General features: G+C 39.8%; 4 protein-coding genes and 1 non-coding gene across 7 annotated transcripts; 1 reads left to right on the top strand and 4 right to left on the bottom strand.

Annotated features, from left to right (window-relative positions):
* Window positions 1–5,175: 5,175 nt before the first annotated feature.
* On the bottom strand, window positions 5,176–17,094 carry alpk2 (alpha-kinase 2). The gene is made up of 15 exons (XM_058415603.1): window positions 16,359–17,094; window positions 15,796–15,906; window positions 15,091–15,137; window positions 13,360–14,808; window positions 12,378–12,931; window positions 11,789–11,944; window positions 10,334–11,591; window positions 9,934–10,081; window positions 9,421–9,551; window positions 9,217–9,255; window positions 7,839–8,137; window positions 7,309–7,397; window positions 6,944–7,161; window positions 6,641–6,689; window positions 5,176–6,469 (listed from the first exon to the last, which is right to left on the bottom strand). The coding sequence occupies exons 2-15, from the start codon at window positions 15,885–15,887 to the stop codon at window positions 6,271–6,273; spliced, it is 4,728 nt and encodes a 1,575-aa protein (XP_058271586.1). The 5' UTR covers window positions 15,888–15,906; window positions 16,359–17,094; the 3' UTR covers window positions 5,176–6,270.
* Window positions 17,095–20,291: 3,197 nt separating this feature from the next.
* On the bottom strand, window positions 20,292–26,799 carry dnajc21 (DnaJ heat shock protein family (Hsp40) member C21). Of its 3 annotated transcripts, none has more exons than XM_058416047.1 (13): window positions 26,679–26,799; window positions 26,410–26,536; window positions 25,891–25,984; window positions 25,225–25,348; window positions 24,835–24,963; window positions 24,216–24,520; window positions 24,001–24,131; window positions 23,073–23,160; window positions 22,783–22,959; window positions 22,497–22,545; window positions 22,175–22,332; window positions 21,432–21,516; window positions 20,292–21,268 (listed from the first exon to the last, which is right to left on the bottom strand). In XM_058416047.1, exons 2-13 carry the CDS (start codon window positions 26,504–26,506, stop codon window positions 21,110–21,112), a joined length of 1,596 nt encoding a protein of 531 aa, XP_058272030.1. In that variant the 5' UTR covers window positions 26,507–26,536; window positions 26,679–26,799; the 3' UTR covers window positions 20,292–21,109. The 3 variants fall into 3 exon arrangements, with proteins under 3 accessions (XP_058272030.1, XP_058272031.1, XP_058272029.1); XM_058416048.1 differs by having other exon boundaries at window positions 20,292–21,265; window positions 26,410–26,543; window positions 26,679–26,773; XM_058416046.1 differs by having other exon boundaries at window positions 26,410–26,543; window positions 26,679–26,772.
* Window positions 26,800–28,347: 1,548 nt separating this feature from the next.
* Window positions 28,348–35,462, bottom strand: aurka (aurora kinase A). The gene is made up of 9 exons (XM_058416049.1): window positions 35,186–35,462; window positions 34,448–34,516; window positions 33,770–34,070; window positions 33,651–33,693; window positions 31,967–32,158; window positions 31,639–31,777; window positions 29,538–29,686; window positions 29,236–29,410; window positions 28,348–29,104 (listed from the first exon to the last, which is right to left on the bottom strand). The coding sequence occupies exons 2-9, from the start codon at window positions 34,511–34,513 to the stop codon at window positions 28,925–28,927; spliced, it is 1,245 nt and encodes a 414-aa protein (XP_058272032.1). The 5' UTR covers window positions 34,514–34,516; window positions 35,186–35,462; the 3' UTR covers window positions 28,348–28,924.
* Window positions 35,463–36,072: 610 nt separating this feature from the next.
* trnaq-cug (transfer RNA glutamine (anticodon CUG)) lies at window positions 36,073–36,144 on the bottom strand. The gene has a single exon. It is a non-coding gene; the product is annotated as a tRNA-Gln (tRNA).
* Window positions 36,145–41,298: 5,154 nt separating this feature from the next.
* arid6 (AT-rich interaction domain 6) lies at window positions 41,299–49,245 on the top strand. Its single transcript, XM_058416271.1, has 6 exons — window positions 41,299–41,457; window positions 44,997–45,147; window positions 45,263–45,315; window positions 46,425–46,522; window positions 46,607–46,757; window positions 46,854–49,245. The coding sequence occupies exons 2-6, from the start codon at window positions 45,006–45,008 to the stop codon at window positions 47,925–47,927; spliced, it is 1,518 nt and encodes a 505-aa protein (XP_058272254.1). The 5' UTR covers window positions 41,299–41,457; window positions 44,997–45,005; the 3' UTR covers window positions 47,928–49,245.
* Window positions 49,246–64,714: the final 15,469 nt, after the last annotated feature.

Below are 64,714 nucleotides of genomic sequence, written 5' to 3'. Positions count from 1 at the left end.
GTGTTTCTGTAGTAACACAGAAGATATAATTGTGAAATGTCTGAAACCAATCATTTATAAGTTGTATATGTGGCCTAGTGTTGATTTTAGCACACTAAGTACTGAAATTTGTTGTAGTTACTGTGTAATTACCATTTAATAATAAAAAAAAATACTGAAAGCTACTATGTAATTACCATTTAATAAAAATACTACTACTTACTTATTTTAGGTCAAGTTTCTACATAAATATGTACTTCATATCACAAGACCAAACATGCAGCAGCCATAGCTGACATGTTACATGTAATTACTACACAATAATTCAATAAACTACCAGGACATTGAATAAAGTGCTATTAGATAAACCTAGCATACTAAATCTTGCCAAACTGATCACATTGTGACCTTATTGCCCTCTTCACACCGCAACTTGACTCCTGTTCCATTTAGCTTTGGGGTATCTGTGAACCTGCAACTCGATCTACAGACCATGGAGCAGGAACTCTTTTCAAGTCCCCGACGTTCCTCTGCTCGGGGTCAGCTTTGCATGAAAAATACTCGTTGTCTGACAATCAGGTCACAGAATATTTGTATTAAACGCCAGTTGTTTAACGCAGGCTGGTTTCACCCACAGGATGTTCCTGTGGGTGAAATGTCACGTGATCAGCTTTTGCTCTGCCCTCAGGTGAAAAGAGAACGAGCAAGAAGATGTTTCATGTTTGTTTGATAGCAGAAACATGTTCACCCCGTGGTGACGTGTCATTCATTATGAAAATGTTGTTCTTGTTTTGAAAAGATGAATGTCCTGAGCTCTAATGTGGCCATGAGAATAAATTACAAACAAGAAGGATTTAATGAATGAGAATTATTCAAAGAATACAGTTCAGTTTAACACAAAAACTTTTTCTCCTTGACCAGATTTGTCATGAGGGTCATGACACTCGCACAAATAAATAAATACTTTTTATTTTTATTTATTTATTTTAAAAAAAACTTTGGCAAATGGCAAATGATTCAGCCGGAGCTGCTGCACGTGGCAGGCGTGTGTATAAGGTTTCAGAACATCAGGCGTCTCTGGAAACCTGGCCGAGGTTCACGTTCTTTCTGAGGCAGGAGGACAGCTGGCTTTATCGCTCAGCAGGAGATGTTTTTATCGCCATTCACCATGACACTTTCCTCAAACTACCACTCTCTCTCTCTCTCTCTCTCTCTCTCACACACACACAAACACACACACTGTACAAAAGGTACTTTGTAGTTCAATGAGTTGTTATTTACAAAAATATACACCTTAAAAAGTGAATATAAACTATGTATAACAAAATGAATATAAATATCACCCACAGTACAAAGGTCAGATCATGACTCCTGTGATTCAGGTACATGAAGTGTGCACTTTATCAGATTTAACATTTACTGCATGAAACTTCACATGTTCACAACTTCACATGTTCACAACTTCACATGTTCACAACTTCACATGTTCACAACTTCACATGTTCACTGAAACTTCCTGAATGTGATTAAAGGAGCACTTCAGCCAAAAATCCAATTCACCCATTATAATAATAGTTTATTGTACTTCGGGCTAAATTTGTTCCTAAATGATACTGTGATAATATGCAGCTTGTCGGATTTATGGATTACACACTGACCTGCTGCATATCTCTGCTGTTTATCATCACCATTTGACACAGCTGTAAATTATTACCATATGACACAGCTGTAAATTATTACCATATGACACAGCTGTAAATTATCACCATATGATGCAGCTGTAAATTATTACCATATGACACAGCTGTAAATTATTACCATATGACACAGCTGTAAATTATTACCATATGACACAGCTGTATATCATCACCATATGACACAGCTGTAAATTATTACCATATGACACAGCTGTAAATTATCACCATATGATGCAGCTGTATATCATCACCATATGACACAGCTGTAAATTATCACCATATGACGCAGCTGTTTATCATCACCATATGACACAGCTGTATATCATCACCATATGACACAGCTGTAAATTATCACCATATGACACAGCTGTTTATCATCACCATATGACACAGCTGTAAATTATCACCATATGACACAGCTGTAAATTATCACCATATGACACAGCTGTTTATCATCACCATATGACGCAGCTGTTTATCATCACCATATGACACAGCTGTAAATTATCACCATATGACAGCTGTAAATTATCACCATATGACACAGCTGTTTATCATCACCATATGACGCAGCTGTTTATCATCACCATATGACACAGCTGTATATCATCACCATATGACACAGCTGTAAATTATCACCATATGATACAGCTGTTTATCATCACCATATGACACAGCTGTAAATTATCACCATATGACACAGCTGTAAATTATCACCATATGACACAGCTGTTTATCATCACCATATGACACAGCTGTAAATTATCACCATATGACACAGCTGTAAATTATCACCATATGACACAGCTGTTTATCATCACCATATGACGCAGCTGTTTATCATCACCATATGACACAGCTGTAAATTATCACCATATGACACAGCTGTAAATTATCACCATATGACACAGCTGTTTATCATCACCATATGACACAGCTGTAAATTATCACCATACGACACAGCTGTAAATTATCACCATATGACACAGCTGTTTATCATCACCATATGACGCAGATGTTTATCATCACCATATGACACAGCTGTTTATCATCACCATATGACACAGCTGTAAATCATCACCATATGACACAGCTGTATATCATCACCATATGACACAGCTGTAAATTATCACCATATGACGCAGCTGTTTATCATCACCATATGACAGCTGTATATCATCACCATATGACACAGCTGTAAATTATCACCATACGACACAGCTGTAAATTATCACCATATGACACAGCTGTTTATCATCACCATATGACACAGCTGTTTATCATCACCATATGACACAGCTGTATATCATCACCATATGACACAGCTGTAAATTATCACCATATGACACAGCTGTTTATCATCACCATATGACACAGCTGTAAATTATCACCATATGACACAGCTGTAAATTATCACCATATGACACAGCTGTTTATCATCACCATATGACGCAGCTGTTTATCATCACCATATGACACAGCTGTAAATTATCACCATATGACAGCTGTAAATTATCACCATATGACACAGCTATTTATCATCACCATATGACGCAGCTGTTTATCATCACCATATGACACAGCTGTAAATTATCACCATATGACAGCTGTAAATTATCACCATATGACACAGCTGTTTATCATCACCATATGACGCAGCTGTTTATCATCACCATATGACACAGCTGTAAATTATCACCATATGACACAGCTGTAAATTATCACCATATGACACAGCTGTTTATAATCACCATATGACACAGCTGTAAATTATCACCATACGACACAGCTGTAAATTATCACCATATGACACAGCTGTTTATCATCACCATATGACGCAGATGTTTATCATCACCATATGACACAGCTGTTTATCATCACCATATGACACAGCTGTAAATTATCACCATATGACACAGCTGTAAATTATCACCATATGACACAGCTGTTTATCATCACCATATGACGCAGCTGTTTATCATCACCATATGACACAGCTGTAAATTATCACCATATGACGCAGCTGTTTATCATCACCATATGACAGCTGTATATCATCACCATATGACACAGCTGTAAATTATCACCATATGACACAGCTGTTTATCACCATATGACACAGCTGTAAATTATCACCATATGACACAGCTGTTTATCATCACCATATGACACAGCTGTAAATTATCACCATACGACGCAGCTGTTTATCATCACCATATGACAGCTGTAAATTATCACCATACGACACAGCTGTTTATCATCACCATATGACACAGCTGTATATCATCACCATATGACACAGCTGTAAATTATCACCATATGACACAGCTGTTTATCATCACCATATGACACAGCTGTAAATTATCACCATATGACACAGCTGTAAATTATCACCATATGACACAGCTGTTTATCATCACCATATGACGCAGCTGTTTATCATCACCATATGACACAGCTGTAAATTATCACCATATGACAGCTGTAAATTATCACCATATGACACAGCTATTTATCATCACCATATGACGCAGCTGTTTATCATCACCATATGACACAGCTGTAAATTATCACCATATGACAGCTGTAAATTATCACCATATGACACAGCTGTTTATCATCACCATATGACGCAGCTGTAAATTATCACCATATGACAGCTGTAAATTATCACCATATGACACAGCTGTTTATCATCACCATATGACACAGCTGTAAATTATCACCATACGACACAGCTGTAAATTATCACCATATGACACAGCTGTTTATCATCACCATATGACGCAGATGTTTATCATCACCATATGACACAGCTGTTTATCATCACCATATGACACAGCTGTTTATCATCACCATATGACACAGCTGTAAATTATCACCATATGACAGCTGTAAATTATCACCATATGACACAGCTGTTTATCATCACCATATGACACAGCTGTAAATTATCACCATACGACACAGCTGTAAATTATCACCATATGACACAGCTGTTTATCATCACCATATGACGCAGATGTTTATCATCACCATATGACACAGCTGTTTATCATCACCATATGACACAGCTGTAAATTATCACCATATGACACAGCTGTATATCATCACCATATGACACAGCTGTAAATTATCACCATATGACGCAGCTGTTTATCATCACCATATGACAGCTGTATATCATCACCATATGACACAGCTGTAAATTATCACCATATGACACAGCTGTTTATCACCATATGACACAGCTGTAAATTATCACCATATGACACAGCTGTTTATCATCACCATATGACACAGCTGTAAATTATCACCATACGACACAGCTGTAAATTATCACCATATGACACAGCTGTTTATCATCACCATATGACGCAGCTGTTTATCATCACCATATGACACAGCTGTAAATTATCACCATACGACACAGCTGTAAATTATCACCATATGACACAGCTGTTTATCATCACCATATGACACAGCTGTTTATCATCACCATATGACACAGCTGTTTATCATCACCATATGACACAGCTGTAAATTATCACCATACGACACAGCTGTAAATTATCACCATATGACACAGCTGTTTATCATCACCATATGACACAGCTGTATATCATCACCATATGACACAGCTGTAAATTATCACCATATGACGCAGTTGTATATCATCACCATATGACACAGCTGTAAATTATCACCATATGACACAGCTGTATATCATCACCATATGACACAGCTGTAAATTATCACCATACGACACAGCTGTTTATCATCACCATATGATGCAGCTGTATATCATCACCATATGACACAGCTGTAAATTATCACCATACGACACAGCTGTTTATCATCACCATATGACACAGCTGTATATCATCACCATATGACACAGCTGTATATCATCACCATATGACACAGCTGTAAATTATCACCATACGACACAGCTGTTTATCATCACCATATGATGCAGCTGTATATCATCACCATATGACACAGCTGTTTATTATCACCATACGATGCAGTTGTATATCATCAGCTATACGACATATAGAGTATACAATTAATATATTATGCAGCAGTAGCTCATCAGTACATGGTACAGTACTGTATCATTTACATATAATGCAGCAGCATGTCATCAGCATATGACAGAATTATGGCTCAGCTAAAGTATATCATTTGTGTATGATGCAGCAGTAAATCATCTCCATATGATATAGTACTCTAAGTTAGCATCTGCGTATAACACAAAGCTGTATTATAGCTTGATTAAAATATTAATGTATGGCACAGCGGAGTATCAGCATATTTGGAGCTGTATATCATCTGCATATGGCAGCACAGCATAGCATGACTATATGATTCAGCTGTCTATCATCTGCATATGGCACAGCAGCAGCTGATTAGCATATGATGCAGCAGCAAATTATCTGCATATGAAACACAGGACATATTCATTAATAAGAACTAAAAAAAATCCTAGAGGTCAAAAAGATCAATGTTTTTGCAAGTGAGTCCCAGATTCACCCTGATGCAACTTCACAGCATTTATGCACAGCGTCCTGTGTTAAGCTCCAGCGTCCAATCAGGATTTGCCCTTGACATTGGGGCCAAAAGGCTTTTTCCTGGCGGCAGGTTGTGCTTTGGGGTTGGGGGGGGCAGTCCGTTTGGGTTTGGGCTGCAGGGACGTGAGGCCAAGCAGCTCGCAGAAGCGGTTACACTGATGAAGAGCTTTAAACTGGTCAATAAACGATGTGGAACAGTTCCCTTTAAAGCCCTTATAACTGCACACAAACAAACACAGAACCTTAAAACCTTTCAGTAACAAGAGTCAGATACCAAATGGTCCATTGTTATAGGCATGTAATAAGTATAAATCTTTTGTGTATAAGCTATGGTTCAGATGAATAACACAAAACAAACCTAAAATCAAACAGAACATATAGAAAACTTACCCTTTTTTGCAGGTGGCGATTCCAACATCTGTCAGCTTCATACCTACACCTGAACACAAACATCATACAGATATTCCATAAGTGATCTGTAAAGGATCTATAAGTGATCTATAGGTGAACTCTGGGCAGATCTGTAATCTATAACTGATCTGTGGCTGATCTAAAACTAAAATGAATCCATACAGCTGTAGAAGTGATCAGTTGCTCTCCGATATGTTTGTACCTCCTTTGCCTGCATTTCTGTAGGAAATCTGTAAATAAATCTCTTAAACTAGTCATAAATGAATCTTTAAGCGTTCTCACCCTGCATATCAGTAACCAGCAGGTTTCCTTCAGTCTGCGTGTAAACCCAGTGCTGAAACGCACAGCATTTCTGTCCCGCCTCCGAGTCTTTCCTCATCAGGTTGATCTCTTTCCCATCCTTCACAGAGTATTTTACGAAATCTCCAATCAGCTCCTCCTCCAGTGTGGCGTACGGGATGGTGTTAGACGGCCGGTGAACCAGGACTATGGGAATGATTCTGAAAAACACACAGAGCCGTCATCTTTTCACGTGTCACGCCCTGACCACTGCATCATACAGAGGAAGGTACTAATTAGATAAGATTTGCAGATTAGTTCTTCATTCTTCAAAAGCCTGTAAAATGCTAGCATGCTGGTTTACTCACTCAGGAACTTCTCCAAAGGCTTCTGCAGACTTGGCCACGTTGGTGTAGGCCTTGATGTATTCTCTGGCCGTGTTCTGAACATAACACTCCTGAGGAAAATGACAAGCAGGACATTGGTCCATAGCCGCGCTCAAGGAACGCGTTCTTCAATTAAAGTTAAATGAATTTGTATTAACAACATTGCAGGGGAAAGTGATCAGGTGCTCTCTTTGAGAAATGTGAAGCTATTAAGATCCTTTTAAACTGCAGTTATATAACATCAGAAAAGGAAAAGATACCGGTCTCACTGACCCTTTGCCTTGATTGACCCTTTGTCCATTAAAAAACAAAACAAAACAAACCTGCTGTTCTAGCTTGCTCTAGTTCTTGCTCTTAGAGTTTGTTTTATTTATTAAAACTTTTCCTTTTCTACCTTACATTTCAGGCTGTTTTTCATTTTCATACAACATAGAAAACAGAATTCTCCATATTTGACAAAAGCAAACTATTTTCGAGCTGTTCTGATGTTCGTTCATTGTTTTATCTCTCACCTCCACAGCGAGGGTGTAGTTCCTCTGGACCACCTCGTCGTCATTCTGGGTTCCGTAGCCGATGGCGCTGTGCACTTTTAGCACGCAGGCGTGTCCGGGACCGAACAAAGGCGTCATGCCGGTGCGCACCATCGTCCTGAAGGCTCTCCGGTGCATTCCCTCGCCAAAGTGATCCTTCTCAGTCACAATACTCGTGAGCTGCTTCTCTCCGAAATACTGCTCTGTCAGAATGTCCTCCTTAAAGAGGAGAGGAGTGCAGGACACGTCCTCTTCCTCCCCGTCTATCGCTTTACGCTCAGCTGAGAGAGAAAAAAAAGAGAGAAAGGGAAGAGAGCGCATATTAACACATCTCTTTGATTTTTTTATCAAGTCAAAGTCAAAAGTCAAACAAGCTTTATTGTCACTTCAACCATATATATATCTGATGCAGTACACAGTGAAGTGAAGACCAGAGGTGCTACACAGAACACAGACAAAGTACAGAGATGCAGACAAACATAGAGCTATAACATAGAGATAAAAAAATTAAACTATAATTTAAAAATTAAAATTAAACTAAAATTTAAACTATACTTAAGGTGCAATCTTTAAGAACTAGACATACAACAGAAGTGCACAGGAAGACAAGACAAGACAAGACAAACAACATATAGGTCGACTTTGTGCAATGAACAAGACAATGTTAGTCAATGAAAGAACAGTGTATACAGTGACTGCAGATATTAAAGTGACACGTAAACAGGGTTAATATAAATATATATAAATGTAAAGTGACATGTGCGTGCAAGCAGGACGAGTGTGTGTGTGTGTGTGTGTGTGTCTGACTATGTCCAGCACAGTTCAGTTATTTTTTTGTGCGTGTGTGTTATGTATGTGTGTGTGTGTGTCCGTGTCCAGCATTATGATTATGATTATTCTCTAATGTTCAAATTCACTGGAAAGCTTTCAATATGAAAATTGGACAAATTTACATTAAATTAAAACACAAAAAAGAATAAAAACGTATTACAATAGTTTATATACAATTATATAATTTATAATAACATTATAAATCATAAAAAATATATAATTAAAGTCTTTGAGAGATTTTAAACTCATATATATATATATATTAACAGCTACAGGAAAGTCGCAGGAAGAGGATGAAAACCAAAATAAAAATAGTTCCTATTTAAGCTGAATATTGAGAGATGTTTTTTTATGCTTCAGGACACACGTTTGTCTGTAATTCTGTATGTCTACAGGGAATAAACACTTGAGTCATTTTAAAAGGTCGTGTGTGAGATTATGTCCAAAGACATAATATGTATGAAACTCATATGAGTTTCCTCTCTATTTGTAGGATCTAGAGGATGTTACGGTGAAAAAGATGTCTCACCTGATTCGTCATGGTTCGGGATGACGAGTTCCATCAGCACTGGGAAGAGAAGAACAAACAGAAATCATCAGAAACACTGAATTAGTGCGGATGGTGCAGCTGTTTCAGCAGGACTGAACCCCGATCTTCTCACATCAGCAACATACAGGGTTGTAGTAGTAGCAATAGCTTGTAGTAAACATCAAAACTAAACAAGTCTCCTACCTTCAGATGTCAGGTGATAGTCCGAGGTGGACACGGAACCGAGGGCACTGTTCAGAGTACAGCGATAAAAGCCCAAATCCTTACTGCAGGCTTTCAGCAGCGACAGAGAGACACGAACATCATCTCCAACTCTGACGGGACAGAGACACAGGGACAGAACCAGCTGTGAGATACATCCAGGATCTTTTCCATGTTTATGGAAGTGCACATTATAGAACCTAAAAGAGTTTCCTCTTAGTTGTGATTGGTCAGAAAATGTTAATGAATTATTGTTACTCTAGTAACAGCTCACAGGAATGTCTACACCAGATGTTCCGGTGATAAATGGAGTCTTCAGTAGAGTGAAATTTGTAGTTTGTAGAAGTTTGGAGTTTGTAGAAGTTTGGAGTTTGTAGAAGTTTGGAGTTTGGAGGCTGTGGGTTTTTTTTGTCTTATTAACTTCAACAAGGAGACAAAAGAGAAGCTGGTGAGGGAATTGTTTAATTGAAAGAAAGAAAGAAAGATTGTTCTTACTTCCTCGTTTCCTCACACAGTGTTGCTCCTTCTTTCATCCACATGATGGAGGAATCGGCCTTGAAGTGACTGAAGCGGCACCACAGTGAAATACTCTGAGGATCATCGACGACTGGAGCTGCTTCAATGTCAGATAGGACACGTGGGACTACATGACAAACAACACACACACACACACACACGAGAGGTGTTTCATGTCATGATAAAGGTAGGAGGTGTGGCCTAAAGTCTAATGGTGGAGGCTGTAGACTTGAGTTCTGCTATTTTTCCTGGAATTCTTGAGCCAGATATTTTAGACATGAAGTTTACAGTTATTTGGTAGCTACATTAGCCTTGAGGTTCTAACACAATGCTAAGACAACATTTAAAAAAGAACTAAGATTTGAAATCTTCCTGCTACCTTCTTTAGGTGCCTGAATGGTCTGTGTCAGCGCGTCGTCCTTTTTCTTCTGCTGAAAGATAGCAGGAAGCTGCGGCCTCGTCCTGATGGATACGGCTCCAGGTTTGTCCCCAGATATGCGTCTGCGTTTGATGTCGTCGTCCAGTGCACCAGACAGGCACCCGCTCGAGGGTTCCGAACTTGGTTGTGATTTTCCCTCAGTTGCTTCATCGTTCTCATTCGACTCTTTTCCCTCATATTTTGCGAGTTTCTCTCTCACTTTGCTCACTTGCTTTGTCGCTGTCTCAGTTTTGGGCTTGGCGTTTTTTGGCTTTGTTCCGTTTTCCACCTCGAGCAGTGGCTCATTTTCAATTTTTGGTACTCCATGCTTCTTCTTCTTCTTCCCCTGAGGTTTGGATGTGACCTTCTCTGTCATTATGATAGTCTCGATCATGGTCACCGTGCTTTGCTCGGCACCTCCAGACCCTTCAGCGTGGGGTTCTGGTCTCAGGTTCTCTCGTTTCTTGCTCGTTTGGTTGCTGCTTGTTATGTCCTTGTGTTTATTAGAGCGTGTCTTGTTCTCGGAAGATGTTTTCTTAGTTTTATGAGGCATCTTGCTGTCTCTTTTATGCGCCTCGCCGCTTACTTGTTTTATAGCCGAACGATTCTCAGGATGCTTCCTAAAGCTCAGAATGTCATCCAAGTCTAAAGTCACGTAAGCTATGTGCTGTTCCTCACAGATCATTAACCGCTCCCCTGTGTCTAAGATCAGCCTCTGAAGTTCCGAGCTGACGTCACCGGCCTCTGTTTTGTACTCTAGATCTTCGCAAGATGACGAAGATGAATCCTGATCACCGGTTTGCGTTGTGATGTCACAGAACTGGCTGGTGGACTTTCCGCTGGCGCTCGGTGTCAGATCTGGTCTAACTTCTTCACTGATCCCTGCAAGGGACAGCTTTAACGACGTCCTCGATTCATCTGGATCCTCTTTTAAGTGGAGGAAAGATGTTCCAATACTGATGGGGGTAAGTGGCATAATAAAGTCCACCTCTCCTGTTCTAGAAAACGTACAAGAGCTGTTGTCTTTAGCATGTGTCGCGTTCCTCCTTTCCACTCCTCGCCTGTTTGTCAGGTGCTCTGCTTCATTGCTGTTGAGGAGATGAACCTCCAACTCTGGCGTGAAGGGGTAACACGAGAAGCTCAAGGCACCATGATATTTTTCACCTTCCTCCTCGAAGGCTGTGTCTTCAGTTACTTCCCAGAGTGCATTGCTTTCCTGCTGTAGGAAAAGAATGTTCTGTAAAAGGTCACAGAATCCCTAAAAGGTCTTTGGTCGTAAATGAAAAAGAACATGAAGTCTCTTGAAGAGATAGAAATAGACAGTCTACAGAAGATCTTTGCATCTGTCTCTCCTTCTCAATTTAGATCAATTTAGACTGCTCCCTTTAATTCTCTGGATTTGAAATAACTTCCTACCTCACTAAACTTCACTCGATCCCTCTCCTTTCTGTCCTTCCTGCATTTTCCTTCACTCCAGTGAGGCATATACAGTTGACCATAGCGAGGATCATTACTATTATGGGGACCCAAGGAGCGATGCAGCATTCCAGACCGAGCCAATGGCAGCGCTCTGATTCACTCCTGACTTTTCCTTGGGGTCGTGTTTCAGTTTTCAGCTGTGCTCTATCCCTCAGTTTCCTCTGACACACCCCGAACTGCCCTCTCAGCCATCTCTTCCCCTTTCTCTTTACTGTGTGTGTGTGTGTGTGTGTGTGTGTGCTTATCTAGTGCTCTCTGTAATTAGACCCCATTTGTGTTTAACTGTTTTTAACCCTCTCGGTTCCGCTTGGTGTCTCAGCAGTCACTGTCACTACAGTGTGTGTTATATTTAAGTGTCCTGACTGCAGCAGAGTGAAAGTGTGTGTATGTGTGTTACTCTTTTATTTACAAAAGTATGCAGTTGCTCATCTTTGGACCTTTTCTTTTAATTAACATCAACATAGCAATTGGCTTTGGACACAAATCCAAGCTTTATAGTACATCCAATAGAGAGAAATTAGCTTACCTGGGATACACACTTGTTTTCCCATCTTCCTTCAGTATCATTTCGAGACTCGTCTGACTCTTCCTGTAAACCTGACTGTGTCTCTCCTTCCATATCTTCTGGTAAATTCTGAGTCATGTTCATATCTATATTACTATAAAGCCTGTTTTCTTTCTCCTCCATTGTTAGGACAGACAGATCTACTGAAGTGGTTTTTATCAGTATTTTACCCTCAGAATCACCTAATTCTAAGGAGCTTTCCAGCCCCATGGTCCCATCCTGGCTGGACATGGAGCACTGATGCTGAGCCTCAGGACTTCTCATAGTGGGACAGTCTTCTGGAAGGATGCTAACAGATTGGATCCAGTCTGATAAAGCACTGGCCCAGCTGTCAGAAGATGACCAGCTCTCCTTGTTAGGCAGTTCCAGTGAACCGCTCTTGGCGCCTGTTTTTGAAGTTCTTGTGTTGTCTGAAGATGTAGGACAGGAGTCTGGGAGGTATCCCCATTCATCTGGAGCATCAACCCACAACTCATTAGACACATCAGTTCTGTCTGAGCGATGTATGTCAATTGCTGGAAGAAAATGAAGTGCTGCATTAAATCTGTCAATATTTTTTTTATTCAGAGATAAAGTATACCTATGGAATTTCCCCAATTAATTGCACATCAACTAACAGTACATCTTAGGTAATTGGGATATATGCTAGTGAGCTAGCACACAGCTCTTACATCTTGTTAATATTGTGGTGGAAATTGGATCATTTACAGCTCTTAGTAAGTTTTGATTTCAATAGTAAGGAATAGGACAGTAGTGGACTGTTGAGGTCAGATTTCTTTGTGGGGAAAAAATTAATTAATTAGATTGTACCGTATATAATAGGTCATAGATCACATATTTTTCCTGTATTATTAAAACAGCTCATTTAAACACAATTACTCATCACTAAACAATCCAATTCTGGATGGACGACAGTGTGTGAAAGTGATCCGCCGTGTCTCACCTTCCTCGGTCTTAGATGGGATTATGATTGGTGTGGGGGGGAAGCTGGAGATTAGCAGGCGTACATCAGAGTTATTTTCGGTCATGTGGTCCACTGTCATGTCTGGAACAAGGTCTTCTAAAATACAAGATGCTGATTCCATGTCTGTCTTTGGGTTTACAGTAAGAGCCTTGGACATCTGGGTCACGCCATTCTCCAAATTATCAACTGAGTCAGTCAAAATATCTGAGATTGCATTGTTGTCATTTGCCTCCAGCTTATTATTATTATTATTATTACTGAGCTCTGCTGAGTAGAGTGGGAAGGGTTGCTGTGTTAGGCATGAAGCATCCCCTAAAATACCACCGATTTCTGAGTCAATGCTTTGTACAGTATCCTCTAAAATACCACCAATTTTTGAGATACTGTTTTGGACATTGTCCTCTACAATTCCACTAATTTCTGAAACATTGTGTTGGACAGTGTTTTCTAAAACACCACCAATTTCTGAGACATTGCTTTGGACATTGTCCTCTACAATTCCACCAATTTCTGAGACATTGCTTTGGACATTGTCCTCTACAATTCCACCAATTTCTGAGACATTGTGTTGGACAGTATCCTCTAAAACACAGCCAATGTCCAAGTCATTGCTTTGAACAGTGTCCTCTAAAATACTGCAATCATCTGAGATAATTCTTTGGACATTGTCCTCTAAAATTCCACTAACTTCCGAGTCTTTGGAGTCTTTGTTTTGGTCAGTGTCTTCCAAAATACCACCAATTTCTGAGTCAGAGCATTGGACAGTGTATCCTAAAATGTCACCAATGTCTAAGACATTGCTTTGAACAGTGTCCGCTACAATTCCACCAATTTCTGAAACATTGTGTTGGACAGTATCCTCTAAAACACCACCAGTTTCTGAGTCAGTGCACTGGACAGCGTCCTCTAAAATTCCACCAATTTCCGGATCAGAATCGAGAACTGTCTTCATTATAAACTCATGTGTGTCAGAACCGGTATGATGGACCTTCTTCTGCAAAATGCTGCTAATGTCACTCATATCATGCACAGTCTCTCCAGCCATACCCTTTGTTTGAGGGTCAGCGTGTTGGACTGCTTCATCCATGAAGTCATTTCTGTGTGTGTCAGCGTTATAAACAGTCCCGCTAATCCCGGCAGGATGGAATTCAGTGTTTGGTATGTCATCTATTGTGATGGTCTCCGTGTTGGGGTCCAGGGATGGTGACTCATCCTGGGATGGTGTATTTGTAGGTTCTGTACTATCACTCTTTTGGCACTGCCTATTCTCAGGTACTTCAGTCTCTTGATTCTTTGATGTCATGTGGTCATTTGGATTCATGTTGGCATTCTGTTGACCTTTAGGGATGGTATTAGATTTATTTCCATCAACTTCAACATCCTGCGATGTCACGTTCACAGGCAAATCCACAATGCCTTTATTACCATCTGTTCCTTTTGACATGCTCTTGTTACCAGATCAGTGGGAGGCGGGGAGCTTGTATTGATATCTTCCTTTCTCACAATCTTCTGGCTCTAAATAGGACCACCAGTGACCCCAACTCAGGCTACTTCTTCCTCTCTGCTGAAAGATCCTGAGCAGGAATCTGGATAAAAGGCTTATCTACACATTTCCCGTTTTGGACTCCTCTTGAACAAATAGTTTCTGCACTTTTGAATGAACAGTGCTGCTGAAGTATCAAAAATGTTTATTATTTTTAGTGAGTCGACCTGATCTGGTGTCATCTCCCTGCTTATCTTCTCTGTGTATTGATCTCCTACAATGAAAACACCAAAAAAAACAAAAAAACACCAGATTAGATCTGTAATAAACTAAAATAAATAAAGACTAAAAGTCATCTCTTTCGATTTTAGAGTAATATATCCAATTTTAAAGTTTATGTTTTAAATCCACAAACAATTATTTTCCTATCTTCCTGAAGAGAAACCCAGAGGGAGGAGCAACATGGGTGAATGGAGGACAGAGAAGATAAGAAGAAGAACTCCAGATTAGATAACACTAAGATAAAGCACAGTTTGTTCCAGTCATGGATCCAGTTGCACCAGTAACCTGCATCAGAGCCTAGTTTGAACGAAACTCCCACTAAATATTCGAGTTTAGGGATTACTAAAAATATCATAACAAAAGTTTAAAAAGTTTTTAAAAAAATAGCTTTAGACTTTATTTAAAACTTACACCTTGTGTATCTGATTCCGGTCAGAATTGTGAGCTGTGTCCACTACAAAGTCATATATTTCAGAGATCTTCATATTACAACATTTTAATGATCATAATTAATTATATAAGTATAGATCATATATTATTATGTGTTACAATATGAACAATGAATTTAGCATCACATTGATCAGTATTGCCACATTACCGTGTGTGTGTGTGTGTGTGTGTCTGTGTGTGTGTGTGTGTGTGTGTGTTACCCAGCTGCACTGACAGGCTTTAATACTGTTGTCCATGCTCCATTAGTAAAGATGTATTCATAATCTTCACTTCCATCTGAAGAATTGTTCATGTCCACGCTCGAGCTCCACCTGTAGAGAAAAAACAACACACACACACACACACACACAAAATGGGACTGTGTGTGATTTTGTCAAGCACTGAGTAATCAGTGACTCAGTAAAAATAACCAAAAATTCCTAACAAAAAAATAACTTTTGTTTGTAGATTTGTTTAGACCAAATAAACGGAAGACCCTGGAATAAACGGAATAAATCTTTGAAGGCAATCATGAGCGCTTGGTGAGCTTAACACACCTGGTGTAAAAGTCAGTCAACAACACATTAATGTACTAATTCCACTCTCTGTGTACAACACACAACACACCTGTACAGCTGTAAGTGACATGGAAATAATTCTTCACTAACAATACACTGCTAACGTTTACGACCCTGTCACAAGTCTATGCCATAAAATCTGACAAGTCTAAATAGTTTAGCTATCTATTTAAACACACACACACACACACACAGCTATTACATACCTTTTTCACATCCGAATCAGTGATTAAACTGAGCACAGAGACTCGCAGTATGTTCATCTAAAGCCAGGGCATGTTGGGGGGGTTTGGGGCTTATTTTTATCCCTTTTTGCCCCCGTAAGTACAAAATGAGTTACTTGATAGTGTGGACATGTGCCGAGCCAGGGCACTTAACACCCCTCAGCTATATTTGCCCCACTTTCACTCTCAGGATTGGGAAACATTCGTGGGCGTCATACATGACTTGTTTTGATGTTAATATCATCCCTGTGATGAAATATCGAGTCTCCGGGATCACAGACGAGTGTGTGAGGAGCGCAGGGGAAAACTCTGGATTCTGATTGGTCGTGATTGAAGTGATGATTTTTTTTTTGTTATAACAGCAGCTCTGGCATTTTTGTATTAATGCACTTGTTCTAATGTTATCGTTTCTATAGCAACAGTATAATTTACACAAGAGAGAGAATAAACAGAAGCTGGTGAGGGAGCGGCTCTATAGCGGCTATAACATAAGTGAAAACAGGAAGTAAATTGTTCCTACGATGTTCCATGACATTAAATCTATACACATCTATAACTATACACAAATAAAAGTGTGCAGTTTTTTTAATAAACCAGAATTATATGTGGTGTAGACAAATTGCTGTGGTATAACTGGAATAAAACACGATTGTCCATTAGCTGAAAAAATAACGCACAACAATTTTCACAATTATTTTTCTCTGTAACTGCCCTCAATATTTTCAATAACTCTAGTTGGTTTATTCCCTGAAATACACCAGTCAGCCAAAACATCCTGAGCAGTGACCGGTGAAGTGAATAAGACTGATGATCATCATGGCACCTGTTAGTGGGTGGGATATATTAGGCAGCAAGTGACCATTTTGTCCTCAAAGTTGATGTTAGAAGCAGGAAAAATGGACAAGTGTAAGGATTTGAGCTTTGAGTTTGACAAAGGACCAAATTGTGATGGCTAGACCACTGGATCAGAGCATCTCCAAAACTGCAGCTCTTGTGGGGTGTTCCCGGTCTGCAGTGGTCAGTATCTATCAAAAGTATCCTTTAAGTCCTGTAAGTCACAAGGTGGAGCCCATGGAGGTCAACTTACAGGACTTAAAGGATCTGCTGCTAACATCTTTGTGCCAGATCCCACAGCACACCTTCAGGGACCTAGTGGAGTCCATACCTTGATGGGTCAGGGCTGTTTTGGCAGCAAAAGGGGGACCAACACAATATTAGGCAGGTGGTCATAATGTTATGGCTGATGTTATGGTGGTGTATGAACAAACTGATTTAAACCCCAGTGACTGACCAGGAAGTTGCTAAGGATGAATGAATAAAGCTGCAGAAACACTGAATGAATTTGATACCTGGATCCCGCAGAATCCTGATAAAAATTTCATTCGTATCTGTCTGAAGCAGATTTCAGTTTCCTCCTTAATATGTCTGAACTTTACAACTCCGCCTTTCTCTTATTTCTCTTCAATTCAGTTGTTTTTATGAAAGAAAGATGTCCGAAATATGGATATGGATTCAGATTCAGATCTCTGTCTGTCTGTCTGTCTGTCTCTGTGTCGATCTCTTAGGAGCTGTGACAGCTCATTTCAGCAACCTAAACATGATCTATCACACACACACACACACACACACACACACACACACTCTTTCTGTGAGTGCATGTGAAGTGTATTTGCTAACAGGTGATGGATCATTTCAGCAGTCTTAGCATTCTCTGTCTCTCTACCCCAACCAACTACCCCCCACCCCCCCTCTCTATGTCTCCCCCCCCCCCTCTCTCTCTCTTTTACACCCCTCTCAAAGTTACAGCTTCACCCCTGACTCACACTGGAGACTCCTTCCATACGTGTTACTCAAACATCACCTTAGAGAAACCTTCACTGTATCAATGATTGTAATGATTTTAAGACATCCATGTGAACGAGCCGTTACCATGGAAACAACATATCAGGACGAGTGCATTGATATAAACCTGAGTGATGAACGAATCCAGATGTACACTGTAAAAAATGTACGTGAAAATTACAGTAAAAAACTGTGAAATAGCAACGGTATAAGACTGTAAAGTCAAAAATAGTATATCACCGTAGTTCATACATCAAATTACCGTGAATAAAGAAACAGTATGTACTTTCATTTTTACTGTCCTAATATGTAAAAAATACACATTGTTACTGTGAAAATAGTAAATTTTGGTAAAATTAACGGTAAAATGCTGTTTTTTCAAGATTTCATTACTAATTTGTGAGTATTGGACAAGGTGTTTGATCAGTTTAAACTGTTTACAACACTGAATATGTGCATGTTTTCTTACTTTAGTCTGATAATGATATTTTTGTGCCTTGGTTTACAGTGGACCTTATTCACTTAGTAATTTATCATAAAAGGTTGTTGACAGTAAAATCTAAGCAAACCAACTGTAATGCATTATGTGTTGTACTGTATTTTTTACGGTACAATTCTGCCAACCACAGCTGCCAGTAATTTACTGTAAATTTAAACTTTACAATAAAATACAGTAATATGATATACGGTTGTGTTGTGGTTTTCATCTGAGAAAGACTGTAATTAGGTTTACAGTATATTTGTTATTTTACAGTAGTTTACTGTAAACAGGTTTACATTCTGTCTGTTTTTTTAACAGTAATTTGTTGTAAAAAAACAACAGTTCTCAATGGTGAAATTTACGGTTGCTACTAAAGCATACCGTAAAGTGGTGAACAGTGTCACCGTGCCAAACAAAGCTGCCAGTATTTTACCGTAAAAGCTACAGAATTTTTTTTACAGTGTAAATATGTATAATACCACCACTGTGTTGTTTCTGTCTTGATGACAGGCTATGAAACACCTAAACAATTACATCAGTGTGTGTGTGTGTGTGTGTGTGTGTGTGTATGTGTTGTTATTTTTAATGTGCTGTAATTTATCTGTAGGACACTTTGTTTGATATGAAGACAGGTGAGCTTGTTAGCACAACACACACTCATTCAATTGTTCGTGTGTGTGTGTGTTTGGGTTTGAATAGAACAGTTGCTGGGTGAAGTCGCAGAATAGCACTCTAAATACACACACACACACACACACACACACACACACAGTGTTAAACAGGAACAGGTGTAAAGGTTGTAGGTCAATAGATCTTTTGCCCTTTTCACATGCAAAGCATAGCTGTTATTCTACACACACACACACACACAGCATCTACCTCATTAGAACCCGAGTACAGATCACAGGGTCTGAGCAAGTGATAACTGCTCCTGATAAACGTCTTCCTCATCACATTTCTACTGCCTTATCAGAGCTTGTAAAGGAATAAGAAACACACACACACCTGCTTTGTAAGCCCACCCAATCTGTGTGTATGTTTTGCTCACTCACATGATGGTGACTCTTTTATATTTGGGTGTAAAATAAACACAAGGCCTCAAACACACACACACCTACCACTGTTGCATTACAGAAACACTGCTGTCTGTTTTAATAGCAAACACGTGGGGCTTCACAGTGTGTGTGTGTGTGTGTGTTGTTTATTCTCCTATAAAACATTGAAGCCTAATGCATGTGTTAATTTATAAATACGTATTAACTCACAAAGCTCCACATCTGTGTGTGTGTGTACAGTAGCAGGTGTATCAGCTTACTGCAGCCAAGTAAATTCATCCTCAGCAGTGTGTGTGTGTGTGTGTGTGTGTGTAATGCTTTAAGAGGTTCAAGAGTGTTTATAATCACTTTATAACACAAACTAGTTTATAATACAGTAATAAACATCTTATAACCAGAGTAAAATGGATAATATTGTGAATAAAACTCAGAGTTCTGATTGACCATTTGGAGGATATCTTTATAAATAACAAGAAAAAGAAAAAAAAAGAAAGAATTCTAAATAAATTTGTTCACCTCAACACAAAACACCAACTGTTTCAGTAAATAACTCCAGATTTTATTAGACTGAGTGTAAGAACCAACTGTGCGTCTGCATTCAGAACAACTGAAGGAGCATCTTTCTGAATTCGTGAGATTCACAAGATCTGTTCAATTAAATAATTATCGCTCATTACCGCTTAGCTAATGCTTATTTAGGACACTTTAGATGGTGGTCAGTGAAAGAAACAAACCGTCCGGATATTTTTGACCTAAGGACACTTTTCATGCGCGTGAGAGAAATCAGATCATCGTCTCGACCTGAAACACAGAGCCGGTTAGACACTGAGCTTTAGGATAAACAACAGATTTTCACGTGGTTACCATGGCGACGTCATCGTTTCCAGGCGACGCTCTTTCTTTTTTTAGCGCAGGCTTTAATGGATTCATTCGCAATCACATTTTATAGTCATGAATTTATGAACAGCAGGAAAAACTTTTGATTTTTCCCTCCTTTTTAATTTCTCCTTTCTCTCACAGAGAGCAAATGTGTGAAGTTCATGCTCCACTTTAACTGTGTGGTGTTTATCATCTGCATTAATTAGGCAAGTCCTGAATAACAGCTTGTAGGATGAGCATGCACGCGCGCACACACACACACACAAAAATGTACACACATACATACACACACGAGCACGCACACACACACACATACATACACACACGAGCACGCACACACACACACACAAATGTACACACATACACACACACACACATTCACTAACAAATGGATTCTCCCTTTCTACTGTGAAGCTGCTTCAGTCTTAGTGATAGTAGTTTTAATGATGATGATGATGATGATGATGATGCTCAGGTCATCTATTCTTCCTCTTCTCCTTCTTGCTCTTGGTGTTCATAGAAGCGTTGGGCGGCAGAGCTGTGGCATGTCCCGTCACCTTCAGGTGATCAAACAGCTTGTTCCTGGTGCTGAACTCAAAATGACAGACCACACAGCGCAGATTCCCCTCCTTCTGCTAAGGGGGGGGCAGAGATAGGGGGGTGGGGTGGGGGGGGGGGAGAGAGAAGAAGAAGAAAGAGTGACAAAGACCAAGAGAGAGTTGTCAGAGAAATGTCAGATTTTACTGTATAAATAGTACTACAGCATGCCCACACACACACACACACACACACACACACCTCTTGGTTGGTGTCTCCTCCTCCATGGGCTTTGTTGTTCTTTTTGGAGTCTTTTCCAGCTTTTTTACCTTTTGTCTTTCCAGAACTGGAGAAAAACAAGAAAGTTAGAGAGTTTAAATCTGCAGCATTTATTGAACACATGAACAGAACCACTGTATGTTCTGCTCCTCGGTGCGGCTCTTCACACAGATGAGAACACGCTCGGGTCCGAGAGTACCTGAGGCGGTCAGGGGCTCGGTCCACTTTAGATAACTCCAGTTAGAAAGTGATTTGACTCTGAATCGACTCATTTGTAGGAAGTGATTTGACTCTGACTCGACTCATTTGTAAGAAGTGATTTGACTCGACTCTGAATCGACTAATTTGTAGGAAGTGATTCGACTCTGAATCGACTCATTTGTAGGAAGTGATTCGACTCGACTCTGAATTGACTAAGTTGCAGGAAGTGATTCGACTCTGAATCGACTCACTTGTAGGAAGTGATTCAATTGTGAATCAACTCATTTGCAGGAAGTGATTTGATTCTGAATCGACTCATTTGTAGGAAGGGATTCGACTCTAATCGACTCACTTGTAGGATGTGATTCGATTCTGTGTTTTGGGTTGCAGTGTTTTTTGTTTAAACCGAGTCACGAGACACAAGCTGCAGCGAAAGGACATGTTGTTCTGCAGGATTCTGAACGACAAAACAAAACAAACTCCTGATCCAAAACATTTTAAACCGTTCATTCAGCCTCACTCACCTTTTAATGGGTTCGGGTTCGTCTTTCTTCACTTCCTCTGCAGCCTCCTCCTCTCCAACCGCATCATCCTCATTATCTCCTGATTGGTTCGGAGGACTGATGATGTCAGCCGTGGAGTCTGGAGCTGGACTCTCAGCTGCTGGCTCTTCTGGAAAGTTCTGTTGTGATAGAAATCAGAGTGTTCAAGTTTAAACCTTTCTCGTTTCTACATTAATCCACAGCCATTACAATGAAAATCTGAGGTTTCAGTTTCTGATTTTTATTTGTGAAATCTGTAGTAAAAGTTTCTCACTCAGACGCTGAAACGGAGGAACACACTTACGTTCATGTTCTTCTGCTGTCGCTTCTTCTTCTTCTGTTTCTTTGACAACCTGAAATCAGGTGTTTGTGTTAATTTTATTTAGACAAACATTAAGAAATCTAAAGTCGTAAGTGGAAGTGGTTTAGAAGAGTGCTGGACATGATTTTAATTTTAAATCATATTAAAGGGGCACTATGTGACTTTTTGTGAGAATCTGAGAATAGAATCTGAGAAACATTGAAGTCCAGCAAAGTGAGACCCAGCACAGATAATTCAGCAGGAAACTGGACACAGATCTGTGACGCACTTCTGTCTGGATGCATCCTCCCTCTCTTCATCTTCATCTTCCTCTTCTTCATCCTTGTTTTCTTCCCCGTTTCTCTCTGGTGAGTTCAGACTAAGTGCCTCTTCCTCCTCCTGAAGTTGCTGCCGCAGCAGAGCCACCATCTCTCTGTGCTTTTTGGACTTCTCGTGGTTCTTCATCCTGACTCAGGAGAAAAACAGTTTCCACATGAAAAAGGAAACTAAGAGCTGGAACAAGATTTTCTGCTGCATTTCTGTGTGTGTGTGTGTGTGTGTGTGTGTGTAGGTACTAACGCTTTGTCCGTTTTGAAGGACTTGTCACAGGCAGGACAGTAAAGATCATCATAAAGGTCATCCAACTCATCAGAACCATCCACAGCGTCTGGTACAGAGACAGAAAGGAACAGAAATTCACCAAAAAAAAATCACACTCACCTTCAGAAAGTTTCAACAGGTAGATGTATATTACATTAAAGCTGCAGTATGGAACTTCTATACAGGATTAAAGGTGCACTAAAGGATTTTATGGGTCGTATCATTAAAGGTGAGGTGTGATTTATTACAGGTTATATGTGTTATTAAAGGTGAGGTGTGATTTATTACAGGTTATATGTGTTATTAAAGGTGAGGTGTGATTTATTACAGGTTATATGTGTTATTAAAGGTGAGGTGTGATTTATTACAGGTTATATGTGTTATTAAAGGTGAGGTGTGATTTATTACAGGTTATATGTGTTATTAAAGGTGAGGTGTGATTTATTACAGGTTATATGTGTTATTAAAGGTGAGGTGTGATTTATTACAGGTTATATGTGTTATTAAAGGTGAGGTGTGATTTATTACAGGTTATATGTGTTATTAAAGGTGAGGTGTGATTTATTACAGGTTATATGTGTTATTAAAGGTGAGGTGTGATTTATTACAGGTTATATGTGTTATTAAAGGTGAGGTGTGATTTATTACAGGTTATATGTGTTATTAAAGGTGAGGTGTGATTTATTACAGGTTATATGTGTTATTAAAGGTGAGGTGTGATTTATTACAGGTTATATGTGTTATTAAAGGTACTCTGTGGGATTTTAGTTTAAAACCATATTAACTATGTGATTTTGAGTTAAATATTAAAGGTGTTTAGTGTTTATTTTTAGTTTAGATGTTATTAACCCATTACAGAGTAAACTACAGACATTTGGTTTTAAATGTTGACGCGTAACATCCGTACCCGTCTCCGCCTCCTCAAGCTCCTCCTCCGTGTCTCCGAACTCTCGTCCGTACTGAAGCTCCATTTGCTGCAGCTCCTGCTCCAGTCCAGCCATCCCTGACCAGTTCTGCTCCTTATACTCCTCGGCCAGCCTGAGAGACGGCGAGATAAACAGATAGAGGTCACTACATGAGCTGAGAGAGGACTGAGAGCGCTCTGTTTTAGGCGACACTCACTTAGCCTGCTCCAGTTTCTGCTTCCTCCTCAGCTCCTCCACCTTCTTGGCTTTTTCTGCATTCTGCTCCTCCACCAGTTTCCTGTGAGCCTGCACTCGTTTGTCGCGTTTCCGCACGAAGGCCACTAGCTGGCGCACGAGCTCGCTGCGTTCCTTCCTCGCCTTGTCACGCGTCTTTTTGTTCTCTTTCTCCATGGCTCTCTTCTCCCAGCGGTTCGAGGCCTGTCGAGTGTCGTACTCCTCCTTCCAGGCGAAGTTTTTCCGTGTGCAGAAACTCTGCCAGCAGCCGTAGAACAAGTGCACCACCTGCAGCCATCACACACAGCCGTGTTTTTGAGCTTTATTACATTATCTAATCAAATCAAATGGTTTTCTTATGAATCTGGCGCCATTTTGACCAACTGTACATACAACAAGAGCTGTTTCTTTACTTTAAAGATGCAGTAAGTGATTTTGGGTTTGTCCCGCATTAAAGGTTTTTTTATAAGTATCACATTAAAGTTGTTTATGAATGCCATTGAAGGTGCATTAAAAATGTTCCCTTTAGACCAATTTAAATCAAAATCTATCGCTCTATAAAACTCGCAGTAGCTGCGTGTCTCTCTTGTGCAGTCGGTTACCGTATCGTAGTCACTCTGAGAGTCTCCGAACGTGGGAAGATCCTCACACTCGTCCTCCTCCTCTTTACTGTGCTCCAGCTCCTCCTTGGCGATGGACTCGAACAGGTTCCTGTACACCGTGTAGAAGCCCTGCAGGGGACAAGGAGAAACCAGGAACAGGTTTTACTGGCTAAATGAGACTCAATGATGAGAATATGGACATAAATTATTTTATATGCATAAATCTGTTCTTGTGTATCATGCTACTTCTCTATTGATTTATTACGATATTATTAAACAATTTACTATTTTTTTTTTCTGACCCCTAGTGGCTGTCTGTGGTACTGTAGCGGTTTTTAACGTCTTTTTTCCCCCTCATCATCTCTTCTTCCCTCTGACTGGCTCACTCACCTGCTCATCATCTCCGTAACCCGAGTAACAGGTGACCGTGAAGTACTGCAGGAGATCGATGCTATCATCCTGGTAGTCTCCGCTGACCCCGCCCTTCAACAGAGCCTCCCGGTGGTTATCGTACCTTTAGACAGAAAGAGGAAAAAGCCGAGCATGATGCCGAGGTCTGATCGGAAAGAAATGAACATCTGGACTTATAATAATCCTCTACACACTGCTTTCACGTCCAGCTGTTCATCAGCAAAGTGTTTACATGAGAAATGAGTTTGTGTTGAAAGAGCACTCCGGGATTTGGGGTTTGTATTGAAGGTGCACTGTGGGATTTTCTGTTAAAACTAGGTTACAGTTTGCATCAAGAGCTTTAAGGTTTATTACATGTTAAAGGAGCACTAATGCATTATGGGTCTGTATGATTGATATTATCTGTGAAATTATACCAAAACTAGAAAAGTGTCATTTGGAAATAAGATGAAAACTGAAAGAGATTTCCACTTTATTTGTTTATGCTTTGTGTGTCAGACTCCTGAAAAGGCCAGCACCAAGTCTAGTGTCCGTGTTCCATTTCCAGCTCTAGCAGCTCTCCCTCCTGTGCTGTTCCTCGCTGCTGGAGTGCACCAGGACGTGTTTATAACCTCAAAGTGTGTGAGGATTTAAAGCGGCGCTCACCAGGCTCTTTCCTGCGGGTCACTCAGAACGTCGTACGCCGCCTGGATCAGTTTGAACTGCTCCGCCGCCTCCTCAGAGTTCTCCAGGTTCTTATCTGAAATCAGAAACTCCTTTCATTTCTCTCACAGAAGCCTCAGACAAAACAAGCAAAAGTTTGTACACCCCAGAACAAAATAAATGAAAAGGGATCTCTGTGTGTCTGGGTTTCACTAACGGTGCTTTATTTTACCAAGCGACAGAAACGTGTATTAAAATCAATAAATACAATGACCCCAGTTCAAAAGTTTTCGTGTGTGTGTGTGTGTGTGTGTTGATATAGTAAAAACACTGAGTGACTGGGGTGATGGAGAAACAACATGACATTTGCCCTGATTTTTTATCCATTTGTAGTTACATCTAATGTTCTGGAGTATCCACGATACAGCACAAGAACTCTTCCCTGTTCTAATCCAAGTTACAGCAGGAGCAGTAATGGCCATATTAATAGGTACGAGGACACACAGGAGCACTTGGACTCACCTGGGTGCCATTTGAGAGCTAGTTTTCGATAGGCCTTCTTCAGCTCATCATCTCCTGCGTCCCTTTTCACACCCAGCACCTCGTAATGGCACTTCATTCCGGAAGTGGAGATGAAAGATTTCTATCTCTGAAATATGTAGAGAGAAATAAAAACAGCCAGTCCGTTAGACTAACACGCTTAATGTTGGCTTTTTATCATAAACAAAACGGCAGGTGATAGATATTCAACAGTAAATATGAAGGTGTTGGTAGATCTTGATGTTTATTACCTTTACATGAACGGATAAACACTTTACATGAACCGATAAGTTTACAATCGCCGATCATCTAACCGCGGTCCATCTGCAATGTGCTAACCGGTGTCGCCTGGTGATGACGCCATCACGCAAGCGCGGTCACGGCGTCACAGCCAAAGCTGTTCGCTGATTCGCTGTTCGTAAATTAAAACAGAACCGAAATGAACCGAATTATATTTTTCAACTTTCATTCTATTCTACTCTATTCTTTTTCTATTTCTAAAGCTTTCTAAAGGATAAAGCATGACATAATTAGCTGTTTTTAACATTGTAAGCTCTTAAGTATCATTAAGTATCATTGTAAGCTCATAATTAACTGTTTTTAACAAAGTAAGCTCAAGTTTTATCTTCCATACGGCATCAATAAAAATATTATTATATAAATTATATAACTTATTATTAATTATTAATATTATAATTATTAATATTATATTTGACTGTGTTTAAAAAAACAACAACAAAAAACTACAGCTCCAGCATTTATCTCTGCAAAACTCAATTCAACATGGAACTGAAGTGACCTGAACTGTACACTAAAATGCTCTGAACGGTGAACGCAGCAATTTTCACACACTTTAAATACTTTTGTAAGATGAAATAACCGATTCGTCGACATCCATACACTTTTCATGTATTTATTACATATAAAAAGAGTAAAAAAAAAATTATGAACACGCTTAGCAGAGGATGGTTTCGAACCATCGACCTCTGGGTTATGGGCCCATGGGAAAGAGGAGAAAGAAAAGAGAAGAAACGAAAGAACGAATGAGAGAAAAGGAGAGACAGAGTGCCGCGTGTGATTTTTGTTTCTCAAAAAAGTGCTTTTTTTTACACAAATTACACCAAAAATTCAAATCCCCCTGACATCAGGAGAGGCTCGTTTCGAATCCCGCCTCAGACAAGGATGAAATACTGCATTCACCACAGTAGATCACACAAAATCATCACAGACTCCTCCCACCCGAATCACAAATGTTCAACCTCCTTCCATCCAGGAGGAGATACAGGTCCATCCTCACCAGAACCAGCAGGTTTAGGGCCATTTTTTTTCCTTCATCCATAAATCTACTGACCTCTACACCACTGGGACACTCATATCTCACTACACTTCACCACTTTACAGTTCTGTTAATATAACATGTTCACTGTTATACATTCTGTTGTACATACTGGTATAATATATTCTCTCACTGTGTAATATAATTAATGCACATATTGTCCATTTCATAGATTACACCTAGTTTTTTTTTATCTATCTGTCTATCTATTTATATACACACTTTATTTATACATACTAAATACTATCTGTATATTCTGTTATTGTTGTATATACACTGTACATAATGCACACATATTTAGCCCAATTATAATTACACCAGTCACTTTATCTGCTGTAGATACTACCTGCATATACCTCTCTATACACACTCTGACATAGCCTTATTTATCCATGTAGATATTTACATATTTATCTGCACTTGTTCATTTGCACAATTTCTACTATTCGCACTTCTGGTAGATGCTAAACAGCATTTCTTTGCTATGTACCTGTACTCTGCAATGACAAAGTTGTATGTATGTATGTATGTATGTATCTATCACACAAACACACTGATGAGTAAAATGGACTTGGGGCAGGAGGTGAATATTTAACATCATATTTATTTTGCAACTGAAAAAAAAAAAAAGAAAGGTAAAAGCATAAGGTCATTTCAGTGTTGCTTTTTAAATAGTGGTGGTGTGAAATGTTTCATAATACAAAATCTCAACACAGAAACCCACAAATCCCCCCAGTAAAAGCACGTTACCCAATCAGAAGCAGATCACATTCACATATTGCACTTTTCTGAAGATCGCATGAACATTTAATGTTTCTGAAGGGCTACAAACTGGCAACAAGTTCATCATAATCACACACTTCGTTCCTGTGGGCCTCAAAACACTGAAATAAATCACTGTCCTTAGAAAAGCTTTGTGAAAACCTCCCTTATAGCAGGCAACACTTTCAACACTTAAAAACAGCTTTATTATTTCAAGTAATAACAGGAACACATTTCCATAATTCTGAACAGTTAAATATTTACAGGAAGGAAGGAGGTAAAAGACAAAAGGGGGAAATGTGACATGCACACAAAGAGGAAATGGCAGCCAGGCTCAGGAATCACTGCCTTTTCTCAGCATCTCTAACCCATAGCGTGAGCTCGAGTGACACGGAGCGCTCACTGAGACTCTTTAGCGTCTCGCTTGAAAGTAGTCGGCTTTTTGGTGGAGTTTTCCACGACCCAGGGATGAGTCAGGACTCCTTGGATGGGAAGTCGGTGCATGGGGTTGTGTTTCAGAAGCCTGTTGATCAGATCTCTAGCGCCCTCGCTCACGTGGGATGGATACGTGAACTCCACCTGCAACACAGTGGAAACAGTCAAGCTGTGCCCCGGGGGTTGTAGAGTTACATAAGGAATATTTAACAGATTCCTTATGTATATACCCTAGAGCAGTGTGATGAAGAGCACTAATATCTCTTCACACTTACCCTGGAGATTTTGCGGTACGTTTCCTCGTGGCTCTTCGTTTCGAAAGGAGGATTCCCCACCAGGAACTCGTAACAGAGGACCCCCAGACTCCAGAGGTCCACTTTCTCGTCATGTGTTTTGCCCTCAATCATCTCTGGAGGCAGATAGTCGAGCGTGCCGCAGAGCGTAGACCTCCTGTCCATCAAAGGACAAAAGAAATCGATCAGAAGCGTCTCATCTATATAACACGAATGCTTTAAAATGGGAAAGGGTTTGACTTGGGATGAAGGTTACAGTTCAACAGGGATAAATAAAATCATACCTCGAGGACGGAGTGTGGACTGACCACCCGAAGTCCGCGATCTTCAGCTCCCCGTTTGCTCCCAGTAACAGGTTCTCAGGTTTAATGTCTCTGTGGATCACTTTCTTTGAATGGCAGTAGTAGAGCGCATCAGCCAGCTCCATTATATACTGCAAACACGCACACAACCACAGCATCAGCCGGTTCCTCACAGTACAATACCGACATTAACAGCTTAAATAAAAGGCCGGTGAAGCACGTTATATTGTTTTGCCCCTCCTGCAGCTCAGAGTGCAGCTAAAGAGGCTAAAGTAAACAACTGATAAGCCAGAAGAAGCTTTTTTCAAAGAGTTCATAAAGCAGCTTTACAGAAATCTGGATGTATTTAATGTAATGTATGTAATGAAAATACAGATAAAAAAATTCTCACAGTAGAGTAAAGACAAACATTACAGCAGAGAAGAGAAAAACTCAACACTCGCTCAATCGTTCTTCAGCCATTTACTTTATCTCGGTCAGAATCTGGCCAAATATTCCAAGGTGAAAAACGAGAAACACGTGGATTCACACGTGGAGTGATGATGAGGTTGAAGGTTACGCTGGAACATGGAGAGTTCTCCAGGTCTGATCCTGTGAGGATCGATCGCAGCGCCGATCCACGTGGATGAAATGTAACAAAACTGCAAAACAAAGCTTTCTAAAATATCCTCCTGTGTGTGGACGGTGTACTGGTCAGTGTCTTGGAAGCGTGAATCCTATCTCTCCCTCTCTCACACATATATATATATATATATATATATATAAAAATTTCCAGTAATTATAGTGCAGCTGGAGGATGAAGCAACACCAGAACATGGTTGGGGGTGGGGGGGGGGGGGGGGAATAAATAAAAAAAATAAATAAATAAATAAAAAAAAAAGAGACGCTTGTTCACCTGTAAATATTATAAATAATTAATAAATAAATGCATCATCCATTACAGTGTGCTCATCAGGCAGTGACAGTATATCACACCACACCGCAGCTCGTTATATAAAAACCTGCACGTCCGCTTCGTGTTTATCAGACCAGACTGAAATGAAAAACAGCTCGCTATTCACTAGCCGACGCCCACAAATGCTGTGCATTTGAGTGAATGCTCTTAAATGACATGCTTTCACTAAACTATGCGACGGAAGGGAACATTATATTACAGCAGCAGCATTCATTTCACTGTAGATTTTAATTTAGTTCTTTGTAAAAACCCGTCCTGCGACCTGCAGGTATTAACGCTCCGGCTGTAATTAAACACAAAACACCACATACTTTGTGTACAACAATATCTGTGTGGTCAATAAAGCCTTTTTATTTTTTAGCTAATCCTGGTAATTAGCACGTTGTTGTCATGGCACGGCTGAATTCGGGATTCTGATTGGCAGCACGGGTTTGGGACAAAGTGCAGGGCCTGACGCCTAATTGTTGCTATAGTAACAGGACTTGAGGCACATGAATAGATTAAGAATACATAAATAAATACATTTCTCTTGGATTTCTGCACCTCTCTGTGGAAGGAGTCTCAGGTGTCGGTGCTTGGGGAGAGTCAGAGGTAAAAGTGTAACTTTTACTGTAATTAATCTGTCAGGCTAATCAGGAACACGACAAACCACATTTTTGTCTCATCAAATTAGATAGAGCGCGAATCTGGCGAGAGATCGTCTGTTGAGAGATGCTAGAAAATGGGGAGAAGAGGAATTTGTTTCTCCGATGTTAAGTAAGAGTATTCCGAGAGTGTGGCATTGTTTCACTTAAGTGAAGTTGTAACTGCTGGGAAACGGCTAGGATACAAGAGGAATAAAGCACACTCCAGGATGATGAGAAAAGAATAAACTTCAGTGCTTCCTCATACCACATATTAAGCACAGACTTTGAACTCAGGCAGGAAGTCACCTGTCTAGAGCATTTATTTAAACCTGGGGTTTATTTCGGAATGCAATCTTCACAAATAATAAAACTGGAAGCCCCACCCACTTGGATGTGCCCTTTCTGAAATATCAGTTGTATATCTGTTTTGTGATACTGTAGGATTTTCTGCATTTCTGCACCTTCGAGTCTTTCACAGACTGAACAGGAAGTGTGTTCTCACCGTGGTGCTGCGCTTCTCATCAAACGTCTTGCAGCGCTGCAGTTCTCCGTACAGCTCGCCTTTAGGGGCAAACTCCAGGATGAGATAAACACGGGCAGAGTCGTGGAAGTAGCCGTACAGACGCAGGATGTTGGGATGCCTGCGAGGTGACGTGGAGAGAGAGAGCGAGAGAGAGAGAGAGACACACACAGAGAGTGACAGTGAGTGAGACAGCGTGAGAGAGACAGACAGAGATACAGACAGAGAGGCAGACAGTGAGAGCAAGAGACAGAGAGACAGTTCAGTTCAGTTGCTCAGTCTGCACTGTGATCACTTCCCCTTCACACACCTGAGATGTGACTGGATCTCCACCTCTCTCCTCAGCTGGTGCTCCACACCCGCTTTCTCCAGCTGCTTCTTAAAAAGCACCTTCAGGGCCAGGATGAACTTGGTCTGTCTTTCCCTGGCCAGGTACACACTTCCAAACTTGCCCTTCCCAAGAGCCCTGCCGATGTCGAAGTTCTCCAGACTCCACGGCTTCCTGAAGCACAGAGAGAAGCCATCAAACCACAGAACTCAACTGACACCTTTACACAGTTTGAACCTTTCTCCTTTTTTGGTTTGACACATTAGGATTTGAGAGTACTTTTGAAACACAGATGCAGGACGGCAGAAACAGTGCAAATCCTTCGTATTTGTGGCTCAGGACCTCAATGATCAGCTAATGAGATTTATTGACCTTCAGTGAGGAGTTAGATAACACATGTTCCATTTTTTTGTCATCCTATAGGACAGGATAAAGTGGATCAAGATCGAAGCCTTTATTAATCGCCACACATAGATTACAGCAGAGCGGAATTCTTTTCTTCACGTGTCCCAGCTGAGGATATCGGGGTCAGAGCACAGGGGCAGCTATTATACAGTGCCCTCTGGAGCAGAGAGGATTAAGGGCCTTGCTCAAGGGCTCAACTGTGGCAGTGCTGTGGCTTGAACCCTGACCTTCCGATCAACAACCCAGAGCCTTAACCACTTGATCAGACATGACATCAGATTCTCGATGGTGCTCTTAGTCCCTCAGACCTAGTGAACTAACATAAGGATGTGGTTTTTAATAGGCTGTTCAATCCATTTCCAAGTCTCTCTGGATAAGGGTGCCTGCTAAATGCTGTCTTCATACTTCAACTTTCATAAAGCTATTGAAACTGGACTAAAGTGGACAGTATATTCCAGATTTAAAAAAAAAAAAGTGCTGAAATCCATATAGATTCTACACTGATCAGCCATAACATTATGACCACCTACCTAATATTGTGTTGGTCCCCCTTTGCTGCCAAAACAGCCCTGACCCGTCCTGCACTGTGTATTCTGACCCCTTTCTATCAGAACCAGCATTAACTTCTTCAGCAGTTTGATCAACAGTAGCTCGTCTGTTGGATCGGATCACACAGGCCAGTCTTCTCACCCCAAGTGCATCAATGAGTCTTGACCGCCCATGACCCTGTCACCGGTTCACCACTGTTCCTTCCTTGGAGCACTTTTGATAGATACTGACCACTGCAGACCGGGAACACCCCACAAGAGCTGCAGTTTTGGAGATGCTCTGATCCAGTGGTCTAGCCATCACAATTTGTCCCTTCGTCAAACTCAAAGCTCAAATCCTTACACTTGTCCATTTTTCCTGCTTCTAACATCAACTTTGAGGACAAAATGTTGACTTGCTGCCTAATATATCCCACCCACTAACAGGTGCCATGATGAGGAGATACTCAGTCTTATTCACTTCACCTGGCACTGGTCAGAATGTTATGGCTGATTGGTTTATGATGGTCAGTCTTTACATTTGTTAGTGTTTAGATGAGTAAATTTACACACGCTCAGGAGCACACTCAGGATAAATCCATTCCCACAAACATACAGGACTTTCCTGAATAAAAATTATCCTGTATAATCCCTTATACCAATGATTTACAAATAATAGGGTTTATATCCAGTGTGATGAGACCTGGTGTGTATTATCTGGATGTAGGACTTACTTCTCAGTGTTGGATGTCCCGGTCATCCCATTGGCAGGTTTTTCTGGAGAAAGAACACACAGAGTCAAGGTATTTTAAACACATACTGGTGTAAGTGGAAATAAAGTTAAAGTGCTTACGGTTAGGATTGTCCTGCTTGGACTGTGTGGGTTTAACCCCCTCGGGGGCGCTGGGAGCAGGTTTAGGTTGACTCTGTGCTGGTTGTGTTTGGGGTTTGGGTTGAGTCTGTGTTGGTTTGGGTTGAGTATGAGCAGGGTTAATATTCTGCTCTCCGGTGCATGGGCTTTTCTGTTCACTCCGAGGCCTCTGGACACGCTGTGGCCCCTGAGAGACGCCAAGCACGGACGTGTGGCTCGGAGTCGGTGTGGGTTTGTAGCAGCTCTGAGTCACGGGAACTCTCTTCGGCCCGGTGCTTAAAACCTGACAGGAGAGGAAAAATATTAACAGGAAGAACAAATGTTGCCATAAACAGATGGAGTGTGGACACTAGGGACTCCTATTCAACACTAGTGCTGCATTCCAGGCCTCACGGACGACTTCTTGTGATGTGTGTGTGTGCAAGCTAGAGGCCACTATGGCAGTGCAGCATGTTTAATCAGCTGTCATGAACAGATCTGCTGGGTAAATTATGTTTGTAACTGACTCCAGTTCCTTAGAAACCTCAATGGAGGACTAACAAACACCACTTGAATGCAAAGGCATGGATACTGATCATCCATCATGGGTCACAATCACACTGACCTTACAGCCACAACACAAAGCTTATAAATGCTTTATATCAGGTATCCCCCCCCTACCTTTTCACAGTCTGATTTCTGGAACATCAGGTCCTTGGATGATCTGATCCTCACAGCAGGATCCATATCCTAGAAACAGAGGAAGGTGTGAACACGTTTAAAATCAAAACAAGCTAACTGACCAGTGCATTCCTCAATTTTTTTTTTGTTTTAATTATTGGCACACAGAGAGAGGTCATCATCCAAGTCAGGTTTGAGGTCAGTAATTCACCTCTGTGGCTCTTAAACAGAGCAACCCTCTGAATGGGCCGTTACTATGGAAACACAGCGCAGGAACACGAGTGATTTGCCTTGAAGCCAGAACTACTTCTGAAAAACAGAATGCTGTGCTATAACGTGCTTCATCACAAATAATTCAAAATAAACATCATTTATAGTTAGAAAAGTTATAAACTTCTAGGCATCCAAGCTGAATTTATTCATCAACAATTGTCCATGAGCTGGTCAGTTGACTTGCTAGTGCCTTGTCTAGCTAGCTAATCACGTTTAAAGTACACGTTAACGGCGCGTTATATTTCTGCATCCCAAATCAATGTACACTCCCTACATAGGTACACTAGATACAACAGAAATGAATGGTTTAAACAACCGACATAGTGGACTTCATGTTCAACACAGAGCGATTTTACACACGGTAAATTATCGGTCATTAGTAGCGAATAAAATTGAACACGAACTTAAATAAAAACAATCTGTTGTTCATGTCTAAAAATAATTGCCATTATATAAAACACTTACAAGGTCTTAAATCTTCTTCAGCAGTTCAGAAGGAGACCGATGATGAGCTGAAAATTCTCTCGCTATCTTGACCGGCTAGCTGGCCAAGTTAGCAATTACGCTAACGCTATATAAAAAGTAACCAGTTACAGAAACAATATATAACGTAGTTTTATATACACATATCTATACAACGAGTTTAAAAAAAAATCTATCTACTGTGAAAAGGATTGTTTAACACAGCCGAAGACACACAGCGGAACACAGCGAGCTGCGACTGAAGGGCAGGCTGAGTTGTTTAGTTTCAAATATCCCCCTTTTAAAGTCCTTTAACATTGGCACGGCTCTGATTGGTCAGCGCGAGTACCGTCCCCGACGCCTATTGGCTATGAAGGATTCTCTCTTCGTGACGGGTGGAGCCGCAAGGGATGTCGGGAAATGCTGAGAGTACATTTTTTAATATTGTTTATTATTATTGTTGTTGTTGTTGTTGTTGTTGTTTTTGTTGTTGTTATAACAAGTAATGTATACATTTAATTAATTGTCAAGTAATTGTTGTATATACTTTTAACATATATAATATACATATAAAATATTTTTTGTTTATTTATTTATTTATTTATTTTGTTAACACAGGACTATGGCCCTGTTTAGTGCTCTATAGAAATACTACACATGACCTAATACCAAACCTTACCTTTAATAGATAAACAGATTAATTATAGCCAAGACCTTATCATTGCCACACATTACATTACACCACAGTGGAATGATTTTCTCCGCATTTCCGCCAGCTGTGATACAGTGGATCTAGAGCAGAAAGGATTAAGGGTCTGGAGTCTTGCTCAAAATACTAACAGTAGTGGGACTCGAACCCCAACCCCCTGATCAACCTGGCGATAAAGTTTAGGTCCCACCGAGATTTGAACTCGGATCGCTGGATTCAGAGTCCAGAGTGCTAACCATTACACCATGGAACCACCTACTGCATGACTGGACAAATTGTCCTGTCCCTCTTAAACGTGCACTAGTGAATTCGTGAAAAGTTCCTCAAAGCTCCGCCCCCAGGATCTAATCGTGTATAAAATGAGTGACAGGAGGGAGATCCGAACACAAGCAAACATTTTGCGATAGGACATCAGTTTTTCTTATTAGGTTTTTACTACAGACATTTAGTACACTTGTGCTCTTAAAGTCAATCATAGTTTACATATATCACAGTTTTTATACAAGCAAAATATAAAACAAATCGCACATAAACAGACACACACCATGGTCAGTGTTTGACCTTGGTGCTTTTTCTCCCATACATAGCTCACAATGCAGCTCCATTTCTACACAATCTGAATCTGAATCCAGATTTCTGGTCTAATTCCACTCTCATATGAATCTGCACTGAGGAGATAAAGAGACTGTCTAAGATGGCCGCCTCCGTGAAACACCACAGAGTTCAGTGTTTTGTAGTAAATGTGCACATTGTGAGTCACTCAGAAGTAGTAGCTGCTCATTGGCGGTTGGCGGTAGCCATGACTTTAGACAGTTTAAGATAAAATCTAAAATCTTTAGACATTTGAACAGGAATTGAAGCCAAGTTATCATATGTACCTGGCAGATTTTTATCGTTCATGCTATTCTTATCACTAAGAAAACAAATTTCTAAGCTGTGTGCGTCAGTAAACCTGTTACCCAGGATGCAACCAGTATCAGAAATGGCATTATTCTATTCGATTTAATCACATTATGTATATCTGATCTCTAGAATCCATATACCTCACTACACTAGATTCCTTATACCTCAGAACCCTTTGAGACCTCTTCGTTTGTCCTCAAACACATACATTTGTTTTTAATATGAACAAATCATCATCAAGTTTTACCATTACAGTCCGCATGCTCTCCTCACACACACACACACACATGCACACACACACACTGTTAGGCAAAATTACGGCTAATGAAAATATATCTTTATTTACAAAAAGTGTTCAGGTGCTGCTTTAAAGAAATATGGAAAATATTTACTTCTTATTCACAGGCAGGTGTGATGATGCAGATTTACTGATATCACCACCCCGATACTGATTTCCCGATAACATAACATCTGAGATGTTTCTCATATAACCACGCACATTTCTGACGATGATAGATTCAAGGAAATGAAGTTCAACAGGGTGTGGATCTGCACTTGTGTTGAAGTTATTGGTCACTTTGGTTAATGATAATACGTTCACCTGATTAAAATATATATATTAGCCTATGTTAACCTATATTAGCCGTAAGCGTTTGAATGAAAACGCTTGTTCGTGGGAATGCGGTGAAATCTGATATCAGGAACCTAAAATAAGAACCTAAGTGGTTACTAAGCAGCTCTGAGGATCGTAGCAGCTCATGTGAGTCACTTCAGAATAACTCTCATTAATGACAGGTATAATTCCCAGACTGTCAGGTTTATATTTAATTAAGTTTTAGATCGTATTTCTGAAGTGGATTCGTGTGCCAACGCTGGCAGGAATGTTAGATAGAACACATGATAGAAACTCATGTTCTCTTTTTGTAGATTAGCATTCAGTTGAGATTAACAGAGATTAAATCAATAACCGTGTCATGGTGCATGGGATTACTTTGTCATTAAAATGTTCTCTGGCTCACACCTATGTTTTATGCTTACAGTTTATCAAAGCATGTCTAATACTGTTTGGAATGTGTGTGTGTGTGTGTGTGTGTGGGTGGGTGTGTGTGTGTGGGTGTGTGTCTGTATGTGTTCATAATTATAGTTTTCTGAGGAATATACTTGGCCTGAGTCCTAACTTCAGATATTTCTGAACAGGATTTTTTGTCATATCACAATGTTGAAGGATGTGCCACTTACCCCTCGCTGTGGAATGTTACCCTGCAGGAAATGACAGGGAAAAAAAAAAAATAAAAACACCACCAACAACAACAAAAAAATAAAAAGTTTAGTAGTTGTTTTGATTTATTTGCTTTGATAGAAACTCCAATAATTCTTTAATATAAATATCTTTATTATTTAAAATCACATAGATTTCTCAGGCTTGAGATTACCATAGATTACGCAGTACTGAGTATTATAAGTGTCAGGTTCACGTAGCTGCCTTTCTGCTCGCGTCTTCGTTGTATTGTTTTGTTTTGTTTTTAAACCCATGTGGTGAGATGTGCAGGAAGACATTGAATTTGGATAAAGATTACTACAGAATGAAACTAAGAGTCACGTAACACTTGATTTGTTGATATCGTTGTAGCTGTTAGAACTATGTTGCTATGCGACTGGAAAATATGGGCTAGAAGGGATTGCGGCTAACCGTTCAGCTAGGTAGCACATAGCAAAATCAGTGTGAGTTTTATATACTGTACACAACAAGTAAACAAGTCGAAATGTGACAAAAACACAACGGGAACGTCAGATTGTGTTGCTAAAATGCTAATAAAAGGTGCCACATGCTTAAAAAAGGACTATATATTACAAATTAGCATCAAGAAGCTAAAAAGAAGCGCCGCCATGCTGAGCACCAGCAGCAGCAGAAGCGCACTGTCCTGGATATTTACTGCTTTAAAAATGTTGTATTTTTTATGACTATGAATTGAAATGAATTCCCGCTGATCTGTTTTTCATATGGCGGTCACTTAACGAGCGTTTATTTGTCCTGCAGTGTTTGCGATTCTTCTGTACATATTGAAGTGAAGCAGGAGGTATCTTCTACATCACCTGGCACATTTCCACTTTCCTGTTACTTTTTTATTTTGTTGTTTTTTTATATAAGAAAACAGGTTCATCAAGGACAAAAAAAAATTGACAAGATCTGCGTTGGCGCTGTTCAGGAGACGAGGGCCATGCTGGTTTACTTCCTGAAAGGTAAAAAAAAGAAGAAAGAAAGAAAAGCAGCATGTGACCAGAGACGTGAAACGAAGTGTAAAGACTTGATTCATTAGCGGGATTTGTGTAAATTACACATCTATCACATATCTATATCTTTAATTCTTTTCCATACGTAGAACAGCATTATGTTAATAAGTATCAACATCAACGCGGCCAATATTTTACTCTGTTGAAGAAAGTTGTTCTGGCAGAAACCGGTTCTGATATACAAACAATACTGATTCTCTGAAATACTCTGAAGTCGTTATGTTATTATGTATTAGTACACAAGCTATTACATAAGATATTAAATGGCCATTTTAGATAATTGCAGATTTGAGCCTGAGGGATTATTAGGTATGTGTGTATTTAAATGCAGCAGGGGAAATTTTGAAATGGGAGACCAGTATAACCAGTATCAGTGTAAGAATATCTCCAGTGTATCACACCAAACACCATCACTGATCATTTTCCTCCAGCAGCATGACACACAGAGCTTTATTCCTCACAGCACATGGAGTACATGCAGCGTCACATAATTATACTGGCTGATATGGATGTTTGTGTGTGTGTTAGTGTGTGTATGTGTGTGTGTGTGTGTGTGAGCATGTGTGTGTTTGTGTGTGCATGTATATGTATGTGTGTGTGTGTATGTGTGAGCATGTGTGTGTTTGTGTGTGCATGTATATGTATGTGTGTGTGTATGTGTGAGCATGTGTGTGTTTGTGTGTGTGCGTGCGTGCATGTATATGTGTGTGTGTGTGTGTGTGCGTGTGTGTGTGTGTGTGTGCGTGTGTATGTGTGAGCATGTGTATATATGTGTGTGTATGTGTGTGCGTGTATTTGTGTGTGTGTATGCGTGTGTATGTGTGAGCGTGTGTATATGTGTGTATGTGCGTGTGTGTGTATGTGTGAGCATGTGTGTGTTTGTGTGTGTGCATGTATATGTATGTGTGTGTGTGTGTGTGTATGTATGAGCATGTGTGCGTTTGTGTGTGTGTGTGCATGTATATGTATGTGTGTGTGTGTGTGTATGTATGAGCATGTGTGCGTTTGTGTGTGTGTGTGCATGTATATGTATGTGTGTGTGTGTGTGTATGTATGAGCATGTGTGCGTTTGTGTGTTTGTGTGTGTGCATGTATATGTATGTGTGTGTGTGTGTGTGTGTGTATGTGTGGGCATGTGTGTGTTTGTGTGTGTGCGTGCGTGTGTATGTGTGAGTGTGTGTATATATGTGTGTGTGTGTGTGTACATGCATGTGTGTGTTTGTGTGTGTGTGTGTGTGTGTGTACGTGCGTGTGTATATGTGTGTATGTGCGTGTGTGTGTATGTGTGTGTATGTGTGTGTGTGTGTATGCGTGTGTATGTGTGAGCGTGTGTATGTGTATGTGTGTGTACGTGTGTACGTGTGTGTGTGTATGCGTGTGAGCATGTGTATATGTGTGTATGTGCATGCGTGTGTACGTGTGTGTGTGTATGCGTGTGAGCATGTGTATATGTGTGTATGTGCATGCGTGTGTACGTGTGTGTGTGTTTGTGCGTGTGCGTGTGTATATGTATGTGTGTGTGTGTATATGTACGTGTGTGTGTGTGTGTGTGTGTGTGTGAGATGACAGCACACAGCACCAATGCATTACCAGGTCATTACCATACCACTGCAAATGTAATTTAGTTTAATTGCATATGATTATTTATCGGGCAAACACAAGGGAGAGTTGGACTAGTTGAGAGTTGAGGAATGTATTTATGATCATAATGAGGTGATAAGAGATCTGGTTCCCAGCACAGATATTATTATTATTATTATTATTATTATTATTATTATTATTATTACTTCATACCCTTTCATGAAAATGCATTGCTGCATAAAGTCCATGAATAGTGTATATAAGCACATATACATATATAAACTGATTGTTTTGAATTGTACATCTGTCAGTCTCTCTTCTGCATTTCATTCTTTCTCTAACACACACACACACACACACACACACTCACAGTGTCACTATGAGCAATTAACACAATTCTCTATAACTACATAATTAGCAATATCAATGATAACTCTAATTATTCTCAATATTGTGTTCTGGAGCAGTTTTTAAAATCTGGTGAAACCAGTCAGACTAATTCTGAAGCTTTCTTCATGCCACACACACACACACACACACACACACACACACACATCCACATGCACTCATGCACAAGGTGCAGCGTCTCATACCTGACAGATTGTGATGTCACTCAGGTGAAGTGCTGCCAGCCCTGTTCAGAGTGCGACAGTCGGATCAGGGACTTCATGACAGAAACACAAGTTCACAGACAGACAGGAGACAGAGAGACATAAAAGAAGACAACGTAGCGCTGGATTTCTGCAGATTTTGAGGATCTAGGACGTGTATTTCTAGAAAAGAAACACAGGTAAGATCTGAGACTTGGTGATGGGATGGAATGAGAACTTTTGGTACTTTTTGAATAATTGTGATGTCAAAAAAAAATTAAATCAAGTAAATCAGGGTGCTTCGTTAAAGTCCTGGAGGTCCGTCATGTACCGTGAGGAGACTCTGAAAATCAAACTGTTCTGCAACGGAGGTATCGCTCAGAAATACACAATTCACAAGGAATCTAAAAATCAGTATATTGTATAAGGTTCAGCTTCTGCATTATTTACACCATTTCCACGTCCCAACCTCATACGTCCGATGGAAAATGATTAAAAACAATGATCAGTTTTGTGCAAAATTAGAATAAATCTGAAATTAGCAAAACTCTAATCTGCCAGGTCTTTATTATTCCTCACTCACATGGCAGATGAACATTTAGAAATAATCCAAAGAAGAATCCAGATCTTCAGGGATGAGAGACACAGCACACAAATCTACCATAAATCAGTAACAGTGAAATGCTGCTGGAGAAATGTATAGAAATATTTCTATAACAACCTGAATGAATTTACTGTGTGATCAATACAAAACCTGTTAAAGTAGATAAAGATTATATTTTCCCAGTGAGTTGACGACGAGGTAATGCACACTCTCATAGTAAGAGGGAGCTGAAAGACAATTCAACGCTTAAATATTAACATTTATACAGGTTTAGGCTAAATATTACACCCAGGAGTTAACAGATCTTTACTGGGTAATAAAGAATATTTTACCTCTATGGCCTTTTTTTAATAAACATGAACCTTTCTATTTTATATTTTTTTTGTTGATCATTGTACAAAAATTCCACAAACTTTTCATTTCATTGGGTGTATTTTAGTTGTGTCTTTTGCACGTCTCACCAACTGTCCAGGTTTCTGTTCCTCATTTAAAAAATTTTTTATTCATTTTTCTTTTCTTTTCTTTATTTTTTACATTACGGTCTCACACTTGTTTGGACATCATTTTGGAGAAACAATAACATTTCATGGCATTAGCTAACTAAAGGGAATCTTTTGATTTGTGTGAATAATTCTGAACTTTATAGACAATGGAATATAATTGAAATAAACTAAAAATAAAATAATTGATAAATCTACAGTTTCTCAGGAATGGGTAAAGAATTAGTTAGAATGTCAGAATTTATTAACACATACTTCACACTATATATATATATATATTTATTTATGAGCTACTCATTTTTTTTGTCTTTTATTTATCTATTTAATTATTATTTTACTATTTAATTATACTATAATTAGTATTATTTTTGTATTTTTTTTCCCCTCATCATTTGAATTTGGAATAAATCAACATTTAATAATAAGCTCTAATGTTTCAGCACTGTCTCTCTCTCGCCTGCTGGTGTCACAGAACCCTCACTGACATTAACCCGTGTTTTTAACGTCACAAAATCGAGAATAGAATTGGTGTAGAATAGAATTTTTTTTTTTAATTTCTGCAGAACGAATCAGGCGTAACTGTAACTGTAAAGTCCAGACTGTAAATGCAGTGATATTTGTTTATTGTATAAAACTGATAGAATATGATTTGCCTCTGGACATGAATATTAAGTTTGATATTATTTCTTTTCAGTCTTGCTTTAGTCAAATGATACAATCTACATTATAACATGCTTTAAAGGGGAAAAGCCCTGATATTAAAAGACTAGTCTGGTTAAAAACTGACTTTCCACCAGCTGAGACATGTTAGGAGCTACCGGTTTAACTCGCAGAACAGAAGTCTTCCTTCAGGATATGTGAAACAGGAAAGAAACCAAACCTGAATTCCACTTTCTGTTAACAGAGGAATCATCTAACACGGAAAACATCGAAAAAGCTAAAAATGATATGACTCGAGCGTCGTACCGTTGACTCCGCCCCTTTTATCCTTTCTGATACAACATCTCATCAGTTAAAGAGCACATGGACCTTTTATCCATTTATAGTTACTTTTAATAGCTGCACATCCTGAAGCAGCGTATTCCTCTTACTGAAGCAGATTGCTAGAAATGACAAAATTTCAGTAATTAAAGAGAGTTTTTATCCATTTATAGTTAGTTAGCTAGTTCATTAGTAGGAAACCATTTGCAGAAAATAATAAAATCTTCATCAGTACAAATAATAAAACCCTGAATTGAACCATTTTGCTGTTTTCTTTTATTCATAATTCATTAATTAAAGATTGACTCCTGGTACTTATTATCCATTTATAGTTACTTATCTAGATATTTAATGTTGTAGAAGTCCAATAAAAAAGGCCTCATGCCAATACAAATAAAGTCAGTCTCCTAGAATATCTCTGAGAATAAAACGTTCGGTCAGAGAGCAGGTTTTCTTTTCTTTTATTAAGTTGCTAGGCAGCTAATGACCACATGGCCTTAGTATTACGAGAATACGAAGAATAACCCAGAGGTCACCACCTGTTCCCGCCGATTTAGCCCCCGTATTAACCGATATAAATCTCACAATGGTAACAAGAGCGAACTCATGCGACTCCTAGAGACAGACAAGCGTGCGTCCGAGCACAATCCGGTATAATTATAGGAAACCAGACTAGGGTTGAAATAAGAGCTGTTCATTCGCACTCAATGTTCACAATGCCGTCTTTTTCTGATCAGATCCAGCGTTTGCGGGACGTGTAAACGTGCACCACCATCACATGGAAATATCTGAAAATATATGAACCTCATACCAGTTGAGCAGGAACCATGACACACTCCAGTGTCACGGAACGCAGTGTGTGTGTGTGTGTGTGCGTGTGTATGTGTGATAAAGAAACACTCCGTCCATCTTAGATCCTATCTCAGATCTCTGAACACTTCAGCTGCTCTGATGTTTGCGGTGAGACGTTTTTGCGGTGTCTTCTAAGACCATGACCTGCGCATGGCTGTTGATTTCAGACACACAGAAACGTCTCAAAATATGTTCTTAATGCACTCCGTGTTTATTCTTCTCCTTTCCTGCCACACTGCAGCCTTGTCCCAGACGGATTAGGCCTGTTTGATCACCAGGTCAAAAATGTGACGGCTCATCACACTTCTGTAAACGCGCTTTGTTCTGATGTTTGATCAAACTTTCTGATCGACGTCTGTCCTGTTCTCATCAAATATGAGTCTGATTCACAGGGCAAACACACCCCGAGCCACCAAACCTGTCACGCTGTGACCTGAAATCGACCCCAAATCCACCATAGAGAGTCACTGCTTTATTATCTGTGGGAAATTTTATCCGTCTGATTAAAGCAACATTCATGGAATAGAAAAAAAATACAGCTAGAGCAGAGAGAAAGTGTTTTAAAACAGTAAATAAAATAAGAGCAATGTGAAATATCTGCATTAAAGTAACCAAAAGGTAATAAATAATACAAAGTTTAATTACAAAATTTTCAAAATGAAATAAAAAGTCAAACGAGATTGAAGCAATGACCTGACCACATCACTGATCACCATTATTTCTGATAATAACACATTTATTACAATTCTATTACATATGAATAACTGTTTCACTATAAGAATAACCACTTTCACGTTTTCAGGCCGGAGCGATGGAACAGGACGAACAGAAGGAGAGAAAAGGAAACAAACCTGAGAGCATGACGGAGGAGAGCTTCATCAAGGACCTCTACTTCTTCATGAAGCAGAGAGACACACCCATAGAGAGGATCCCTCACCTCGGCTTTAAACAGAGTGAGTGAGAGACACTGAGAGAGAGAGAGAGAGAGAGAGAGAGAGAGAGAGAAAATAATTGATAAAGATTTTAATACATGCTGTGTGTGTGTGTGTGTTTTCTCCCCTGCTGTAGTTAATCTGTACCTGATGTTTAAAGCGGTGATGGAGCTGGGAGGATATCACCAGGTAAACCTCAGTTCATATAATTCATTTAAAATCACTGAAGTTTCTTAAGTTCCTGCTGAAGACACAGACTTCCTCTTTTAGATAAAAAATTCTAACGAAATGATAATGAGATGATAATGAAATGGCTTTAAAATATTTATTTTAACTGTAGCACAAAACCCACTTACAGTGTAAACATGTAAATACAAAAACCTCATCCTCAGACCTCAAAACAGATCATTACAAAAGAAAAAGCCAATCCAAATCTTTCAGATTTCTTACAGGATCAGATATCCGATACCTTTTCTCCGATATCCGATCCTCCGTGTGTTTTAGGAGTTGCTGTGATACCGATACTGAGGATCAGATCAGTGCCATCTCTAATTATATCATTATATCATCAGATCACGTCTCTAATTATATCATATCACGCCATGTGTACGAGCACGAGGGTTTAAAACCTCCTGAATAAAAAGCACAACACGAATACGAGATTTATAATATTAAAAAAACAGCAACAGCCATGTTTCAGTAAAATAAAGCTGATAATTATAACATCACTGTGCTATTTTTATTAATTTTGTAAATTCATCTGGAACATCAGACAGATTTACACTGGAGGAAACAAGTTAAAAATGTCAGAAAATATTAAGCAGCAAACCATATCTTCATTTCCAAATTGTTTTCTTTTATATATATAAGTATATATATAAAAATTTAAGTATATATATATAAACACCGATCAGCCATAACACTCTGAGCAGTGACCAGTGCCAGGTGAAGTGAGTAAGACTGAGTATCTCCTCATCATGGCCCCTGTTAGTGGGTGGGATATATTAGGCATATATATATATATATATATATATATATATATATATATATATATATATATATATATATATATATATATATATATATTGTTCGTGGTTAAAACAGAGAGTGGTGGTGCAGGCAGCCAGGGATACGATGCATGTACAGAACAGCAAGTGAGCAAAACAGAAAGGTTTTAGTAAATCAGATTTGTGTAGCTGGACTACACACTGCCACACTGACAGCTTTACACTGAAAAGACTGCTGTCAGATTTAGATTCTTGGTGTAAAAGTAATTGTTTAATGATGTTATTTGTCAGGTGACTGCACAGCAGCTCTGGAAAAAAGTGTACAACATTCTGGGAGGAAACCCTCGCAGCACCAGCGCAGCCACATGCACGCGCAGACACTACGAAAAGTGAGATCAGTGAGAGATTCATTTAAGAGATTCATCTCGTTGTGCCTTAGCTAATTAAACTCACACCGAACTTCCTGTCTCCAGACTCCTTCTTCCGTACGAGTATCACTTAGCTGGATACGGAGACGAGATTCCCATCACGCTGCCTCGACAACGCAAGCGCTTCCACCCTGAGGATGACTACAGCCATGGCGCCAAACGTCCAGACTTCACACACTTACACCAGTTTAATCAGGTACAGGCTGGGGATGATAAAAAGAGGGGAAAAACATTTCAAAACAAAACATTTGTTTATTTCCTCTGTTTTTATTTGTGTTTTTTTCTCATACAGTACCTCCCACCTGGTCCCATATCTCTACCGAGCTACTTGGCCGTGTCCCTGCCCTCTGTCCCTGCCCTCAGCTCTCCACTTCACAGTCGACCCATGATGTCCTACATCCCTCCTTCATCAGTGGAGACAGGAAACGTTAAACAATCACTGGACTTCCTGCGTCAACTCGCTCAGGAGTATAAATCGTCCTCAGGATGGACAGAGCCTCTGAACCTCAGCAAGAAGCAGAGCAGACTGGAGGCATCCAGCAGCATGCCGTCGTCGTTCACATCCCCCGCCACCAAAAAGAAGGAACCCAAGTTTTTAAACGAAGCTCCACCACTTAAACAAGGCAATCAGTCAGGAAACTGTGAAGCTCTGACTCCGACACATGCAGCCACAAATCATCAGAGCATCAGAGATGAATCACACGTCATCAACCTCGCATCTTCTTTCTCCAGCAGTCCAAACTTGTGGAAAGCGGCTCCAAGTTCCACTCCTCCATCACCTCCTCCTCCTCCTCCACCTCTTCCTCCTCATAGGCCAAATTACCCCACCACCAAATATACACCACAACAAAGTCTACCAATGTCCAAATCAGGATCCTCTACCACATCTCAGCTGAGCCCTGCACCCATTAACCCAACTCTAGCATTAGACCCATACGGAGGAATGGAGATCCAAATCCCACTGTCTTTGCTCCAGAATCTGATCAAAGAAGGTGTTATTTTGAACACAGCCTCTAATCAGCATTATCTACCATGCTCCAAACCCAGCGAAACTCCGTCACTGCCTGGAAGAGTGACCATAGAAACCAACGCTGACCAGCCTGCAGATCTGAGCCTGAAGAACCAAGTGAGAAACATCAACATCAAGAGCGACATCGGCATGAGTGCTAACAAGACTATTAACGAAAGACAGGCAGCCGAGAGCAAATATTTTGCTGTGAAGCCCTTGTTAATGCCCGCACCTGCCAAGTTGCCTATGAATAATTACACTTCTCACCTTAAAACCCCTCAAAGGGGATTTCAGGAACAACAAATGTGTGCCAAGCAGGTACCTTCTACCAGGCCTCAGATCCCCAACGTACAGTAAAGATGGAGCCAGGACTGGAGTCACTGGATAACGTCAACCTCTTCATCCTTTGTCCAGATCACTCCAGAGCATCTGAAACACGGGGAAGGAACCAAGCTGATGAAATTCAGAACACAGATATGAACATTGCATCCACTACAATTATATGAAAGACATTTGAGAACAACATTGAGGGGTGTTTTTGCCCCAAAAACATTTCTTTATATTTTATAGAAATATCTATTTTAGATAAATTTCCAGCTGATCTCATGGTCACCACAGTGGAGATGAATATGAACTGCACTGATCCAAAAGCAGGGAATAAGAAAAGAATAGAAAATAGAAAAGAAAGTAAAGTTGATTACACTTATGATTATATATATATATATTTTTAAATGTATGCTAGCAGGCAGCAATGGCAATAGTTTAACATTAAAGAGGCTAATCAGGTGCAGAAATTCCATATGCATTTGTCTGTGTGGAAAATTTTATGATAACTCGAAATTCAGGACCTGCCTCAACTTCCTCCTTCCGTCTTCTCAGAGCACTCGGCTGACCTCGAGATCAGAAAAAAAGGAAAATACTTTTTGACAGTAAGAGATACATATTTAGCTTTGGTAAGATTTTATATTAAAGAAAGCATTTAAAACACTGAAATATATACAGTACGGTTAGCACTAAAGTTACTAACACTAAAATATTACAAAAATTTCTCAATTGTCCGTTTTTTGGAGAAAAACATTTGTAAAGACTTTCTTTCCCGAATGTCATGAGTCGAAGACGCGATGGATTCAGAGACCCGGACAGAGATGAGCAAAAATAAGAGCTGCGATAAAATGAGCCAGATAAAATGTCTTTTTTTGTAATAAATCTGATAAATTGCTGATGTTCTGTGTTCACTCGGGAAACATATGAAGCTTCACTGAGTAAGTGATGGTGAAGGATTATAACACTCAGGAATAAGCTGCCTCAATGACGTGCGTGACAAACTGTGACGAGTAAATTCGATCTGTTGGAAGAAACACACTTGTTTGGTGAAAAAAGAATTATTTCTAGCGCTCCGGCACAGAGAGAAGTCAGTTCCTTAATCTTTATGTATTTTTTTAATAAACTTACAGTGCTGTTTTTTTTTACACCTCAGGAAATAGCATGATGAAGCCTGAAATGAGTTTAGAAAAAATTGTAAATATTTACATTTTATATTTCTTTTTATGGAAGCAAAATGTTGTTGTTTTTTACTGCTGTAAATATCATATCTTATTTTTTATTTCTTTTTTAAATAATCAAATTAAGTATCATAAATATGTGAGATTTTCGGTGATTGTTTGTATAACATTATTTGATTCCTGTGGTATTTACACTGAGGAACACACTCCTGTAAAGTGTTTTGAATTTTCTAAAGCTGAAAATAAAAGCTCTTTTCGAATGAATCTTATAGCTCATATTTATTTTTAAAGCCTCTTTCACACACATTTTTTTTGCTATATGGTAAAACCTGTTACACTAGGCTAATACACATACACAATACACAGAAAAGAACCTGGTGACTAATAACAATGAGGAGAATTTTCAGAGAAATATAAAACCTGCACTAAACCAACCAACACCCTAATACACCTCATAGCCCTAATTCCAGACAAACCACCTTTCAGTAAAACACACGCTGGCCTTTGTTAAGAAACACGTCTGAAAATAAATAGAGCGTGTTTTGTTAAGCCCATAATTCAAGAATACCTTTGTTTTACAAGGCAACCATGTCTGTCATTAATTCCTGCTTCAGTGTGACACAGCTAGAAAAAACATACCTGTGCAGGTTAAAATGCCTGAATAGCACTTGGGGGTGGGGTGGGGTGGGGGGGCGACACACACACACACACACACGATATTTATTTATTCACGTCGTAAATCCTTCTGACGAAATCGGAAGGATTAAAAAGAGCGATGGAGGGTTTTTTTTTTAGATGAAACCAGTTTACTGATGATGTTTTAAACTACTTCACTTCTTAAACCTCAGAAACTTGCTGGCTTTTTTATTTTATTCATTTTTTGATGGTTTACATCTGCTCCATTTAACACCTACAAAACAGTCTAGTTCATCCGAGGACCATTCCAACCATCCGAAGGACGACTGAATGGATTACATATGAAAATGAAGAGCAAGGAGAAAGTAGGCATGTCCATCACACTTCAGTAAACATCTGGACTTTTTCAAGTTGTGTTTTTTTTTCTTTTTTCTGTGTTCAGTATCTGTTAAACGTGCATCAGTCACTGTTTGAGTGGTTTTGTTTCCAGTCCTGCGCGAGAACTCTGACCTCACGTGTGGTCTCGTGTTATTTCCTTGTCGTTTCTCGTGTACATTCGGTTGTGAAACGCAGACTGGTCAGCGATTCTTCCTATTGTGAAGTCATGCAGTGTGAAACCTCCTATGAACACAGTAGTGACCGAATGCTACCCCAGATCTGTGTACGCATCTGTGTGTGCATACACTGTAATGAAGAACTGGCCAACCGACTGGACCTGACACTAGACTAGATGACCATTTTATTATTGATTATTTACTTTATTATTCTACATTCTATGCCACTTGTCCACTGAACCGTGCAATACGAACTTGTGCAATAAGCTGACCTCTGTGACCGGACCTAAAAATTTCTTACGTCCTTGTAAATGTGTATAGTTTTTTTTTCTGTAGTCTATTGTGTTTACCTGTTGTTGTTCTCTGCATATATTATTGTGAAATAATCCAAACCTGAGAACAACATTTTGTGTGCAATAATCCAAACTGGTGTGTATACTGGTGTGTATACTGGTGTGTATACTGGTGTGTATACTGGTGAGTATACTGGTGTGTATACTGGTGAGTATACTGGTGTGTATACTGGTGTGTATACTGGTGAGTATACTGGTGTGTATACTGGTGTGTATACTGGTGTGTATACTGGTGTGTATACTGGTGTGTATACTGGTGAGTATACTGGTGAGTATACTGGTGTGTATACTGGTGAGTATACTGGTGAGTATACTGGTGTGTATACTGGTGAGTATACTGGTGAGTATACTGGTGTGTATACTGGTGTGTATACTGGTGAGTATACTGGTGAGTATACTGGTGTGTATACTGGTGTGTATACTGGTGTGTATACTGGTGTGTATACTGGTGAGTATACTGGTGTGTATACTGGTGAGTATACTGGTGTGTATACTGGTGTGTATACTGGTGAGTATACTGGTGTGTATACTGGTGTGTATACTGGTGTGTATACTGGTGAGTATACTGGTGTGTATACTGGTGAGTATACTGGTGAGTATACTGGTGTGTATACTGGTGTGTATACTGGTGAGTATACTGGTGAGTATACTGGTGTGTATACTGGTGTGTATACTGGTGAGTATACTGGTGTGTATACTGGTGAGTATACTGGTGTGTATACTGGTGTGTATACTGGTGAGTATACTGGTGTGTATACTGGTGAGTATACTGGTGTGTATACTGGTGTGTATACTGGTGAGTATACTGGTGTGTATACTGGTGAGTATACTGGTGTGTATACTGGTGAGTATACTGGTGTGTATACTGGTGTGTATACTGGTGTGTATACTGGTGTGTATACTGGTGAGTATACTGGTGTGTATACTGGTGTGTATACTGGTGAGTATACTGGTGAGTATACTGGTGTGTATACTGGTGAGTATACTGGTGTGTATACTGGTGTGTATACTGGTGAGTATACTGGTGAGTATACTGGTGTGTATACTGGTGAGTATACTGGTGAGTATACTGGTGTGTATACTGGTGTGTATAAGTATAATTGATTTCTGTACTCTTTAGTGTGTTGTGTATTTGTTATCTGTTGTCACTGTTGATTTTTTACAAGACATGCAGGTTCCTTCTTCTATGCAAACTGTTGCCTGGCTGAATGACAATAAACTACACGTTGACTTTAAGTAACCTGCTGTTAGAAAGACAAAGACACCAGGCTAATATAGGTAATGAAGCTAGGTAATGTTGCACAACTTTCCTCAGAGAACTTTTCTAAAAAGAGTACTTGTAGTTCCAAGTTAAATAGAATAGACTCCATTTTATATACAGAACTGTTGTATAAATCCTTCATAAATGCATTAAGTGAGAGTTTAATATAAAAAACAAACATTTGGAAGACACTTTTATTAAGAGTAACACACAGTTTTCATCACTTTTTATACAACTGAGCATTAATGGCCTTGCTCAGAGGGCAGCTTGGTGGACCTGGGATTCAAACAGACAAGATGAGGATGAGGTTCCCTTCTGAGTCTGGTTCCTCTCAAGGTTCCTTCCTCAGGGAGTTTTTCCTCAGACTTCTCATTAGGGATAAAATAATAACTTAACTTTAAACTTTATTATTATTATTTATTATTTATTTTCTCAATGTTTCTATACTTCTGTAAAGCTGCTGTGAGACAATGCCCATTGTTAAAGTTCTATTGTGCGATACAAATAAACTGAATTGAAATGAATAATACTTGTGTATCTTCGGTCTGTTTTATTTAAGAACATTTCACAAAAGAACATTTATTTTTTTCTGAGAACAAGATAGACAGACAATCAAGGAGGATCAACTGCTCTTATCGTAATAGCCAAGAGTGCAGGAAGACTGATTGTGAAAGTGCTCCGATGAATGTGTACAGGAAGCAAAAGATCTCTTAATGTGTGTGTGTGTGTGTGTGTGTGTAGACTGTAGAGTTTGAAGAAAATGTTCAGGAAATCATGGTATGGAGGAATTTCATGTGTCAGGAGTTCATGGGTCACTTTATAAAGCATCAGTGACATGGGGTAGTTTGTAGGTATAGGACTAGTTTCATAGGGGCGGTTTAGGGTACATGATGAGTTGTGAAAACTCTAATTTGCCATGAACACGCTGAGTTGTGAAGCTCGTCCCGATCATTGATGTTCCCTGCGTGTCAGTTGGCTCGGAGCCACCGTGAGCGTTGAGGTGATAAAGATGATAATGCAAGGCAAATATTTTCATTTCAGCAGGTGTTAGGTGCAACACTCCTTTATTGTTCTTCATTCCCCTCACTTAAACATTTCTTCTTCCTAATCAGGAACTTTCCCTGGCTTTTACTCACACAGAGATGTAATGGTACACAAACACTCTGCACTCACCTGAGCTCTGTTAATATTTCCTCTCTGATTATAATCTGTTTCTTTATACTAGGACTCCTTAAAAGAAATACATGTGCACATTGATTGTCACAGTGCTGAATTAATGTTAATAGTAATTAATGTTAGAATTAGGAATGAACTTTCAGCATTGCATTTTTTCCGTAGTTGCAGATACCTGCATTTTCTCATTTTTCCATTTTGTAATCTTTTTTTTTCTTTTGTCCTTTCCCCATCTTACTGGCTTTAATAGTCCATAAAAAATATAAATTGAGGTATTGTGAACATTTTTATTATTATTATTATTATTCCTTGTTAAGCTCAGAGGTAAGAAGTGAAGTGTGACACTGTTAGGTGGACAGTGACATTTCCATAACGATACACAATCCAACATTATGGTCAATTTGGAAATAGAGGACCAGTGAGAAGAATATCTCTCATGCCACTGCCCGTGTTGAAATCTAGCCGTTGAAAGGTGTAATTAACTTTTGCAATACTGATGATAATATCCTGCGGTTTGTGTATTTTGGCAACTACTCAAGAGTATCATGAGAGTCATGGTAATTAATCAAGTCTTTAAACTGTGCAGGTCCAGAAATTGTGTTCTTTGTTAAACAAACAGCTTCTGTTTATTCGGTTTATAAGATCCGGATACACTCCCAGACACAAACAAGGGTTTAAATTAATTCTAATATATTCATCTGAATTATCTGATCGGGAATTCTTCATGTAGGCACAAAGTGACAAAACCCAAACAAGGAAACTTCTTTCAGCAAACACAGACATGACATGCGACTTAATAAACTGAAATAAACAGACAGTTAGCAAACACAGAGACAGAGAGAAAACAGCAGTAAAAGTGCAGATGGATGGATGGATGGATGGATGGATGGGTGGATAGAAAGATGGATGGATGGATGGGTGGATGGATTATATTAAGTAGACAAGAAGAAGATGTTAGCTGGTGGGTTATTGAGTAAGCAGTTAGAGAAGAATGGACGGATGGATGGATGGATGGATGGATGGATTATATTAAGTAGACAAGAAGAAGATGTTAGCTGGTGGGTTACTGAGTAGCCTGTTAGAGAAGAATGGATGGAGAGAATGTAGAAGAAGAGATTCAACAGAAGAAGATGGATGGAGGGAAAGTAAGATGGAGGCAGAAGAGTGTGGAGAGATAGTACACACTCTGATAGATGATTGGACTGTATGGATGGATACACAGATTGTAGAGGAGCTTGGAAGGAGAGATACTTAGATGGCAGAGGAGTTTGGATGGATGATGTTGGATGGTAAGATGGTGGAAGAGATACCTTTGGTAGATGTAGACAGTAGAGCTTGGTCTAACTGGTTGGAAATGCAGTAATAACAAAAAAACCTCCCAAAAAATAAGAAAGAAAGAAACAAAGGAACATGAATATTTGATTATCTGAGCTGTCCATCATTTGAAACATGAATTTGAAGAATGTGGCATGACCTCAAGCCCAGTTCCATCAAAACAGGCTTCAAGCCAAACAATATGAAATGACAACTGTGACATTTACAATGTAGAATGACTTTAACTAACATTCATACGATCATGCCTCCATTGTCTTTTCATTAATTAAACACCCAGTATAGGACTTTAAAGGTCACTGCTATATTAAGGTGCACTGAATTCATCAAAGGAACACAAAACCTCGTCACTATTCAGCAGTTCCTTAAAAATCCTGCTGACAAATTAGCAGTTAGCATCACAGTGTTTACCCAGAGCTGTGGAACAGAGCTCTAGCATTTGAAACAGGCTTTTAAAATTGCTAGCACTCCTGTCAGAGACCTAAAATCGTTTCCGTTTATGAACAGCATCGGGCTGAGGACTGAGCCTTGGGGAACGCCAAGGAAGATTTAACATGAGGCAAAATTATTGGCTGTTAAATAATCTTCCAAAATACAAAACAGGCTATTAACTATAGACATGATACAGGTATAGATGAAAACTTATTCACCAACAGAATGAACCAGTTCTTCAAGGCATCAAGCTGTGTGTTTGTGTTTCACAAAAAACTTCTCATGTTTATTATTACCTCAGAAACAATGAGCGGACACACCACATGTCACACGTCAAACACTGAAACTCCCTAATTCTTATAAAGAGCTTGTTAACTTACCAGATTTCACAATTCCAGATATTAACAAACCTGAAACCTCCGACCAAAACTTTGTATTTCAGGGGCATTTGATTTGTTTTTAATTTGTATAAAGCTCTAATGGGCCTCCTGGTGGTCCAGGGGCAGGATCCCATGCTCTGGGGGCTGGGGTTGGGGATGGTTTGGGTCAGGAAGAGCATCCGGAGTAAAAACCCTGTGCCAATTCAAAAATATTCGGATGGAATGATCCACTGTCGAGACTCGGAACGGGGAACAGGCGAAAGAAAAACAACAAGAACATCATGTGGGAATGTTTGCGTGGTGGTCATTTCTTATATAATAATCCAAAATAAATAATAAATGCTAATAGTTCTGAGTCACCAAGGGTGTGTGTGTAGATGATGAGCCAAATGCCGAGTGCCAAATAAACACAATTCTTATTTAAGTAAAATTGTGAGAACAGCTCTACAGTCGTATTAAAGCAACTTCTAGCAAAATCATTAAAAAAAAACATTTAGAAATATAGCAAATATTTATTTGACTTAACCTTGTTTGACAGCAATTAGCTTTAATTACCAGTCAAATTAGCTGTCAGTGAAATTTCTGTTCTCGTTTTTTTGTTATAACTTTAACAGCTACATGTATGAGTCACGTCTTAATCGTGGATTTAAAGCCGGAATGTTGCTGAAAACTCATGAAAGCACACAGACTTTGGATGAGACTCGACTGAAATAAATGTGTTTCCTCTTGTGATTCCAGTGAAAGTTATTGCACATCTCAGCTAGTGTGTCCAGGTAGTGTGTCCAGCTAGTGTGTCCAGGTAGTGTGAAGAGCCAAATATGATACTGAAGCTCGTGGCCTGAAAAGTGTCCAAAAGATATCAGATACTCAGAGTCATGTAGGTAAGGCTTCAGGCATCTGTTTGGACGTGGATTATTGAGGTGATGGAAAGATTTTCTAAAACGTTCATTTTATAAACCTGACCTCGCAGCAGCAGAGCTGGTCTACGGCATCGGCTACTAGAGACGCGATAACTATAAAGTTATTAGAGTTTTGTGAATCACAGCATGCAATCACAACAATCTGTCTTCACGCCCTCGCTGGATATAAAGCCTGTGACATTGTTTGCGCAACACAAAGAAAAGAATGGAGTCACAGATAAATAGAAGTGACAGTTTGGTAATTTTTTATTGTACCGGTCGGTACAGCCCAGGAGAGGAATGCAGACCCCTGAAATCACAATACCGCAGGTTCAGGGAAGCTTACAACTTCAACAACTGCATTCCTCATCTTCTCAGACTATCACACTCTTTGTCTTTTAAAAAAACATCGCTAAGATGTTCAGATATTTACAGCAAAATTTAGATTTCAGACACAATTCCAAATTCCACCTCCACATTTCTTCTCTCACGTTTCTATTCAATATACAATCACTAATAATCAGTTTATATCATAATAATAATAATAACAGAAAGAATCATCATCATCATCATCATCATACAGTATAATATCTTTAACATGCATTTTCCGAATCTAGTCGTTTTGAATTTATCCTCCAAATGATTTCAAAATGAAAGCTATTTTTTTATAATCTCAGTACCTGAGAAAATTCCAGCAAGTCTTCTTTTACTTCCTCGTGTTTGTGACTCTCTCTCTCTCTCTCTCTCTCTCTCTCTCTTTTGTCTCTCTTTCTTTTGTGTTCACTCATTTATTCAGTAGAGATATGTTTAGCGTATTAACCTGTAATCACAACGTGTTTTAATCGCCACTTTAATATAATAACCACATGATGTCCTCTAAATCTGTGTGAGGAGAAAAACATCTTCATGACAGACGTAGAGAAAAAAAATTCACATTATTTCACATTAAAATGCGAAATAGAGGACAAAAGAGGTTGTGAAACTCTGCCTTTGAAGATAAGGAAGAGAAATATTCATGTTTAAAAATAGAACGACTTTAATTCATGCTTAACTTAAGGAAGGTATTAAACACTCATTCGGTGTGATGAAGCAGAGTTTCTGTTCCATGTGTTTTTACTTTCCATAAACCACTGCTATTTGGGAACAATTACAGCTTTTATTTATTATGAAAAAAAACTATGTGCACTTTTTATCCATTTATTGATACATTTAATGTTCAATAAATTCATAAAAACAAGTTCTCACTTAAAAGTGTAGTTACAGCTTTAGGCTTGGACACTGGAGACTCCTTCCATAAATGTTAAATAAACTTACTGAAAACTTCACCGTGTCAGTGATCAAGAAAAAAACAGTCAAAGCTGCTGTTATAAAAAAAATAAAAATTAATCAACACTTTCTGACTAATCACAATCCAGAGCTACATAAAGCACTTCATTAAAATGTCATTATCATCATCATCATCATCATCATCATTATCTGACTAGAGTTATGAACATGTGTTTCTCGAGCCATAAAAAGGTGAAGCAAAAGCTCAATTCAATTCAAGTATCACAAGGTAATACAAGAATCTTAATACCATATACATCAGCGTCTGTCATTCAGACACACACCCTTACATTGTTTCAGGTAAGTTTCCATACTCAAACCTGGCTTCAGAAAAACAAAACAAACACCGGGCTGATATTCAGGTGATGACTGACAGCTCCCTGAAATGCATTGTTTCCATCGGTCCCACGCAGAAAAGACGTAAGTGTTTGTTCATTCTTGTGCACTTATTCAGACCTGTGTGTGTGGAGCTGCATGGACTTGCACAGGGTTCACACTTCAGTGCTTATCTTCTGAAACCACCCACAGACGTGTGTATATATGCAGTATATATCGAGTGCATCAAAAAAAAAAAAGATGGAAAGGACTTGACCACGAAGCATAACGATGCAGTTGTGTCTAGCTCACACCTACAACACAAACACAGGCCTGGAGGTTAGAAACACAACAGGAAGAAGGCTGAGGAGTCTCAGTGGACCGTGAAGGTTTATGATGTTCGGCCCCGCCCTTATTCAGAGCGACTTACACAAGCGCTTTGAAGTCTCCATCATGATACTGGTTCTGTTGGTCAGGGATCAAGAATATCATTATTATACATTATTGTTCATACTTATAAATAATTATCAATACCAGTGTTGTTTGTGTTGTAGGTCTTTAAGACATCGTGTTTCTGAAGTTCTTATAGAGGAAGGTCTGCCGTGACGTCTGTCAGCTTGTGACAGCGAGGAATTAGTATCTATAATGACCTCAGAAACTACACTGCCCTCAGACGGGTTCCTCTCAAGGTTTCTCCCTCAGATAATCACAGGGAGTTTTTTCTCACCACCGTCTCATTAGGGAGAAAATAGTTTAATAACTTATGTTAATCATTTTTTCTTCATTATCTGTTTCTCTTCTTTTGTAAAGGTGCTATGGTGGTTTAGTGGTCAGCACTGTGTCCTCACAGCAAGAAGGTCCTGGGTCCGAATCCCGGGTTCGAACAGGGCAGGGGCCTTTCTGTGTGGAGTTTGCATGTTCTCCCTGTGCCTGCATGGGTTTACTCCGGGTACTCCGGTTTCCTCCCACAGTCCAAAAACATGTACATTATGTTGATTGGTCATCCTTGTACCCTGGAGAGACGATATGGATCCAGTGGATCAGTGCTGGAGGGTCAGAGGGAGCGTGATGCAGTCCGTGGCTTGATAATGCAAGATAATGCCAGAAAAATAATGGAAAGATTAAAAAAACACCAACAAACAACTCATCATTTAACAGAATGGTTCGTATTTTATTATTATTTTTTATTACTAATTCGTTAGCTTCATATCTGAGCGTTCACAAACATCCTGACACTGTGCAATCGTTCATTCTGTCAAGCTTTAAACAAACAAAACATTCCACAGGCCACCTTTTATCATATCTGTATTTGGTATCAGTTCAGAAGGCATGATCTGTTCATTCTGAATGATGTATTTGTTTAGATCTCTGTTATATAAGCTGTCCAAGCAAGTCCTGTCGGTCTGGAAAATGGGTTACACATTAATAAAGAAGCATTAGAAGCATTAGAATTGCGTGGTATGGGGCAGGAGGAGCTCGACATTCTGCTCAATAAACAGATAGAAGCATCTGCTAGGTGTGTGATCTTATCATGCACAGCTTTCTCAATACACTGGAGTCAGGGTGAAATCAGGCACTTCAGTGTGGTTAGCTATGGCGGCATGCCTATAAATGTTCTGTATTGTTCTGCTGAACTTATAGATAATATTGATAGTGCCGCTCCACTGTTTGCTTTTATCAGTCAGTTACACTGCTATTTAAACTATGCTGCTATTGAATGTGCCATGTTAGTGACACTAAGTTAGTTAACTAATGTTTATCATGTTAACCTTCTGCATCAGTGCAATGTGAACAATGGATGGCGATGCTTTATACACCCACATACTTTTGTCTGTAAAGCAGTCGAGGTTATTATACATCAGCTAATGAAAACAAAACGGCTAAAAACCACAGCAGTATTGTTTCCACATGAATGATGTTGACAGCAGTTAAAGATACATGTTAATGGAGTTCGAGTCACGGGAGCGAAAAATGTTCTGCCTGTAGCCATGTACGAGTATTATAGTTCTAAGAAAGTTGAAGAGGGACGTAACTGAGGGGCGTGGCCACTCTCACAGCAACGTCTTCTCCTGGTCCAAAGAACACCAAACTCACTGTCACGCTCATGAAACCAGCTTGAGACAATGTTTGCTTGGGGACATGGTGCGTGAAGATGCTGGAAGACACCATTAGAAGATAGTAAATTGTGGCCATGAAGAGGATCAACAACAGTTCTCATTCAACCATGATTGATTGATTGATTGATTGATTGATTGATTGATTGATTGATTGATTGATTGATTGATTGATTGATTGATGATATTAACAGTCCAAGGTGTGCCAAGGAAACATTCCCCACACCATCACACCACCTCCACCAGCTTGGACTGCTGACACAAGGCAGGTTGGGTCTGTGTATTCAATGAATGTTCTAGATGTAAAGTTATTTTAATCAATAATAATAATAATAATAATAATAATAATAATAATAATAATAATAATAATAATAATAATAATAATTTTTATTATTATAATAATTTTTATTATTATTATTATTATTATTATTATTATTATTATTATTATTATTATTATTATAAATTGTAGCTACCACTCCAGTGTTTTGAGAGGTTTTCTTAGATATCTTAAAATTATTATTTTTATTATTTACACACAAAAATGTGCAAACATTCACTTTTTTTTATTTAGTTCATTTTTTAAAACCGATTTTCAGTTAAAGTGAATGTATTTTTTAGGTCCTCAAGACAAGATACTATAAACTAGCAATAATAAACTGTGTGTTATAATTATATACACTGCTGCAGTAATAATACCCTTATAGCACTATGGGAATGTGCTGACTCCGAGCCTGTTCTTGAAAAGTCTCAGGTTAAGCCAGCAGTCATAAAAAAAACCCCCAAAAACCCAGCCTAGCAGTGTGATGTGTTCTTCTGTTCACAGTGGGGCATGACCACAATTAACAAGGACACCCACAGAACCGGGTCTGAAACAGGATTTGTATTCTTTATACATCAGAGTTGATCAGAGTTCAAATACATAAAGGTATGAGTTTTTTATACAGCGCTATTGAGATCTGAGAGTCATTATTTGTTTTGGAGATAATAAAAGATCTGGTAAATGTCACTGAGGTGATGTGCATCAGGCATTACTGATGAGGTTCATGAAGATTTAAAGATGTTGAGAAAATAAAGACACCTCTGGTGGTTTCTAGGCTCTCTAATTTAGAAAGCTGGAGCTTTATTAAGGCCCGTTTTCTCCAGCTGTTCCAGACGTCGCACCAGATGGTTAATGGTCTGTATCTAACAAAAGTGCTCCAAGGAAGGACATTTGGTGAAGCAGCGACAGGGTGATACACACCAGGAGCAAAGAGCTCACAGAAGAGCTACTGAAGCACAAAGAATTTGATGGGGCTGCATACCACCTCCCAGCTTCACCAGATCTCCATCCATGGCATCGCTCCACAGGTGATGCCATCAGCACAAACTGGCCCTCACCCACCTGGACAATAAAGACACTTATGTACAAATGCTGTTCATAGACTTCAGTTCAGCATTCAACACGATCATCCCTCAACACCTGATCAAGAAGCTGAGTCTTCTGGGCCTGAACACCTCCCTCTGCACCTGGATCCTGGATTTCCTGACTGGGAGACATCAATTCAAATTTTATTAGTCACATACATAATGGTACACAGTGTGATATGCAGTGAAATGCTTACACGACTGTTATGACCCTAGGAAAAGGAAAAGGAATAAGGACAGAACAAAAGACAGGATAAAAAATATAAAAATAAAATACAAAATACAAAATACAAAATACGAAATATAAAAATATAAAAACAAGTTCACAGTAAGCAAAAAATATAATAGAATAAAAACAGAATAAAATATAATAAATATAAATAGAGTAGGGTATGTATATATAATATGTATATAAAATAAGAATATGTATATGTGTAAAGTGTAAAATGTACATACAGGAAGTGTAAAATACAACAGCTGTGATGCAAAGTTATGTAAAATTATAAAATTATATAAAGTTATATAAAGTGTAAAGTGAATAGAGTGTAGTGCAATAGTGTGTAGTGCAATAGTGTCCAAGATGCAGACAGCAGCAGTACGGGGTGGTCACGAAGTGGAATGAGGTGATGAGAGCAGTGGTAACTGTCCATCTTTAAAGTGCAGATGTGCAAAAGTCCTCTTGTATGTAAACGGGAGCAGACTGTGCAACATGTATGTTATGTGTTGTATTGTGTGCACAGTCATGGACTGTGCAAATGTGCAGATGTACATTGTGTGTTTATTGTGTGCCACAGTCCTGTAATGTGCAATATCCGGTGTGGTTGGTTGGAGTTCCAACACGTGTGTAGGAACATAGTAGGTCTAATCAAATGAGTCCTAAGTGAGGTTCTGATTGAGAGACAGTATAGCCTGCTGGAAGAAGCTTCTCCTCAGTCTCTCAGGATGCTCTCTATGGTGCAGGAATAAAAGTTCCTTAGCACCTTAGCAGGCAGTCTAAAGTCTCTCAAGCATCAGAGGTGGAAGAGACGCTGTTTTGCCTTCTTCACCACGGTGTTGATGTGACAGGATGATGACAGATCCTGCGTGATGTGAACACCGAGGTATCTGAAGTTGTCCACTCTCTCCACTGGGCTGTTGTTGATCACAGGGGTCTGGTAGTTCCTCTCCTGCTTTCTGCTGAAGTCCACTATCAGCTCCTTAGTCTTGCTGATGTTAAGGTGGAGGTTGTTCTGCCGGCACCAGTCCTCCAAAGTCTTAATATCCTCCAGGTAGGCCGTCTCACTGTTGTCGGAGATCAATCCGACCACAACGGTGTCGTCAGCAAACTTGATAATGTTGGTGGACTTGGTAGTGGCCATGCAGTCATACGTGTACAAAGAGTACAGCAGGGGGCTCAGAACACAACCCTGGGGGCTCCAGTGCTGAGGGTGAGTGAGGCTGAGACATGTCTGCCCATCCTTACTGCCTGTGGTCTGCCAGTTAGGAAATTGGAGATCCACTGACACAGAGATGGGCTGAGTCCCAGGTGCTCCAGCTTGGTGGTGAGTGTGGAGGGGATTATAGTGTTAAACGCTGAACTCTAGTCAACAAACAGCATTCTAACATAATTCCCCTTTCTAGTGTCCAGGTGAGTGAGTGATGTGTGAAGGAGGTGGGAAATGGCTTCATCGGTGGAGCGGTTCGGGCGGTACGGGAACTGTAATGGATCCAGTGTGTCTGGAAGTGAAGCGATGATGAAGTCTCTGACCAGCCGCTCAAAGCACTTCATCACTACTGAGGTCAGGGCTACAGGGCGATAGTCGTTGAGGGAAGCAGGATGGGGTTTCTTCAGGACTGGAACAATGATGGACTCTTTGAAGCACGTAGGGATTGCTGACTGGGTTAAGGAGAGGTTGAATATGTCTGTGAACATGGGTGCTAGCTGGTCAGCGCAGGCTCTGAGGATTCGACCTGAGATTCCGTCTGGTCCTGCTGCTTTCCTGGTGTTCACTCTCCTGAAGGCTCTCCTCACATCATGCTCAGAGATGATGAACACATTGGTGTTGGCATTCTCTTCCTGTCTACAGCCATTAGCATTAGCTGTAGCATTAGCTTTAGCATCGTTAGCTAATCGTTAGCTCAACACCAGCTCTATCACCAAAAAACTCCAGCAGTGCCTCTACTTCCTGCGAAGGCTGAGGAAGGCTCATCTTCCATCTCCCATCCTGACTGTGTTCTACAGAGGGACCATGGAGAGCGTCCTGAGCAGCTGCATCACTGCCTGGTTTGGGAACTGGACCGTCTCAGATCACAAGACCCTTCAGGGGACAGTGAGGACAGACACACACCCCTCACACACCCCTCACACACCCCACACACCCCTCACACACACTCTTACACACCCCACACACCCCTCACACACACTCTTACACACCCCACACACCCCTCACACACACTCTTACACACCCCTCACACACACTCTTACACACCCCACACACCCCTCACACACACTCTTACACACCCCACACACCCCTCACACACACTCTTACACACCCCACACACCCCTCACACACACTCTTACACACCCCACACACCCCTCACACACACTCTTACACACCCCACACACCCCTCACACACACTCTTACACACCCCTCACACACACTCTTACACACCCCACACACCCCTCACACACACTCTTACACACCCCACACACCCCTCACACACACTCTTACACACCCCACACACCCCTCACACACACTCTTACACACCCCACACACCCCTCACACACACTCTTACACACCCCACACACCCCTCACACACACTCTTACACACCCCACACACCCCTCACACACACTCTTACACACCCCACACACACTCTTACACACCCCACACACCCCTCACACACACTCTTACACACCCCACACACCCCTCACACACACTCTTACACACCCCACACACCCCTCACACACACTCTTACACACCCCACACACCCCTCACACACACTCTTACACACCACACACACCCCTCACACACACTCTTACACACCCCACACACCCCTCACACACACTCTTCCCCCTTCTGCCATCCGGGAAAAGGTACCGAAGCATTCGGATCCACACAACCAGACTGCTGAACAGCTTCTTCCCTCAGGCAATCAGGTGTCTGAACAGAGAACTGAACTGAGTTGGACACACACACACACACACACACACACAAACACACAACTGATATTGTTTACATGCACACGTCACATTAAATATTTTACATATTTTGAACTACACTTTAACTATTGTTTTTTGCTGCTATCTCTCAGTGTTCTTTCGCACACAGTTGGTGTCATATATCTTGTTTGTCTCGTCATCCTCTGCACTGATGTTGTTTGTTCAGTTTAAAAAATTCTTGCACTTTTTTGAAGTGTAGTTTAGTTCTGTGTTTGTCTGCATCACCCTGTACTTTGTTATTGTTCTGTGTAGCACCTCTGGTC

The sequence above is a fragment of the Hemibagrus wyckioides genome, linkage group LG18 (genome assembly GCF_019097595.1).
Source record: "Hemibagrus wyckioides isolate EC202008001 linkage group LG18, SWU_Hwy_1.0, whole genome shotgun sequence".
In the NCBI taxonomy this organism is placed as follows: Eukaryota; Metazoa; Chordata; class Actinopteri; order Siluriformes; family Bagridae; genus Hemibagrus; species Hemibagrus wyckioides.
This window is presented reverse-complemented; position numbering and strand designations above follow the sequence as displayed.

Excerpts from the sequence above, each read along its gene's own strand:
- arid6 (XM_058416271.1), top strand. The coding sequence starts at position 45,006 with ATGGAACAGGACGAACAGAAGGAGAGAAAAGGAAACAAACCTGAGAGC. Across the intron at positions 45,148-45,262 it reads TCACCTCGGCTTTAAACAGA|TTAATCTGTACCTGATGTTT; the intron begins GTGAGTGAGAGA and ends CCCCTGCTGTAG. Across the intron at positions 45,316-46,424 it reads AGCTGGGAGGATATCACCAG|GTGACTGCACAGCAGCTCTG; the intron begins GTAAACCTCAGT and ends GTTATTTGTCAG.
- aurka (XM_058416049.1), bottom strand. The coding sequence starts at position 34,513 with ATGGATCCTGCTGTGAGGATCAGATCATCCAAGGACCTGATGTTCCAG. Across the intron at positions 33,694-33,769 it reads CAAGCAGGACAATCCTAACC|AAAAACCTGCCAATGGGATG; the intron begins GTAAGCACTTTA and ends TTCTTTCTCCAG. Across the intron at positions 29,411-29,537 it reads GTCCACACTCCGTCCTCGAG|GAGGTCTACGCTCTGCGGCA; the intron begins GTATGATTTTAT and ends TTTGATGGACAG.
- dnajc21 (XM_058416047.1), bottom strand. The coding sequence starts at position 26,506 with ATGAAGTGCCATTACGAGGTGCTGGGTGTGAAAAGGGACGCAGGAGAT. Across the intron at positions 25,349-25,890 it reads GACCCGCAGGAAAGAGCCTG|GTACGATAACCACCGGGAGG; the intron begins GTGAGCGCCGCT and ends TTCTGTCTAAAG. Across the intron at positions 24,521-24,834 it reads CTCAGAGTGACTACGATACG|GTGGTGCACTTGTTCTACGG; the intron begins GTAACCGACTGC and ends TGATGGCTGCAG.
- alpk2 (XM_058415603.1), bottom strand. The coding sequence starts at position 15,887 with ATGAACAATTCTTCAGATGGAAGTGAAGATTATGAATACATCTTTACT. Across the intron at positions 11,592-11,788 it reads ATCGAGTGAAGTTTAGTGAG|CAGGAAAGCAATGCACTCTG; the intron begins GTAGGAAGTTAT and ends CTTTTCCTACAG. Across the intron at positions 8,138-9,216 it reads CCCGAACCATGACGAATCAG|CTGAGCGTAAAGCGATAGAC; the intron begins GTGAGACATCTT and ends TTTCTCTCTCAG.